The following is a 67,659-nucleotide window of genomic DNA, read 5'->3' on the forward strand; positions in this document are numbered from 1 at the left end:
GATTGGTTGGATGAGTTTAATCATGTAATGGTTTTCTAACTTTTATTTGCAATTAAATAAATGTTGAATACATTTTCTATGTATTATTATTTCTCAGCCCCCGTCAACTGTATTTTCTCTGATTCAGAAATACTGTATACAGTCGCCTTGCAAAGGACATGAACCAAATGTAAAAAATTCTGTCAACATATAAGCGAAACACAGACCTAGCTCATGACTGAGTAGAGGTGAGGTTTGGAAGCAAGTTTGTTTCAGTCAAAGTGTTTTGAAATATCAAACTCTATCAGTTTTTGTCTTGGTGCTGTATGGCAATAGCGCGTGTAGCCTATGCTAATTTGACCTTCATCATCATGACAACCACAACCAGGAAGTTAATCAAGATAACATAGTAACAATGAAAAATAACTTCACTGATATAAAATGATGATGGCCGTTATACTATTACAATCAGATATCCAAAAAGCCCTTACACTGCTCCTTTCAAAAACATTTATAGAAACACTTTTCAAAAACATGTAAAGAAACATTTGTTGAGAGCTAACCACATTGTAACCACAGTTCCAGGATCATTGCAGCTCATAGTACACTCGGATATGAAGACTAAAAATCTACAACTCAGAATCCCTGCGACACATTATTGTTAATATCAGAGTACATTTAATACAACACAATGAGAAAAACTTAAACTACCCTAACATTTACATATTGATTTACTATTGATCACTTCATTTCCATTCTGAATACCTCACAGTAGAATATATATTCTGTGTGGTCTCTCTCTCATCGGTTGTACCTCTCGTTCCAAAGAAATGCAGAGCTGCATTTAACATCTCTTCATATTCATCCTGTAAACGATCATATTTCATAAGTTATGGTAACATCAAAAGGTTGAATTCAATAGTTAACAGTCATACAAAAACCAGATACCCTTTAGGTGCATCCTGGTAAAGCCTACAGATTGTTACAATATTGAATTTTTAACTTAAGACCTGTATCATACACTACATACAGTTTATGTTTTAGTATTGCATCTGTACATTTATACAGCATGTAAACTCTATGTGTTGGTCTGGATATATTATTACCTGAACACTTGACTTTTCAGCAGTTTTCTTGTCCTGTCCGTGAGCGGCAGTTCTCTCTGTTTAATGACAATGTAACATTAATAAAAAATATTGTCTATAGGTTTTCATCTTCCATAAATCTCCAGATCAAATATACAACTTTTACCTTTACAATTCTCACACACTGTCTGTGTCTTTCTGGTACAGATGAGGATAATGATCAACACAACACACACAGCTAAAGACACCCCCAGGACGATAACTATGAGATCCACTGCTGGTTCTGGAGGGAACAACAGAAGAGGGAGGCAGCACTGATGGAGTCAAATGTAGAGTTACAACAAACATCCACCTAGACACATGTTCATTACATACCAACATCCAGTCTTGTTCCATTGCCAAAGAATATCTCTCCACATGTGGCCACTGCACAGTAGTAAGTCCCAGAATCAGAGGAGCTGAGGTTGTTCTTGGAGAGGCTGTAGACACAGCTCTGTGTAGGAGAGGGAGTCTCAGGTCTCTTGTCACACTCTTCACTCCTGTCTCCTTGGGTGTAAAGGAGTCCTGGATGGGATTCTCCTGCCCCGGCTCTGAACCAGAACACACTGTGTTGTCCTGTACAGGACTCAGAGAGGACTGAACACTGCAGAGTCACAGAGTTTCCTGGATGGACTGGCTCAGACTCTGGCTGCTGCAACAATGTCTGGTAATGTGATAAGCGTTGATTTGTACCTAAAGTGAACATTTAATCATCAATAACAAACTATTTTGAATTCTGTAATAGCATTTTTATGTTTCCTTTTTTTTTTATATTTACCTTCAATAATCAAAAGGGTCCCATTTTTTAAATGCATTTCGTAGCCTTCGATGACTGCACAATAATAAATAGCTTCATCAGTTTGGCGGGTTTCATTCAATAAAAGACGATAACTCGTATCTATTTCAGACTTCTCCACTTTGAGATGTTTGTTATTATATTTGTCGTAGTATTCAGGGACTTCTTGATATTTCAGCATCCTTGCAATTGCTTGAGGAGTTTCCCCTATTGTTTGCTTAAACCATAAAAAGAATCCTTGATAAAATTCCTGTTCAGACAGAACACAGTAGAGAGATGTAGGGTCACCTAGTTGAACCTTTGTCACTTGGGTTTGTCGTTGAGACTTGTTGCGTTGGATCACACCTAAAAAATATGACAGATTTAGTCAAATATTAAATATTACACAATTGTATATACGTAACAAAATTATATAAACTATAATACACACATTATGTTAAATACATCTTAAGTGTTTTTTCATACTAATTCAAGGTGAAATGTCATCATGACATAATGTAACATCATTGACATAATTGAACACATCAAGCGTGGAGTGTACTCACATATAATCATAAAAACATTTATTACAGTCATAATTCCAACCATCTCTCCGTTGATGTAGTTGTCTTCTTGTCTGTGATACTGTGAATTATGTCAAAATCTGATTAATTTATAGACACGTCTACAGTGAAAACCTGACCTGATTGGCTAGCTACGTTGGTTTAAATAGGACACTTCCTGTTACATTTCCAAAACAACAACGTAATTGGTTGCCTTTCCTCAAACACTGTCTCTTGTGGGTTTCTCTTGTCTGATGTGGAATAGTGATTGTAATTTTGCATACGTTACATATGGACGCGTACATCATCTACAAAAAGGTTGTTGGATACAATAGGCCATTAAGAACCCTGCTAAGCATTGGATTTTAAAATAAATGATTTGTTTAAGCTAGACAGGCATAAACCAACAGTTAAACTGAAGAGAACATCGCATATTTTCCCAGTATGGATCAACTTGATAACATGTCTTAAGTTAAACAATTGTACTCTTGTGCGGACTAAAGAACCATTTTACTGAAGCGTGGACTTCAGGTGCCAAGTAGAGATATGTAAGACTTGTGAGCCTTCAGTGTGACCTTACTGCAACAAACTGCTTACATTTACATTTAGTCATTTAGCAGACGCTCTTATCCAGAGCGACTTAGAGTAAGTACAGGGACATTTCCCCCGAGGCAAGTAGGGTGAAGTGCCTTGCCCAAGGACACAGTCATTTGGCACGGCGGGGAATCGATCCGGATTTTTAAAACCATTTCATTTACAATAGGACTAACTTACACATTGGAAAAAAGAAACTGCACACATACAAACATGTATTTGTCTTTTTTGTGACTTGGCAGTCAATTGTACTTCAAAGTGTAGAGACTGACTGTGAACAGACAGCTGGTTCCTATATGTGACTACATGCACATATATATGCATATTAAAATATATAAATAAATGCAAACACAAGTAAGACCATGCTAATGCAAGTAGATCAGTGCTTTCTTTATCTTATTGGTTGATATAAGTCAAAGGACCTCCCTTCCACCAATCAGGTTGGCTTTCAATCAAGTCAAAAACTAAAAATTTCTGCTCATAAGCTACAAGTCAGGCAAGACAAACTATCATTGCACCAAGATGATCTCATGCACACTTTTCTGGGTATTTCTTCATTCTCATCTGGGTAAGTGTGTGTTTTATCAGTTATCAGCAGCACGTTTTTGGATGGTTCCATGTAGATCCAACCGCAGCTCAGATGAATTTCCAAAACTGGTTTATTGACAGCTTAAGATTTGTAGAAAGTTAATTGTATATCTACAATGAGCAATATTCTTAATGGACTATCTAAACAAGTGATATGTGGTTATCTCATGTAATCATACTTCTTAATTATTGGAGTGATTTAAAGTTGATGTCCTTTAACAAATTATTCCCCATGTTCTAGATCTGATTCAAAGTGAGGATGTTCAACATATTCCTTTGACCACAGCTGAACATGGTGGAACTGTAACATTACAGTGTGTGATATCAGATGACTATCAAATGATGTACTGGTACAAGCAAACTATTGGACATCTGCCCCAACGTGTGGCGGTTCGAACAAAAAATCAAGAAACTTCTATTATTTTGGGAGAACGTATCTCTGCAAAAATGGTTGGTAGTAATTATGATCTAAACATCCAAAATATAACTAGTTCAGACGAGGGAATCTACTTCTGTACAACCGGAACACAGTATAGGATGGAATTCAGAAACGGCACCTTTGTCACTGTGAGGGGTATGTATACCATCATAGTCTAGAAACAATATTTTATCAGCAGGCTATGTTGTATTCATGATTTTTGGGGGGTAAATATTCAGGTAACCATCTTCAGAGATCTCACTACCAGACAGTGTTACAGCAGCCAGAGTCTGAGCCAGTCCATCCAGGAGACTCAGTGACTCTGCAGTGTTCAGTCCTCTCTGAGTCCTGTACAGGACAACACAGTGTGTTCTGGTTCAGAGCCGGGGCAGGAGAATCCCATCCAGGACTCCTTTACACCCAAGGAGACAGGAGTGAAGAGTGTGAGAAGAGACCTGAGACTCCCTCTCCTACACAGAGCTGTGTCTACAGCCTCTCCAAGAACAACCTCAGCCCTTCTGATTCTGGGACTTACTACTGTGCAGTGGCCACATGGGGAGAGATACTGTTTGGTAATGGAACAAGACTAGATGTCGAAACTGAGTGGAACTTGTCAAGTAGGTTAAGAGAGATTCAGTCTTTCTCCGTCTGAGATACAATATTTGACCAAAAAATATATACAAACATAATCTGAAGTATTTTCTCATCTGCTGTGAACTCTTATTTATGTTTTTTTAGAGACAACTCTGGTTGTGATCATCCTTGTCTTGACAGTGGTGCTAGTCTTGTGTGTGCTCTTCTTCATCTTTCTGGCTTGCACCATAACTAAACATCAAAGCTCAGGTAAGTGTAGAGGTGAGTCACATGAAAAGTATTATTATTATTTAGCTATATGGTCATCAACACCAACAGCTGAAATATCCTGTTTGATTTGTTGTCATAGTGACCCTCTCTGTGAAAGACGAACGCAGCACAAGGGATCAGTCCAATACTCAGGTATTGTTTAGTGTTTCTCTTATGTTTGCCTCCCTCCAGTCCATACAAATATTGTTTTTTAATCAATATTAATTACAACAGTTAGTTGAAGCACATTTTGCTCCATGGTACAGTATTCATACAAAAAGTACAAATGACACACAAACAATTCTCAAATATTGCTCAGATACATGGCTCAAAGAGACAGTGATCATCTCAAGTGTCCTGCTGTGGCCTACTGTGCAACAGGGACATGTCATACAGTATAAGACAACAGCTTTATTATGCTACAGTGACACAGGCTATGCTGTCATCCATAGGATAGAGATGCAGACATGTTGAATTATGCAGCCTTAAGTTTCTCTGAGCGGAAACCTAAAAGAAGAAATGAAAAGAGAGGAACGACACCTGCACAAGATGTGTACTCTGATGTGAAATATAACACAGTGCAATGAGATGTAGCTTAAGAAAGCCTGTTTCAGAACTTCGTAATTGGTGGTTATAAATTGGGATCCCTCAAACCTTGTCTTTCCAACATCACAGCATTCCTTGTAGGATGAGATTTTACTATATTTGTGAGACATTATTCATGTTGTTCATGTTGTTACTCATGTTGTTCATTAAAAGTTATGTTTTAATCCAACCATTTGCCAAATGAAAACTACATTTCTGCATGTACACTATCCCATTGTTCATCTGTACTTATTGAGTGGTCAAGTCAGATGTCATTGTGTGGCACAGAGGCAAAAGCAGACAAAGGTGGAATTAAGTCACAGAATGGTCTACCTTCCCTTAAGTCAAGACCTTAGACACATATAGCCTTGTCTGACAGGCTGGCTCAACACACTGTACTGATGATATGTGTTGGGTGTTGAAACCAGAGTTTCATAATCCATGGCTCTTTAAAGGTCAAAACGGTTTCACTTAGTTCAACTAGATACATCTCCACTCCAAACCACCAGATTCAGAAAATATTTTTATTTCATTAAGCACTACAAGGAGATCTGCTCTGACTACTACTGCTCATGGCATGGTACATTAGCAAGAAAGGTCTATGTCGGAAACAGAGAAAATGAATTCACATGACATGCCTTAGATTTCCCCAAAACGAAATTTCACCACGACACCCAGACACACGGCTGAGGCCTTGAGACCCGTCTCTGCACGCAGATCCAGACACAAGCACACTTCCGTGTCTGTGTACGCGTACCGCACCCAGACTAGACTCGGCTGTCCTGAGACCCTGCAGAGCTGCTCACCACTTCAAAGCAAAGGTTGTGAGCGTGAATGCAGGGTGAAAGCAGGCAGCGAGCGATGTGGAAAATGTTGTACGCGATGATCATAACCCAACCCTCCCCTCTACACACACACGCGCACACACACACACCTATCCACATTTACATCATAATCTGACCAAGTCCAGGTTTCCATTCGGAAGATGATTTTAACAAATGAAGACAGACTGTCACACTAGACAGCGTTGACCTTTATGACTTTAACAGTAAAGATCCACATAGGTGGGTAGGGTAGGTACTTTATTGAATATAGCTGTCCCTCATGCAATTATGGGAATTGCACCATCACAGTAAGCAAGATCAAATAGAAATGAATACAAAATAAGACAGGCTAAAATTGCACAAGGTTGAACACAGGGCTGGACACTGGGTAATACACAGGGAATGTACAAAACAGACACAACACTGTGTGTTTGTTTCTGCACTTGTGCGCATGTGGCACAGTGCTCATGCATGACCAATCGAACTCGCTTCCATAGCACATTGATTTGCATTCAAAACTTTAACCCTGAATCCTGTTTTCTTATTTTGTTTGCAGTTTGCAGCAGTTTGTTAGACATCATTTGCACGCCCACGCTTGGTGAGCTGAAGGCTAGTGAAGACCACTGGAGATGCATGCAGGGGCGTAGCTTGTGGTTAGAGGTCTCTGCACTTTGAACCAACCGCTGGTTTGATGACTTAGAACAGTCCTGGCTTTAGCGGCTGTTCTAGGTAACCATGGAGGCATTGAAAGCAACATTTAAAAACAGCAAAAGGATAGATTTTCTGTATAGATTGTGTTTACTTGTTTAGGCAACATCTTCATATTCTGATCCATATATACAGTATATATGTGTATTATTATAGCTGCTGACCAAATGCATGAATTGATTGTGTCTGGTCTGAATGAATAAAAGATTCAGGGAGGAGTTGATTGTGGGAACATGAGTCATGAAAAACACCTTTTAGTGGGTCTTTTTCACGCATCAGTTTCCCATGAGCAGTTAGCAACACGATGATGGTCCATCAACATGAACAAACTGGTCCACTTGTTGCTTGTGCTCACTGTGTTTCCTTATAGATCATATAAATGATGGGGAAGTGTGATTAAGAACATTAACTTATCTTCATAGCCTCATGCTAATAATGAATTCACTCAGCTGCAGCTCTCAATACATTTATGCAACTGTTGACTGTAAGAAATATCTCACTGTCATTGTTTGCCACCTTGTTAAGGTGTTTAAGTGCGCATACGGTGGTTTCCAGCCGTACTGTGCCGCGTGTGATATAGACTGTGACACTAATTATAGACCCTGAGAATTCACACCTCAACTGACGTACAAACCACACGAACACTGAAGTTTCCATGCGTTGTTGTCTGAGGTGTTCCTGTGTCTTTGACTATGTTACTGTGGAAGAACGTAATTATAGATATTGACACAAGCAGGTGTGTCTTTGTGTGTGTGTGTGCGTGCGTGGATAACAACAACCAAAAAAAGGGAAAACTTGAAGTTCTTTCATCTCTAACACACATTCCACACATACACGCATGCACACACACACATGCATGCACACACACTGGTCATCAACTGTCCTTGAATGAGCGTCTCTGAAATTCTTCAACAAATGATACAGGGGGTTTAGTACACAACTGTTATCTCATTTTAACATAATACTCTATGTAATATCTGTCACTGTTACTTCACCATCCTGATATAATAGCAATCCCCACATATAAATTATTACATTGAATAATATGTAATATTATGCACATCTATAATATAATAAAAAATAATATGAACATTGAGGAGTTGGTTCCCAATGTATCATAAATCAGACATTTGTACCAAAAATAGTGAAATTATGAAGGCCAGTGCAATCCTAGCTGTTGTATGACCAGTCAGTATTTCAACACTGTTGCCAACGTCCTCATTTTATAGTTATGATCGGGCGCCCGTAAGCCAATGAAAATGACCCGAGGAGGAAATGACATCAGAGACATGAAAGGTTTGCCATGGACAATATTTGGTCTGTAAATAATCAATAGCACCATCTGGTGTCTGATCTGGAGGGCCAGTTCCACATTCCTGACAGCCAAAGCCCAGGCCTCAAGGCCTTTAATAGGTCTGTGTGTCCTTATCACCATAGCGACTGTATACTGTATATCCCATCGCAGCAAAAACAATCATAGAGGAATCTCACCTCGTAGAACAAAAGGTAGCTAATACATTTGTTCTTTTTTTGCTAGGACTACAGGATTATGAAAACTACAAATCAGTTTTTCTTGAGTTTTTATTATAGAAACAAATACAAAAAAAAATACTGTTTGGATTACCCAAAAACTTGACAACACCTTGATGCAAAAGCTGTGCTATTTTCAAAGAAACTGAATGTTTATCATGGTTATCGAGAGTGGTGAAAATGAATTGGGGTCATGGAATTTTATCTACAAATAATTTAAAAGAGATTATGACTTTTGAAACCAACACAATTAGATTTACATTGACATTTAGCCTTTTAGCAGACGCTCTTATCCAGAGCGACTTACAGTAAGTACAGGGATATCCCCCCCGAGGCAAGTAGGGTGAAGTGCCTTGCCTAAAGGACACAACATCATTTGGCACGGCCAGGAATTGAACCAGCAACCTTCTGATTACCGGCCCAATTCCCTAACCGCTTAGCCACCTGACTCCCGAGATCCAACTAATCAATTTGAATCGTGCAACTTGATAGTCGATAGCACAAATGATTGTAATAGTGTTGGTGTAATACTGTTCCGATTTCAATAGAGCCATGACCCCTAAACACAGCCCATCCACCACTCACACAAATGTGCTATTCTATTTATCATACATCGTTTAGATATGACTGCCTTAGAGCCACACATACAGACCCTAACAAACAAGGGATGTGGCTACTTGACTCCACAGAAAGTGTGCTTCAACATTTACATACATTCTTTGTGTTGCCCGTAGTTACTGGTGTTTTTTGTATACCAGCAACCATAACAACCACATATCATCCTCATAGCTTTTGGGCCATTTCTTTCTTCTCCCTTGTTAAGTTTATCTTTCTAACCCCCCCCCCCCACACACACACACACTCTCTTCTTGTGGTTAAGCACACCTCTAACTGTTGTTGGGCTACTTTTGTTTTGATGCCTCAAAGTTTCACACCCTCTGACATCTCAAGGCATTTGTCTTCAGTGTTGCTCATCACTAACGTCATCCATCATCTCTCATCCCTCTGTCGGCATTCACACAGTTCTTACATGACATCGTTAACCTTCATTGATCCCAACGGCCATTTTATTCCCATGATCTCATTTAACAAAGCTCACTAGGTTCTTTGTTTTGTTGCTTTTAGTAAAAGTTGAAAAGTTTGAATACTGCAAAAGCATCATTACGAACATCCCATCTCAACTACACTTCCTGCCTTTGCTCAAACCCACCGCCCTGTGCACGCACACACACATACACACTTTAGCATTTCAAAACTTTACATTAATAAATACAAGTAAAATACAATTCAAATAAATAAATAAACATAATAAATAAAAGTCAAAGTATGTGCCTGCAGTTCAGGTTAAAAGCAAGAAACAATAATCTCAATTTCAGTTACTTTACTTACACAACATTCTGTGTGGAAAAATTTCATTGGTCCACATTTGATTTTAATTTTTGGGGTTTGTGTTAAACAACTGTAGCAAAATACAAGGTTACCAAAAGTTGATCCTTAGTTATCTGGAGATAAATGAGATGCATGCCAGTGAAAACGTTTTGGGAACAAAAACAACCACATCTATGGAGTGTCTGTGTTTGTGCCCATCGCAGTATAATCTCAGTTATAAAACAGTTGAGATGTTTATTGCTGGCTCTATTACCTTGAGAATAGAAAGATTCAATAAAATAATGAAGGGTCATTCCATGAAAAAACATTTTAGATTGTGAAAGTTTTTTTTTCTATCTTTCTTCAATATTTTAAACAAAGTATTAGACATTTAGGTATTGTGCCATCTCATGATGTCCATGTTGTGTAAAAGTGGTCTTAAAAACCTATAACTGGATCATAACCCTTGCGCTTTATTATAATAGAAACTCCATATTATCCTGCCCTAACCCTACATGTGAATTGAAAAAAGTTTCTCAAATCTGTTAAAAGGACACAAAGTTCCACTTTTCGTGAAATGACCCTGACATCAAATCCCCTTGAACCTGCCCCCCCAAAAAGTGTGCTTAAAAAACCCAACTCCACGAAACGCACATCCTCCACTGGTCTTGCTGTAGTAACTTGCTATCTCCACACGGGGGCCCCAGTCACCATAAAACACAAAGAGAACAGAACAATAAAAGAGAATGTTGGCCGTGAGCTGGAAGACCTAGCTTTGTTTTTGTTCCACTTGGATCCATTGCGTTCCCTCACGCGGGGGGGCTTGAGGGGGGGTGTGGGCATCCGTGGGGGCTTGCTGTAGGGCGGAGAGTAGGGCCCGTTGTCTGGCCAATCATCGCTGTACCTCTCGCCTTTGTCTCCTCCCCCAGATCCGCTGCCCTCCTCACCTGCAATGGGGGAAAACGACAAGGAGAGTGAATTAGCGAGCGAGTGAATTGGCGAGCGAGTGAATTGGCGAGCGAGTGAATTGGCGAGCGAGTGAATTAGCGAGTGAAAACGACGACTAGAGGATACACTCACTGTCCACGAAGTCTGTGTCCTGACCGGCCTGGGCGTGTCTCAGCTTGTTGGTGGCCACTCGCAGCTCCATGATCAGCTGTCTGGTCCTCACATCTGGCCTGGCGATGTCCACCTCCACCTCTGGGTTGTTGATCTGACTGACCAGACCGTCGCCCGTCACATCAGGGAGGTACCTGACCAAGACACACAAATATTACTCTACAAAAACAGAGTTATACCCATTACTTGATCCTCAAATGCACATACAGCAAGACATTCACTGGATTTAATCGTTTGAAGACACACTGTCAGCACACAGACAAGGGCAGTGCGTTTTCTTTCATATTCTAAAAGTGTATTGCACACACCTAGCACCAAAACTCCACGTCTCCAAAGCTACACATCCTTCTACAATTGTTTTCTCTTTGACCCCCTCTCTCTCTCCCTCTGTCACACACACACTCTCCCTCTCCCCCTGTCACCCACACACACACACACACACACACACACTCTCTCCCTCTGTCACACACCCACACACACCTTCCTCTGGTCTGTCCGTTCCAGCAGCGCTCCTCGTTGGTGACGTCGGTGGCGATGTTCTGGTCGTTGCAGATGGTGTGTGGGAGAGAGACCCAGAAGCCCCGCATGGGCCTGAGCCTCTCTCTCAGGTCGGAGACCTGTGCGTGGGAGGGGAGGAAGCAGACTGAGTCACACATCCATTTCTGTCCGCTGCTGCTGCTCAGCGTATGGACGCGAGGCAGACTACAAACAAACATTCGTCCGTCAACGTTCGCATGCGGCTTGAACGATGTTGTTTTTCGAATCAGAGCCCCAACAGCCCCCCTCCAGCTCCAGGCTTTTTAATACATTTTAATGAAGCAGATTTTCCCTCCTCCTCCTCCTTTTCCTCTCTTCCACCCGCCCTCTTACTTACTCCCCACACTCACCAGTCGGTCCAGATTGGTGCCTGCGGCAGTGGTGGGCTTCTCTTCTGGGGTGTAGGTACGGAAGGGTCTCCTGTTGGCCCCCGGCTCTTGGGGTGAGCGCTTGGACCGCCCCGGGGCGGGCCTGGGGTTACCACAGCCCTGGAACACCTGTGCACGGAAGGTCAAGCGTTCATCATCACTTTCCATCAAATCAAATCAAATCAAATTTATTTGTATAGCCCTTTTTACACGCAAGCATGTCACAGAGGGCCACATCCATCAGGTCACATCTGACATTCACCCATCCGACACAACCTGCATGCGGACCCTGTGCCCTACGCCCTTCGTCCTTGCCTTGGTGGAGGTGGTGATGCTGTTCTCCTGCATGTGCATGATGGCCTCGGAGACCTTGACAGAGATGGAGTCTGCTGCCAACTCCACGTTGAACGGCCCCTCGAGCTTCTCAGACACCTGGTACAGAGCGTCTGACAGGGGAGACACATAAGGGATGAGATGGGGAAGTACTCGAACGCGGAAAGCCGAGTGAGAAAAGCTCAGGGGTAGAACATTTGACTGTAGAGCAACAGATCCCGGGTTAAAATTCACCCCCCCATTTACGTCACTTTGAAAGCTAGTCTACCAGATGAATACTTTACTAAATCTACAGGCAAACCAGAAACCTACCCTGAACAGAGATAGAGATGGTGATCGGTAGAGAGAAATTCTATTGAAATTCTGGTTCTGATGGAGAAATAAAGAAAACCAACACCCTCTACATAACCCCACCTCCAAGAACACCATGCTCTTCCACTTACCAATGAAATTGTTCCATTCCGTGTCCAGGTCTGCCTGATTGGCCAGGCAGCCCTTCATCACGTTGAGGCAGAGGGAGTGGCAGGGCCTCAGGGAGGGGAAGCCCCGGCACAGCGGGCAGTACCACTGACGCATCAACGCTCGGGAGCACTCTGTGCTGGGACTCAGCTGGGCAGGAGAGAGGAGACGGATAAACCAAAGAAGAGATTTAAAAGGAGGAATAAATAGCCTGAATGCTGTTTTTTGAACATTTTGTCATTTGGCAGAAGCTCTTATCCAGAGTGACTAACAGTAAGTACAGGGACCTTCCCCCCGAGGCAAGTGCCCTTATCCAGAGCGACTTACAGTAAGTACAGGGACCTTCCCCCCAAGGCAAGTAGGCAACTGGCAACCTTCTGATTAATAGCCCGACTCCTAACCACCCCGAAGGGTTAGACTGAAGACTGGTATTGTGTACCATATACATTTTAACCAATCGTCACATGCAAACCACAGTTAACTTAACAAGTCATACCTTGGCTGCTTTGTTGACAATGTCACGCCCCGTAGCTAGCCCTTGTGCTAGGGCTCTAGCAGCTATGAATGCTCTGGACACCTGAAAGTAGAAGGGAAGACATACATTTTCAAACAAAACCAACAAACCCACCACCATGTTTATGTTCTGAGGTGATCCCAACATCCGGACTCACCTGAACCCGCAGTTTTCGAGGCACGTCCCCGAAGGGCTGCAGCTGCTCTGTGTGTTTGCTGACGCACTCCAGGTACTCCTCACTGAACTGGTACTGGGGGTTGACCAGGGAGAAAACACGCTCCACTAGTCTGGACCAGAAGTCTGTCAGTACCTCGGACAGGCTCACACTGCCCCCTGTGGACCACGGCGGGAAGTGTCACTGAAAACTGATTTTAGGTGAGACCTTGAATCTGTCTAAATCCTATTACTTATAATCTCACCACTGTTAGTCACAATGAGCACTGTTGTTAAATTTTAATCACAAATGTTAGCCTATTATTAAGAAATGTTTTTAATATACATGTATTTATCGAAATACCCTCTACTCCTTCAGAAAACACTTTAAAGCCCAGATTGAACGAACGGACAACCGACCAGAGTAGTATCTGCGCAGCTCCACAAACAGCTCCTGGAAGACTTGGGCGTTCTGGGTGAACAGTCGGCCATAAGTCTTGGTGAACATCTGATTCATGGATTTCTCTGACAAGTCAATGAGCTCCCGGAAAAACTCTGGGGTTATAAGAGAGGGGGAAGGTCAGGGCAGGAGGTTAAGAATGTACACACTCCGTTGACTTTAACAGGCTTGTTCAAGGCCTCCTCACCGTCAAACTTGCGGTGCCTCTGGGTAAAGGTGGTCAACAGGAACTGGCTGGTGTCCTCGATGGCGGACAGGAAGTCACTCTCGCTTTGGTGGGCCAGTGTTTCCTCCATCTGGCTTGAGCAGCAGGTGTAGTCCTGTGGGCACAGGCGGAGGTGCTCACCTGGACCAATAGAAAACCAGACCAGCTCAGACCACCAGCCAATTACAGATAGCGTACAGGTCGGGCATGTTTATAAATGTGAGCGGATTATGCATTGTGCATACCCTGAATATATAATGTGTGTACCCTTTTGCTTGGCAAGTAATATAATTAGATACAACTTTATCTAGGCAGAGGGGATTATATAATAATGAATAAACATTCATTCTTTATGTGCTTCCATTGCTAATAATTGCTTTCACTGTGAATAATCAGGTTCGTTTCAAATGTGCTATCGGCTCAACACAGCCCTCAACTCTCCCATTGAATCATTAGCTCACAGTGGATCTGCTCATTCAGATATGACTTACTCATATGTCCTACTAGACACAAAGATAAGGTAGTTATTCAAAATGTGTAATTTCAATAAAATGAATTATTAAGATGAAAATGTGTATGCTCTTTGTTACTGTTAATATCTAGGACAAGCCAATCACATCCACCATTCTAGTTTTTGTATCTATCTTTTGTTCCTGCCTTCTTCCCCTTACGAGCCCTTCATCCCTTCATTTCCATTTCTAAACTCCTTCTAATCATCCCTGGTTCCTTAGACCATCTGCTCCCCTGGCCCACGGGACAGGAAAGGCCAGGCTCAGACAGATAACCACACACGCTAAATCAATATTCCCCTTACGGACTGACTGCAACATGCACAAACACATAAACACACACAAATAAAATTGTAAAAGTGTAGAGACATTTTCCCTTAACAATAGAGAAGCAATGTAAATTCCACTTTAACAGCTCTGCCTGTCTGCACTGTACATAAGCCTGTCTGCCTTGTCTCTCTTTCATGCCCTCTCGTACAGTTTATAGTTTATGTAAAACGCATTTAGCCTACATTAGTTTTCAAGTGGGAGAATTTTAGCAAAATTGTGTTTTCAATCCGTATGGCAGGCTATCACGTTTTTTCACAAGCTACACTAATCACCTGATCATTCTACACTCACTAATTAGGGGCGAGGTTCTTTGTTACACCGGTGTTTGCAATTCCTACTCATCCCATTAGATTAAACCTTCTGCTCACTAAGAAGATAAATCGTCTGTTAAATCCTGTTGAGGATTGTTGAACACGTCTTTAAATTAAACAGGAATATAGAGTAGACTACATTTCAATAAAGTTCTTAGGAACTTTGTTGAAGACCAGGTAGTTGTATATTTTTTTCTTCGCCGCCTTACCAGAGATTTGAGTAAGCGGAGCGGTGATTGTGCTGTAGCCCTTTTCTGCGTACACCTGCCGTGTCTCGGTGCAACTCCTTCCCGCTGATACCGGGCCCCGAGTCCATGACAGGGCAGCTAACGTGAACATCACCAGCTGGTACCTTTGGCGTGGTAGTCTGAGAACCATCTTCGCCAGTACCAAAACTCTATTCAGTCTGATAATGGTTCGACAACAATGAATCACAAAATACTGAGTGGTGCCAAATCAACAGGATTGTGACTGAATGGTATTTTAGTCTCAAATGAATCACCAAAACGATAGTCTTTTTTTAGTTTATCATTTTCCGTTCGAGGCTGTTTACAGTCTCATCCGTTGTATTCCATTGACATTTGTCCGATGTTGTCCTTAAAAGGGAAACCGACGCACCGACTCTTAATTAATGTAGACTAGCGAGAACGGGGCGCTCCTGTCCCCCTGGTAGCATCCCTCGCTCTCTGTCTCGAACAATGAGCTGAGCAACACGAGGACCGATAGGCGTGGAGGTGCATGCTGTGGCTTGGTTTGGGGGTGGGAGGGTGGCAACGCGAAGCTGGCTGGTTCGGACACCGCAAGGTCCTAAATTCGCCTCCAGTAGCTTCTATTGATTTGTTTCTTTTTTTGTGTGCCTACTCACACAATGCAACAAATGATGATAATGGCGAGTAAAGAATAGCCTATACTTTATATGCACTCATTGACTTACTCCTTGGATGGGATATACATGTCCTCTGATTCATCAGCATGTAAAATAAAATATATAGGCCTATACAACATTTTCACCACAAAAAGCATGACTTTAGTTTCTGTTATTTTGAGATGATTCATTAAATTTGGTTGATTTTAGTCGAAATAGCCTAAACCAATGTGAATAGACAAATCTGCATAGTAGGCTACGGAATGAAATATGAGATACGACATAGGACTATTTAAGTCTTCTACAGCCATTCCAACCTTTTCCAAAGTAATTGCGCCTCAATTCACACGTTTACGGGAGCCAAACAGTTTGCATTCACGGCTAAATGTATTTGAGCAATCAAAGACAGTGTCCATGATCCAGCAGTATTAAAATAGGCTATTTTGATATTTATTCATTTGTAAAAAAAAAAAAATCATTGGCGGCCCACCGGTATTACCCAAGACCGCGGCCAACAGTTTGTGAATCGCTGGTCTAGTAGGCTATATCCGTCATACTCAGAATAGATCTGGCTTTGTCGACATAAACCTCGAATAAAGGGATTCATATTTTGCTACCGTGCGGAAGTCTAAGACCTGGCCAATCACATTTTTGTCTTCTATCCAATCCTCTTGCTGAAAGACTGTGGCGCGAAACTATCGCAAGACTATTCTTTCAAGTTCGTGTGGTTGAAGAAATTAAACGAATAAAAGAAGATAAAACAAGTCATTCATTCTTAGGTATGACATGTTTGTTAGAATTTTGCTAGCTTTGTTAAGAATACCACGGGACAAAATGTATTGTTAGAAAACATTAGGGTGAGAAATTTAGACTGGCTTATCATTAGCATCAACCAACATCCTTGAGGAATTGTAAAGTTGTCCCTCAAGTCAAGAATTACTTTTTCCAATTTACTTGACCAGTCTAGCAGAGCAAAAACTGCCTAAGACACCCCTCTTGAAAATGTGTCATTCATTATCTTGTTTCCTTGATTCTTCACAGCGAGACTAGTCAACAATTACGTTAGCACTAGCTAGCTAGCAATCCGATTGTTAACCCTGAGCGCCATCGCGTCATCATGGCTCAGTCGGATGAATTAAGTCAAGCCAGGTAAGGTCAACTAAGCTTCGAATGATCTGTTACATCTTATTGGTTGTGTGGATCTTTTTGTAAACGCTATAATGTCAATTCTAAGATAACGATTTTCTTGCATTTTTTTTGCAGTTCTGAGGAGACATTCGACATGTCCGATTCAGACAGTGATTTTGAGGTCGAATTCAGATCCACGAAGGAGAGAAAACGGAATGTCACCAACGCTCACGGACCTGTGGTCAGTACAGGGCTCACAATTAACTTTTTTTCCCCTCACTGTCAGAGTACTGTCCCGTGCAAAATGAGACGTCCCAAACTGAACTTGTCATTTTGACATGGGTCTAGGTTATTTGCAACACTATTTAAGTAATCCATACAGGCGTGGGGCTCAAATCAATGTCTGAATTTCAATGTGAACACATACACAATTTTTCTTGCCTGTTTCATGGTGTAGCTGTAGCCCAACCAAGCCATACCCTGCCACCGCCCATGTGCGTAGTAGCGTTAGCTCTATGTCATGCGCATCCTCATACTTGAAAGTGGTTGAACAGCCAAGCATGGGGACCACATGGCTAATGTAACTGCCAAAAAGAGGAGGAAGAAGAAACGCCTTGGGTGTGTAGCTGGATAGATCCCTGTCACACGCTGAATAATTCATTAAGTCTCAGCTGTGTATTGTATACATAAGTAATAATAACAACCAAGATTATTATTATTATTATTTATTTTTTTACCAGCAATAGCCTAACATAATCCTTTGAGTATTTGTCCCACCTAGATATTTCACCCCATCTGGCAGTACCGCAAGTCATCTAGACTATTTACATTTTGACAAGTTCAGTAGGCTGCAATAATTTACTGTGAATCCCTTCAATAAATTGTCATTGTATCTACTATTTCAACCCTCAGCCACCCAAGAGACCCAGGCGCAAAGCTGCGTCCCAGCCCAGCTCCAGATCTGGCACCAGCCTGAGCCCCACCCCTCCAGCCTCCTCCCCCCATCCCCAGACTCCCTCCCATGGGACCCCCAGGCCAGTCTCCCCCAAACCAGTCTCCCCTAGGCGAGAGAGGCGAGGCAACAAGGACAGACAGTTCATCAGTGCAGGGGACATGTATGAAGCCATACGCTCTGGAAAGACTGCCGTGGTGGTGAGTGGAAGGATGGGGGTGGAGGGGGGCTCGGGGCAGGGGGAGGGCCAGGGAGAGAGAGGGGTGGATGAGTAATGAGGGGGAAACAAGCCCTTTAAAGTCGACAATGGTAGCCATTATCATGCGCTGTCACCAACTGACTGATCTGACCCCACACAGGCCCTTTGATGCAGAGAGGATAGAAAGTTGCCATTGGGTCACGCGGTCAATGATTGACAGCACGCGTCCTCCCACCCATTGTGTGTTAGGTGGCCGTTTTTTTTGGTGTCAGAGTGCGCGTGTGTGTGTGAGAAGGGGGGGTGGTGAAGGAGGGAATGCGGTGCAATAAAAGATTAATGCCCTGAAAAAGTAACAGGCAGTAATAAAAAAAAAAAAGTGTTTCATTCAGTACAGTAGGCAGTGACATCACAATACAGAATGCATCTCTTGACCCCTCAGCCTATGAGTAGCTGTTGTCCAGGTTTGTGATGTTAACAGATAGAAACTGAATACTCTTAATCAGGTATTCTAATGAGTGGATGTGGACAACGACAACAATAGTTTTGGTGGACGATTGTTCGTATGAGATGACGATTACAGGACAAAGGTTTAGAAAGATGTAACTGATCCACATATCAATAACAGTGCCACGAATGCTGCTTCTTCATTGGTTGCCGTTCCCTGTCAATCATCAGACGGTGGTGGACGAGTGGCTGGACGGCTACAAGCACGACCGAGAGGCGGGACTCCTGGTGCTCATTAACTTTGTGGTTCAGTGCTGCGGATGCAAAGGTCAGAGGTCGAAAGGGTGTCTGGAATTGAGAGGGCTGGAGGGAGATTGGGTTCAAAGTTCAGAGGATTATCTCTTAACCAGATTCTAGAATGGGTATTGATCGGCACTCTTATATTGATCTTTTGGCATGCTAACCATGCAGGGCCTGGAGTCAGAACCTGCCTTTCTCAGCTCTGGTTCTCGGACTCGCAGCCCTGCTTGTTTGACATGTTTCCCTCTTCCAAGCACACTTGATTCAAATGAAGGGGTCTTTATTAAGGTTCTGCAGAGCTTGATGACAACCCAGTCACTTGAACCAGGTGTGTAGGAGCAGGGAAAACGAACAAGCAGGGCAGCTGGGCCTGAAGACCAGTGTTGAGAGACAGTGACAGTTTACATTTACATTTAGTCATTTAGCAGACGCTCTTATCCAGAGCGACTTACAGTAAGTACAGGGACATTCTCCCCCGAGGCAAGTAGGGTGAAGTGCCTTGCCCAAGGACACAATGTCATTTGTCATGGCCGGGAATCAAACTGGCAACCTTCAGATTACTAGCCCGATTCCCCTAACCGCTACCGGACTCTCCAGTTAAATTACTTCTGGGCTTTCTTCTTGGATTCACGAATGAACCGTTCTTCAATCCCAGGTGTGGTGAGCAGAGAGATGTTTGACAACATGCGGAACGCAGAGATCATCAGCACCCTGACTAAGGAGTTTAACGAGGTGAGGCAGCATCACACTCCTGAAACTGAAAGGTTGTTTAAAAGGGGGGAAAAAAAACAACTCTTCAGTGGCCTTAAATACGAGAAGCACCAAATACTACCGGTTGCTTCTATCAGGCAGATACAACGTGGCACACTCTTGTTTTTGATGTGTGTGTGTGTGTGTATATGTGTGTGTGTGTGTGTGTGTGTGTGTGTGTATATGTGTGAGTGTGTGTGTGAGTGTATATGTGTGTGTGTGTGTGTGTGTGTGTGTGTATATGTGTGAGTGTGCTTCCAATCATGAGAACGTCTGATCTAAGAAGCAACACACTCTAATTCCCTTCGTTTGGCTTCCCCAGCTCTGAACATGCAGTCAGCGCCGTGCGCTGGTGTCGAGAGAGAGAGAGAGATAGAGGCTCTTCAGCTTCTCAAGTTTATAATGAGCGAAGACACCAACTGACGTGTTAGGGAAATGCTTCTCCTTCATTAGACAGATCTTCCCCTTGCATTTACTCAGCCAAGCTAAATAACATGTTTGTCGTCAATTAGTCAGGCTGTTTCTAGCTGGCTTCTGGTTTTGTAGAGAAGGCATTTCAACATTTTCTACGTTTAGAATCATAAACATTTTTCTTTAAGTTACTATAATGCCCCTTCCCCCCAATAAGTACTCCTATCTGCTCACAGTATCAACTGACACTCCTAAACCAAATACTTGGTCCTTGTGTCCACCTCTATCAAATACCTATCAATTTCTCCGGTCTATCCACCATACAATCAAACCTGTCCAGGTATCTACTCCTTGACGTAAACACAGTTTGTGTGGACAGGTCCACCTGTGTCTATAGGGTACAGGTAACGCTCAGTGTGACTGCAGGTCAATAGGTTGCAGACTCAAACCTCTTCCCTTCCTCGAACCTTCACTTTAGATCAAGGCATGTGTTCATATAAACATGATCAATATTTCCACGTATGTGTCGTACAGGAGTCTGTGAACTACCCTCTGTGCACCCCTGGCCCCCAGTGGAAGGGCTTCAAGGCGGGGCTGTGTGAGTTCTTCAGGGTGCTGGTGCGCTCCTGCCAGAACAGCCTGCTCTACGACGACTACCTCCTCTCCTCCCTGCTGGCTCTGCTCACCGGCCTGTCCGACTCGCAGGTCCGAGCCTTCAGACACACCAGCACCCTGGTCGGTGAGTCACTCAGGTCCAGAGGGGAAAGATGGACGTGTGTGTGTGTGTGTGTGTGTGTGTGTGTGTGTGTGTGTGTGTGTGCGTGTGTGCGTGTGTGCGTGTGTGCGTGTGTGCGCGCGTGTGTGCGCGTGTGTGCGCGTGCGCGCGTAGGGTAGGTGAAGATAAACGGTTTGGGCAAAATTGTATGATTTTCTATGGTGGCGTATATGTATGTAAACATATGCATGCTACATGTGTACCGCGGTAGGATACTATCTGTTCAAGGCATTTTGACTGGAGCTTGTCATGCTAAAGCGTGTCTCCCGTCCTGGTCACAGCCATGAAGCTGATGACGGCGCTGGTGGAGGTGGCGGTGACGGTGTTTGCCCAGGTGAAGACCACGCAGAGACGCTACGACGTGGAGACGAGCAAGAGACCAGAGGACAGAGCCCTGGGGAGGCTGGAGGAGCTGCAGGCCAACATCAGCCAGGTCTGGTACACACACACACACACACTCACACTCACTCACACTCACTCACTCACTCACTCACGGTACGTTGATAAACCCACTCTCTGACAAACACGCACTCGCATGGATACATGCATTTACGCTTCCTGTGTGTGTGCACATGGCCACGTGATGTGTGTGCGTTTATGCGGTCTGTGTTTATGCGGTCTGTGTGTGCACATGCACGTGTGTGTGTTTATGCACGTGTGTGTGTTATGCGGTGTGTGTTTATGCGGTGTGTGTGTGTGCGCCCAGCTGCTTGAGCACCAGGAGGAGCTGTCCTCCATGATGAACGCAGTGTTCCGGGGGGTGTTTGTGCACCGCTACAGAGACCTGGTGCCCGAGGTGCGGGCTGCCTGCATCACAGAGATGGGGGAGTGGCTGAAGGAGAACCCCACTGTCTTCCTGAACGACGGATACCTCAAGTACATGGGCTGGACCCTGCACGACAAGGTGGACACACACACACACCGTACAGCGTACAGGCTCAGTCAGCATGGGGAAACACTGACTAAATGTCAACGACTTTCATATCTACATTTACATTTAGTCATTTAGCAGACTTACAGTAAGTACAGGGACATTCCCCCCCGAGGCAAGTAGGGTGAAGTGCCATGCCCAAGGACACAACGTCATTTGGCACTGACTCCTCTAAGACAAAGACAGAGCTGTCTATCTAGCAATGCTTCATGTTCTTTAACATCTTCGAGGGGCAATATTGTGTTGATCTGTAGTGTATGTGTGTGTGTGTGTGTGTGTTCCTGTGTGTGTGTGTGTGTGTCCCACAGCAAGGTCTGGTGCGTCTGCGGTGTGTGCGTGCCTTGAAGGGTCTGTACCAGGAGAAGGACTTCATTGGACGCCTGGAGCTGTTCACCAGCAGGTTCAAAGTAGGACTCCCATCTGAGGGGACCTCTCTCACCCTGCTCTCTCTCTCTCTCTCTTTGTGTCTGCTTCATTTGTCTCCAGGCTCGCTCTCTCCTCCTCTGAAGACAGCTCTGTCTTTGTCTGTCTGTCTAGAATCATTTCAGTCTCTGTCCTTGTGTCTGTCGTGGCTTCTGTCTCAGACAAGGTTGTTTGTGTGAGTTTAGCTCAGTCTGGTTGCATGTTTATCTAACTAGAAAGGGTGGCTAATAATCTCCTGTCAAACACATGAAAAACTGGCTTCACACAGAACTCTAAGCCTCTCATGTTGCATGAGATAAGTGTGTTTATGCTTTGGCTTAGCTTCCTCCCTTCTGTTTGTTTATTTGTGTGCGCGCGTGTGTGTGTGCGCAGGAGAGGATGCTGAGCATGGTTCTAGACAAGGAGCCAGACGTAGCAGTGGAAACCGTCCAGCTGCTGTTGCTCATCCAACAGTGAGTGTGTGTGTGTGTGTGTGTGTGTGTGTGCTCAGTTGTCTGCTTGTGTGAGGCTTGTCTCAAGGCTTTTGCAGACCAAGTCCAGATAATTTGTGCAAAGAATTTGGAGGTTGATGGATGAATCCAAAGCCTGCTGTGAATTCTTCCACACCAGGTCCCTCACTGAGGTACTGTGACGATGCCTGATAAAAAACAACCTTCTGAGCAGTTTAGATTTTCGCTAATTTTGAATACAATATTCAAATTGTTAGCTTTCAATGATTTAAGGGGTCATTAAAAGTCACAAAGTAGGCATAATTCGTTTATTCGTGTTGTTTCTGCAATGCCCTCCATAGTTTTTTTTTTGTCAACATGCTTGGACTACTCTGTGTGTGTGTGTGTGTGTGTGTGTGTGTGTGTGTGTGTGTGTGTGTGTGTGTGTGTGTGTGTGTGTGTGTGTGTGTGTGTGTGTGTGTGTGTGTGTGTGTGTGTGTGTGCAGGATGACAGAGGAGGGCCTCTCTGAGGAGGAGAGCAGCAGTGTGTATCCTCTGGTGTTTGCAGCACACAGAGGCCTGGCCTCAATGGCTGGAGCTTTCCTCTACCACAAGTACGTCCAACCCCCCTCCCTCCAACCCCCCTCCCTCCAACCCTCATCCCTCCTCCCTCCAACCCTCATCCCTCCAACCCTCCTCCCTCCAACCCTCTGTCTCCTCCAGCTCACGTTGGAAACCAGTTCCTTATTGTGTGTATGTGTGTGTGTGTGTGTGTGTGGTGTCAGGCTGTGCAGTGTGATGGCCAGGGATAATGAGGATCAGGATATGGGAGCTCGAAGGGCTGCGTTTCTCCACATCCTGGTGTGCTTCTACACCCAGAGTGAGGTAAACCCTCTCATACACTCTCTCTCTCGCTCTCTCTCGCTCTCTCTCGCTCTCTCTCTCATACACTCTCTCTCTCTCATACACACTCTCTCCCTCTCTCTCTCATACTCTCTCTCTCTCGCTCTCATACTCACTTTCTCACCCCGCCCTTCTCTCTGTCCCTCTCCCCCTTGTCTCTGTCAGTTCCATGAGCACGGGGCCTACCTGGTGGACAGCCTGTGGGCCGTGGCAGGTTCAGAGCTGAGAGACTGGGAGACCATGACATCACTGCTGCTGCAGGAGACAGAGCCTGGCCAGGGTAGAACCACACACACACACACACACATAGAGAGAGACACACACATAGAGAGAGACACACACGTAGAGAGAGACACACACGTAGAGAGAGACACACACGTAGAGAGAGACACACACGTAGAGAGAGACACACACATAGAGAAAGAGACACAGAGAGAGAGAGAGACACACACATAGAGAGAGAGAGACACACAGAGAGAGACACACACACAGAGAGAGAGACACACACATAGAGAGAGACACACATAGAGAGAGACACACACACACACAGATAGACACACACATAGAGAGAGACACACACACAGAGAGAGAGACACACATAGAGAGAGAGACACACATAGAGAGAGAGACACACATAGAGAGAGAGACACACAGAGAGAGAGACACACACACATAGAGAGAGACACACACATAGAGAGAGAGACACACCTCAGAGTTGTCATGTGTTCAATGCTCTTTCTGCTCCATAGCTTTCTTTTGCCTCATGTCTTCTACCCATCCTCTTTCCTGTAGCCCACCATTTCTTTTATTTCTCTCAATTTATACTGTGCTTCTCCGCCTCCCCTGTTCTCCTGTCCTCCTCCCCTCTTCTCCTGTCTTCTCTCCTGTCCTCCTCCTCGTCTCCCCAGGTCCGAGTGACGAGGAGGAGGGGGCGTTGATAGAGCTGATGATGTGTGCCATGAGGCAGGCTGCAGAGGTGTACCCCCCTGTGGGGAGAGCCCAGGGCAAGAAGGTGATCCAGCAGCCCACAGCATGCTCTCACTGCAGGGCAGGGATTACACATGAGACCTTCTACATGGCTGCACAGTCTCATCTGTGTGTGTGTCTGTTTCTGTGTGTGTGTCTCTAAGGTCCTCAGCATGAAGGATAAGAAGACCCAGGCTCAAGACAGGAGGCGCATCACGGCCCACTTCATCCCTCTGCTTCCCCAGCTCCTGGCTAAGGTGCTGAACCAGCCAGGGTGACCCAGCCAGGGTGACCCTCCCTGCTGCTGGCCCACAACCACACAGGCCATGGGGACACACACAGTAGTAGGTACCACTGAGGTAGTATGCAGGGTGGATGATACCAAGTGTCCTCCGCTCTCGTCCAGTTCTCTGCAGACGTGGAGAAGGTGACCAGCCTGCTGAAAGCACCGCTCTACTTTGACCTGGAGACCTACAGCAGCACCAGCAGACTGGAGAAGGTAGGGGAGGAGGGAGAAAGTAAGAGAGGAGGAGGAGGAGGGGGGGGGGGATTTACATTTAGTCATTTAGCAGACGTTTTTATCCAGAACGACTTACAGTAAGTACAGGGACATTCCCCCCGAGGCAAGTAGGATGAAGTGCCTTGCCCAAGGACACAACGTCATTTGGCACGGCGGGGAATCAATCCGGCAACCTTCTGATTTCTAGCCCGAGGGAGAGAGAGAGAGGGGGAGGAGGAAAGTGGACGATAGGGGGAGAGAATGGAGGATGAGGGTATAGGGAGGGATGAGAGGGATGTCTCTCACCCCCCTCCCCCTCTGTGTGTCAGTGTCTGGACGTGCTGCTGGTGCAGGTGTGGGCCGTGGTGGAGAAGCACACACATGGGGGTGTGCTGGAGGCGTGTGCCCGCGTGACCTGCGCCCTCTCCTCCCCCCGCTACACCTTCTCCTCCCGGGCGGACCTGGCTCTCAGCCAGCTGCTGGACGGACTCACGGACAGATTCAGCTCCCACCTCAACGACCTGCTGCAGGTGAACACATGCGCACACACACACAGACCTGGCCACACACTCATACCTAGACACACACACACAGACCTAGACAGACAGACACACACACCTACTTGCACTTACGTAGACACACATCCACACACCAAGACACCCAACCAGATGTGTTACCCTGGACCTGCATAATCCAGCAGACACATTGGTTGAACTCCTCTCCTGTGTGGTGTCAGGGGACTGCTGATGAAGATGATGTGTACAGTGCAGCCAACACCCTGAAGAGGATTGCAGCCTTCAGCTGGTACCGCGTGTGTGTGTGTGTGTGTCTGTCTAGGTGTGTGTGTGTGTGTGTGTGTGTGTGTGTGGCCGGTTCAGAGAGAGCCTGATACAACAGGGTGCGGATGTTTTCCAGTGCCAAGGACCTGACAGGCTGGAAGCTGTTTGAGCCCTGCTTCAAACTCCTGAAGAGCGGAACAGAGTCCAGAGATATGGACAAAGAGGTCCGAATCTCTTTGTTTCTCTCTGTTTCTCTCTGTTTCTCTCTGTTTCTCTCTGTTTCTCTCGCTCTCTCTCTCTCTCTCTCTCTCTCTCTCTCTCTCTCTCTCTCTCTAGTGTGATTCGAGACATTCCTGACTGAATTGTTTCCGTGTCGTTTCAGCTCATGGTACCTGCTCTGAAGTGTGCAGCCTTTCACCTGCTCTGGGAGAGACAGAAGGTGTCCTGCTCCACTCCCTCTGAGGTGATCTTCCTCTCTCTCCCTCTGTCTGTCAGTCTCTCGGTCTCTCTCGGTCTCTGTCTCTCTCACCTCTCTTTCTCACCATCTCTCCCTCCCTCTCTCTTTTACCATCCCTCCCTCTCAGCATCTCTCCGTCTCTGTCTCTCTCCGTCTCTCTCGGTCTCTGTCTCTCTCTCTCTCACCATCTCTCCCTCCCTCTCTCTTTCACCATCTCTCCCTCCCTCTCTCTCTCACCATCTCTCCCTCCCTCTCAGCATATCTCTCTCTCTCACACAGGAAGACACTGCCCCTCTGCCAAATACACACAGTTCATCCTGTCAGCGTGTCTCTGCCAGCCTACCTTATTTATACACCCAAGGTGCACCGTGTCCCAGCAGGGCTCTGGTCGATCTCCTCCCCACCACGGCACTGAGGCTGTCTCATTTACCCGCCCACCAGCTGTGTGGACAGCAGGCAATTAACACCGCAATCTGCTCAACTGATCCAGAGCCCACACGCGCGCACACGAAGAGTCAAAGCAAATTAGGAATACTCAAACATGGGGTGTGTGTGTGTTTACCCAAGCTAGATTCCCCTCTTACAAGACAACGAGCAGAAAGACCCTACCCAATCACATGATGCGATTCCGACGTCTTTCCCTGTCTCTTTAAATGTCATCCGGTCTCCATCTGCTGTTATTCCTCCTGTTTTTACTCTGTGTCACATTCACACACACTCACACATGCACACACGGTAATAACATATGCTAATAATCTGTCTCTCACACACTCTCTCACACACACACACACACACACACTCTCACACTCTTGCAGGTGGAGTTGAAGCAGCTGAGGAAGGAGTTTCGCTCGTTCTGTGTGGTGTGTCAGAGCTGTCTGTCTGTGGCCCATGCAGAGATCAGGGACCAGGTTAGAGAACACACATACCAGTCAAGTCTTACACTACTCATATGGCCTGGATGAGTTACCCAGCACATAGACGCTGAGTTTGTAGAGACAGGGACTGTCTGGTGTGCTCGATCCTGGATTGGAGAGCTGCTTTGGTACAACGGCAAGTTATAAACTCCTAACTCCAAGACCCCCCACTTCAATGTGAGGTTTTTAAACACTTCTGTCCTCGATCCGCCTAGCAGCCCAGATGTTGCTAGGTTAGACATAGGTGAGCCCGATGAAGAGGGTGATCAGAGCCCCACGAAAGCATGTTCATGAAGTGTGTGTGTGAGTCGTTTGAGCTGCTGTGTGTGTGTGTGTGTGTGTGTGTGTGTCCTAGTCGTTTGAGCTGCTGTGTGTGTGTGTGTGTGTCCTAGTCGTTTGAGCTGCTGTGTGTGTGTGTGTCCTAGTCGTTTGAGCTGCTGTGTGTGTGTGTGTGTGTGTGTGTGTGTGTGTGTGTGTGTGTGTGTGTGTGTGTCCTAGTCGTTTGAGCTGCTGTGTGTGTGTGTGTGTGTGTGTCCTAGTCGTTTGAGCTGCTGTGTGTGTGTGTGTGTGTGTCCTAGTCGTTTGAGCTGCTGTGTGTGTGTGTGTGTGTGTCCTAGTCGTTTGAGCTGCTGTGTGTGTGTCCTAGTCGTTTGAGCTGCTGTGTGTGTGTGTGTGTGTGTGTGTGTCCTAGTCGTTTGAGCTGCTGTGTGACCTGCTGCTGCTGTTCGGGCTGGGCTCTGTGAGGTCTCAGCCCGCCTTGCACTGCCTGGCTCTCCCTCCCTGTGACCCGCTCCGCTCTGAGATGGCTGCCTTCCTCCTGGACCACGTCTTCACTGAGCCCGACGACCATGAACTGGCAGGTAGGTCATCATAACAGGCCTACCATCATAACAGTCCTACCTCTATCAGGAAGGGGATCATAACAGTCCTACCTCTATCAGGAAGGTATCATAACAGTCCTACCATCATAACAGTCCTACCATCATAAAGGTCCTACCATCATAACGGTCCTACCATCATAACAGTCCTACCTCTATCAGGAAGGTGATCATAACAGTCCTACGTCTATCAGGAAGGTGATCATAACAGTATCCCTGTTATATTTATTATGTATCAGTGAGAAACGTCTGTCACAGATGACGGGTTGTTCTGCTCTTCGTCCGTCCTCAGGTGAGGAGGAGGCTGAGGTCAGGATATCCACGCTGCAGCGCAGGAGGAACCAGCTGGCGGGCTACTGTAAGCTGGTCATCTACGGAGTGCTGGACCTCAGTGCAGCCACTGACATCTTCAGACACTACAGCAAGGTAGGGGAGGGAGGGAGAGAGGATGAGTCAGATGCAGAGAGAGGGGGGGGGGGGGGGGGAGGACATCGAAGAGAAACGGGGGCGGAGGAGATGTGGACAGAGCCTGTGAAAAGGGACGGATGGAGGGAGTTTATAGAATCAGTCAGAGAGGAGAGAGTGGGTGTGGAGAGACCGCAGAGGAAGTTAGTGTTACTGTAGACAGATAGACAGGCACGTAGACAAACTAGGCTGTACTGTAGACAGGCACGTAGACAAACTAGGCTGTACTATAGACAGGCAGGCAGACAGGGCTGTACTGTAGACAGGCAGACAGACAGACAGGGCTGTACTGTAGACAGGCAGGCAGACAGACAGGACTGTACTGTAGACAGGCAGGCAGACAGGGCTGTACTGTAGACAGGCAGGCAGACAGGGCTGTACTGTAGACAGGCAGACAGACAGGGCTGTACTGCAGACAGGCAGGCAAGTAGACATACAGGGCTGTACTGTAGACAGGCAGGGCTGTACTACAGACAGACAGACAGACAGACAGACAGACAGACAGACAGACAGACAGACAGACAGACAGACAGACAGACAGACAGACAGACAGACAGACAGACAGACAGACAGACAGACAGAGCTGCAATGTAGGCAGGTAGGTAGACATACAGGGCTGTACTGTAGGCAGACAGACAGACAGACAGACAGGCAGGGCTGTACTGTAGACAGACACACAAGCAGGCAGGTAGGTAGGTAGACATACAGGGCTGTATTGCAGACAGACAGACAGGCAGGCAGGGCTGTACTGTAGACAGACAGACATACAGGAATGTACTATATGCAAAGATGAGGATGACTGTGTTTGTTTCTAGTTCTACAAAGACTATGGTGACATCATCAAGGAGACGCTGTGTAAGACCAGGATGATCAGTCCGGTACAGAGCGCCAGGACGCTGTGTCTGAGCCTGCAGCAGGTGTGTGGGAACCCAGCCCCCTCTGCTCCACTGTCTGATACACACCTGCCATTTATACGTGTGCTCAGGTTTGCCTGTTTAGAAACAGCAGACCTTATAGAAAGGAAATGGTAGAGATTGGGCTAATCTAGGGTTGAAAGATTGTACAGGTCTGTGTTTTGAAAGGTTTGACACCAGATTTTGACAGGCATTTGCTGGCAGCTAGGTTCTCTGAACCGTGTGTGTGTGTGTCTGCATGTGTGTGTATGTGTCTTCACGTGTGTGTGTGTGTGTGTACTCAGATGTTCACAGTGCAGGTGTCTGAGGAGCAGGGAGCTCGTGACCTGGGGGAGATCAGAGATCTGGCCCGGCGTCTGGCCATGAGCTTCGGCATAGACCTGCAGCGCGTACGCAGCCCCTTGCTGGCCCTGCACACGTACGCAGCCCCGCCTCTCCTCCTCCACCCTCCCCTTCACCATCCTGCTTGTTTGGTTTCACACCTGTCTTGAAATACCAGGTCTCTGGACGATAGGGTGGGCTTTCCTCCCCTGAAGGCATGCTGTGTTGTGTGGTTGTCTTAGCGACGGGATCCGGTTTGCGTTCCGGGAGGCGGAGAATGGGGACGCGCCCCCTAACCTGGCGTTCCTGGAGATCCTCAGCGAGTTCAGCTTCAAGCTCCTCCGTCAGGACCGCGTCCAGCTGTGAGACACCACCACCATCATCAGCATCGTCACACATTCCTAACTGCCGTCTCGTTCTGAATCTCGCCAACACTTTCTCGTTACATTTACATTTCAGTCAATTAGCAGACGCTTTAGCAGGTACCTTTTATCCAAAGCATGAATCCATTGTTCTCTCTGTCTCTCTCCCTTTCTCTCCCTCTGTCTGTCTCTCTCTGTCTGTCTCTCTCCCTCTCTCTCTGTCTGTCTCTCTCCCTCTGTCTGTCTCTATCTCTCTCTTTGTCTGCCTCTATCTCCCTCTCTGTCTCTCTCTCCCTCTCTCTCTGTCTCTATCTCTCTCAGGTTGGCGTTCCTGAAGGGTGAGTGTGGCTCTGCTGCCCCCTCCTGGCCGGCTGTGAAAATGTACCGTCGCTCCCTGCAGCCTGGCTCCTCCAGGAGCGCTGAGGGCCCGTCCCCCCACAGCACGCCTGTGGCCAAGCGCAGACGACCCTCCCCCCCTGGTGACCACACACACACACACACACTGAGGCCCTCACATCGCCTCACACACCTCTCACAGGGCGATGAAGGCCACATCTGGGGAGGGGGTAAACATTTACTTACATAGATCCAGATGGATAGAAAGATCGATCAATCGATCACACCCTAGTGCAGGTCGCAGGTTCTTGGGTGTTTTGGTGACAGCTGAGCTGACCTCTGACCCCTCTAGGCACGGTGTCCAGTGTGAGTGAGGGGGCGTGGCCGGAGAGCAGCGGTGTGAGGGGCAACCTGCCCGGCCCCACCCTCACCTCCACCCTGGAGAAGCAGCCCCCTGCCCACACCAGCTACGCGGCCAGTACCGTCTCCGAGCCAGAATCAGACGACTTCACTGAGGGGTAAAAAAGAATTGACTTTATTTGTATTCTGTATGTATGTTAAAAAAAATCAGTGGTTCAAACGATTTAGGAAACACACGGGTCAAAACACTAAGATATCACACTGTAGTTTCATTTGTAGATGAAGTATACAAATGCATAATGCAAAGTAAATTAAACATCACTACAAAACATAGTGTGCTGTGTTTCCAGGTCAGTGATGCGCAGGGTGGAACCTAACAGACGAGCCCAGCCCAGCCCCTCTGAGCTGGACTCCCATCTCACACTGTAAGACAAACACACACTCACTGCTGTTGAACAATGAGTTCATATGGAACATTCTCACACTGCCTGCAGTTGTCAACTAACGAGTTGATCAAATTGCAGTTGTAAAATAAGTAGCACTGTGTCCAAGCAACAGTTTATCTGCAAAGCAAAAGGTAGTTTATGTTAATGTTAATAGACACCTCAGGCCTAGATGTTTCCCGCGCCAATTTGAAAGTGTGCTTTGAGTTTGAGGAGGACAGTGCTGTGTGTCTCAGACTCACCCTGATCGAGGAAGATGAGCAGGAGGCTGATATAGACGAGTTTGAGAGCGATGATTCTGACAGCGAGACGGCTGTCACACTGGTATGTTACACTACCCACTCACAGTGTGCTCTGCCAGGAATGACTATGCCACATGAATACATAACACAGTATTCAATTCAATCTACTTTTTTGATTCATTATTGTGTTGAATTGCATTGTCCTGGGGCATGTTCCATAAAGTGAGTTTATCGAATACTTTCCCTGACATAAGCCTGTCTTATTTGGTAAACTTGCTTTATGGAAGAAGCCCCTGGGCTTGTTAATAACCTCCAGTCCATCTAACTTTAGTACATCTCCGTATTTACCTGTATTTATTATCAGTTGTTATTATCAGTGACCTATGCACTTTGTAAAGCTCTCTCTTAGAAGTTTCTTTGTATAAAAGCGTCTGCTAAATGAATAAATGTAATGTAAATGTATTTGTTCAGGGATAATTCCTTATTATATCATCAAAAAAATCTCATGCAGTGACATCATCCACCCAGGTTGGTGACACCCTGTTACTGTGGGACACGGGTGGGGGGAAAATGATTCACATTTGAATCGCGATTCAGTCAGCTAGCTATTCAGAACAATTCATCTTATTTTATGTATGTGTGTGTATATATATATATATATATATATATATATATATATATATATATATATATATATATATATATATATATATATATATATATATATATATATATATATATATATATATATATATATATATATATATAATTTTTATTTTTTTATCTCAGAATAATCGGTAATCGAATCGTGACCCTAAGAATCGATTTGAATCGTGACCCTAAGAATCGATTTGAATCGTGAGGTACCAAAAGGTTCCCACCCCTAGTCTCACCACTGTCCTCTGTCCCGTTTGTATTTCTCTTTTCTCCAGCCCTCGACTCGACGCTCCACGAGTTACCTAGAGGATCTGTTCTAGTGGGACGGTGCTGCAGGCTGGTGAGGAGGCTCTGGGGCCTGTACCATACAGCAAGCTCACCCGATACACCACGCTTATGTCAGGGAAAGTAACTGATATAAGCCTGGCTTATTCAGTAAACCTGCTGTATGGAAGAGGCCCCAGACTTGCCCTGTGCATGATGCATGGGTGGGTAGCTCCAACATGATGTACTTGGATTAACTTGGTTTGTGAGGAAAGGTTTGGTACACGGGCCTGAAGAGGCTGCAATGATCAAATACTCATGTTTTACAGTTTGTTTGTTTGTGTTTTGATAAATGTTTGGGGTATATATATGATCTAGTCTTAAGCTCGAACTGTTTATCGATTGTTTGATAATATAGGCTATGCAGGGTTTTTTTCTGTTATTGTGACTTTGTATGTCCACTAAAATAAAACACGCTTTATTCACAGCCGTTTTATCTCTTTTTTTTTTTTACTGTTTATGACTTCAAGAAGCAAAGTCCTTGATGGATTTGATATTAGGTTACAGAGTTCACTTCTGTCCTTGTCCTGCAGGGAAATTCGGTTTCCAGCAAAGCACAGATAAACAATGACAGAACACACAACAGCACAACAATAAAATCTATAAAAAGTATTATGTATAGAATTTGCTAACAAAGTTATAGGTGCTAACTGTGAGCAAAAGAAAAAAACTTTGCCTACGAGTTCCCTTTAACGTCACATTTGGGATTTAAGCGAAGAGCATAGAGCACCTTGTGGTGGCCAGCCTGTACTACAAAGCAAGTTCAACATGAGCCCGTGATTTATTTTCGTCAGCTGGCTTCAGTAAGCCTAACAACCGCAATTGCGCATAAGCAGGGTCATGACGGTGGTTGTTAACTTGTTAAATCATTCCCGGTTTTCTCAATGTAGCGACAAGCGCGGTAACATAAAATAGACGGTGTTAGCAACGTATGACCAGTCGAAAACATGGACAAGTCTAGAGCAGCCTACTTCACTGAAGAAGAGAAATCGATCATCTTAAACAAATATGAAGAGTTTAAACACATAATACAGGAAAAAAGCTACACAGCTGCTGCTGCCAGAAAAAGAAAGGACATCTGGCAAAAAATAACCGACTGCGTGAATGCGTAAGTTAAATAGGCTTCTCAATATCATTCAATGGGGGTGTTTCAGAAAGCGAGTTTAGTGAAAACTTAGGCTAGTTAACTCAGAGTTGATGGAAACTGGGTTTACGGTTTCAATGAACCAGTTCATCGTTTCTCTGAGTCTGTTACTAGGGCAACAGACTCCGTGAAGCTAACCTGCTCGCTAGCAGGTTTTATTAGACTAACCCCGAGTTTATCCTGCTCTTCAACTGAAACCTGAATGAGTCAGTCAGACATGGCGCGTCTTTTTCTCGAGCAGCTAGTTGATTTTGAAGCACAAATACTCCGCAGAAATCTCAGTCGGTAGAGGGTGATCAGACCTCGATTTGATGCTATAATTCCCTGATGAATATATTTATGAGCGATAGCTCTACCGTTTATTCTGCTCAATCATTTACCTGAACAATAGCCTATTCTTAGCCTTAATAGGCTATGACACAACATGCTCTCACACGAACATGGAACCTACAATATGCTAGCCTAATCCTTTTTTACCCATCACTTCTCAAAGGCAATGCCGTTGGCCATTTCTTCAGCCTGATGGCGGTGGTGGGGGACCTGTTCTCCCTGCCTAAACCTTTTCTCCAATAGTAGGCCCTATTGGCTAAAAAGGCCTACTGGCTGGAAAATTGTGATTGGCCCCTCTCAATACCAAATCTCACTCCAAGGTTTTTGGAAAAGTTGGCAGCCCTGAAATCACTTTCTTTTGCTGCTACTATGGTGGCCCATTGCTTAAGAATATATATATACATTATTAGCCTCAATATCGGTTCATATTTGGCAAAATCAGTCATTCTAAATCCACTGGGGAGAAATTGTCGGTTCGAGTCTTTTGTTCTCCTCTGGCCATGATAAATAGCCTAGTGTTATTTGTGTTACGTTGACCAGAGCTTTTTATATCCTCGTGCGCAAGCTTAACTCAGGGTTAATTAGACTCCAAGTTGACTGAACTCATTTTTCCCACTTGTTCTGCAACCGTCAACTAAGTTTGACAGGTCAAGTGCTCAACTCAGAGTACTTAAACCCTGCTTTTGAAATACAATATAGTTTTCCATCCTATTAATCAGATATATTCTTATCGCGTATGAGACCATTTTCCCCTTGTTGTTTCAGCTGCAACCATGGCAGTGTGAAAAGATCCTGGGAGCAAATAAAGCATAAACACAAAAACATAATTCAAACCGGTAAGTAGGCGTAAACTACTTTCAAATGTTATGGTCATGAAGTTACATGGCTACATGTACGCTACATGTAGGGATGGGAATCGAGAACCGGTTCTTGTTTAGAAACTGTTCCCGAAAACATTGATAAATGGCTGATGTGAACCGATTCATTGAAACGTCAGCCAAATTCTTTAACAATTCTGCAAACGGTTCTGTGTGCCGTTGCTCATGCGCAAACGCATTTTAAAGTTTATTCAGACTAATCAGCAGCTAACATGGCAACTAGGAAGAAGCGTTCTAAAGTTTGGTTGTATTTCACAAGACAAAATGATAATAACACCACTTGTAACGTGTGTAAGAAGGCTATTTCGTCGAAGGGAGGAAATACAACAAATATGAAGAAGCATTTGAACACACAGCATGGAAAGAAATTACTGGAATGTAATGTGTTCGATGCATGCAGCAGCGCGTCATCTCTAACTATACAAGGTAGAGCTAAACTCCTCAAAAGTGATCACAACCATTTGTCACTGTGTGAAGCAATTTGCCTTTATTGTGTGTATTCACATTAGGTTATCTTCTGTCCCGTCTTAAAGCATACATTTTAGCTCTGGTGTTACAAGCCAGCTGGTTTTCAAACCTACTGGTTTCCCAGCTGTGCGTTCATCTATTAGTCTGTCTCTTATCACCAGATTCGTCCCAAATTCACAAACTGGTGATTTTCCAGTCGGATCTCATTTTTGAAGCGGTAAAAAATAAAAGTATATGCTACGTGCGCACTACACTGCCATTCACAACAAAATAAATGGAGACAAAATAAAAATTTTGCAGACTCGCATGAAGTGGGATTGGATCGCACTCCAGCAAAAAACGTAATAAATCAAATGCCATTGCCTTACACTGCGAGCTATTCTAGCACATAGATTGTCTTCAAATCAGTTACGTACTTATTAATCACCTTGGCCTTCAGGTAACATCATGATTTGGCATCTTGATTTGGCTTTAATATGTTTGTGAATTTGTGACGAATCTGGTGATAGAGGCAGACTGATAGGTGAACGCACAGCTGGGAAACCAGTAGGTTTGAAAATTGGAATCATTAAAATCATATCAATTCTCATCCCTACATGGCTAGTGCTTTAATATGTCTTTGTTTTAGGAGGATATTTTATGCTAGAACAATTAAATGGGTTTTAAATTGCTTGCAGCAAACAGGAAAGAGGCAGGGAAGACTGCAGGGGCCCCTCGTCCACAGGACTTACCTCCTGCTGAGGAGCTGGGCCTCTCCAATATTCAGGGTGGCCCCTTAACGGAATGGGGCATATCCCCAGACACAAATGGCAGCTCCCCAACAGGAATATTTGTGAAAGGTACGTTTCAATAAGGCGTTGTTAACTGATACTGGGTTGCAAATTCAAAGTTACTGTATCGTTATTGTGAGAGTAGTCAAATGCATCTACTTTCTCTCCAGTTGAAGGAGAATCCTTGTTGTTGTTGTCACCACCCCCGCTGCTGCATACAAAGGTAACAGACTAGCCAGTCGTGTATACTCTGGCATGGAATATGTGGTTGCTGATTGTGGATGGATTAGACCACACATTATACATTACACTGCATTGTTTTCTCAGGTGGAGGTCCTACATGACAAGGAGGCGCTGTCGACATGCTCAGAGAGAACTTCGGGGGTGACTACACTTTCATGTTTTATCCCGTTTTAAACGGGCCCATCTTAAAACAGATAATGGGTGTGAACACTGTCTGGTCTGGAATTGTTTTCTTGCTATTGGTGGTTTGGTGGTATAGTATGTAATGGTGGTATAGTACTATGTAATGGTGGTATAGTATGCACATGAGACATGGCTTCCTCAAGTTTTCTCCATACAAAAATTAATTAAATGCGTCCATTGCTTTTACGTTAATTTTGCAGGAAGAGGGAAATCTTCCTCCCCCCGAGTTTATTGCCTCCACTTCTAGGCCAAGCGGATCACCTGGGGTAAACTATTAACCTTAAGTTAAACAGGTCAAAATAACATTTGCATCTTTCAAGTGAGCCTTGCAAAGGTACAATGCTTATATGTTAAAGAAACAGTGTAATTTGTTTCAGGTTGGAACAGACAGTGTGAGGACCCTGTACAAAAGATCCTTAGAGCTGGATATAGAGTACAAAAAACTCAAAATTAGAAAAATTCAGCTTGAGGTGGAGAAACTAGAGCATGAAAAGAAGGTATTCCAGTAACTGAATTGTATTCCTCACCCAAGGTAGGTAACAATTAAACTCAAATGTATTTCTTTTTGTTCCTAGGAAAGGGAGAAGAAAATGAAACCCCCAGAATGAAAAATAAAATGTAAAAAAAAACAAGTGGAGAAAAGTTGTGGTATTTGTGTTGTGTATGAGGGGAAAACATTGTGTGAGTCCTGCCAGTAGGGTGGTCCAGGGGTCCAAACAGGGATGGTCTCAGAACAGCCTCCCTAATGATCTGGGAGCAGGGACAGGTACTGGCTATTGGCATTCACTGCTTCAAGTCAGCCAGCTGCATCCGGCTGTCGGCTCCACTGGCGCTGCATGAAGTCGGACACACCTATTGTTGATAGCCCCAATAGCCAGAGGTGCCGTATAGGGGGGAAATGTTAGGACAATTCCAATGGCCCCTGACTGACAGGGGCCCCAACAAATTGAAAAACGAATAGAAATGATCAACTTTTTAATTTTATTGTGGGGCCCAGAATTCCTGCCAAAAGCCCCTTCAAATATCTGTGCATGTCCCTTTCTGGGAGTCATGGACTGCAGGCCACTTTGACCTCAATGCTGGTGACCATGTGTAACAGACGTGGTATTGCAAGTTCCGTCAGAGGTATACAGGCCACTGTCCGCTCCCACCGGGAGTTAAACTCACCACCTCTGACTTCCCAAGCGCCACCACTACCAACTACGCCAACGAAAAGCTGCCCTCGCTGACGCGGGTGGCCTTTTACATACTTGAGGAGTGAATTTCACCACACACCAGCTACACATGCACTGATGGTCACAAGTCATCTGCAGAAGCATGTGAGGATAGGGATATTTCCACAAGATAACAATAAAGTACATGTGTATTTTAAAGGACTCCATGGAGGACATCAATCCAACTATTCTGTGTGAATATATGTGCAAAAAAGGAAAGCCATTTATCAATGTCTATCCAGGCAATGTGCCAGTATGAAAGAAAATATGATTTATCCTTTACTTGAATGTTGATGCTGTGGAATAGTAGGCGGTGCTTTATAAATCTTGATATGTCATCTCAAACATTGCCTGCTCCGGAGCAGGTGGTGTTCGGCATAACAGATCAAGACGTAGAAAAGTATCGCCTACTGACCAAGTCTAGGTAAATGTAGGCGATTTTGTAATGATATCTGTCCCACACTACCTGAGATCTAATGCCCCACTTCCGCCAAATCTAACCTCTAGTTAATCTGCTCGAGGTGGTTCGAAACGGTCTGTGGAACACCAAACTAATTGTTAAAATCCAGTCACAACGTTTCGCGCCAGTGATGACGAGAGGTAAACTAGTTTGTTGAATCACGTGATTCTTCTTTCGCCGGAGTTTTCCCGCCACAGCACAACAACGTCTGTGGCATATGCAGCTCCTAATGTGATTGGACACTGAAGTCGGCAGACTCGCGCCAGTTTTACACCGTTTTCAGAGCACTTTGTGAAGAATCGTCTCCGGTGGCTGTGCCGAAACAAATAATAACACACTTTCTGATTGCAAATAGCTTTATAGTCAACATCTTTAAACATTGGCATTAGCAATAATGGCCCCCAAGGATTATTTGGCTGAGAAAGGTACGTTGAACCACGTTCACATGGTACATGGTCTTGTCGGCGTTACTTAACTAGCGAACTCGTTAGGCTTTAGTTCTGACTGCAGCAGGCCACAGGTGGTTGGGTTGTACAGTTATCTTAGCAAGAATGGCATTTGGAAAGCTATAGTAAGCCCTGCATTTTGTATTCTACTATAATTGATTGCAACTTTCTTTAGTTAAAACCGGACGCAGGCTCTTCGAAACACAAAAGTGGCTAGTATGTCTTGGGCACGCTCGCACTATTCGACTAACCCAAGTCAACTGCCAAGGGGCTTGTATTATTTGGAAAGGACGATTAAAGGCATATAATAACACAAATTTACCTATCGTGCATGGATGTATAACTTAAACGTATCACATCAAATTGGCTACCTAGCTAACAGTAGTTCAGAAAGTTTGGTGGTGGTTCTAGCATTGCATGCGTGCTCCTGACTAGAATGGGTTCAATAACCCGGATGGAACTCGTGAAACAAAGAAGTACGCGCGAGAAGGTTCTCACATGGCCGTTAAATGCACTATATCTAATCTCATGAAGAGATATGCGTAACTACTTTCGTAGTTAAAACATTTATCAAAACTGGAACTGGAGCCGTTGGGCACTAGAGGTTACTTTTAGCTAGCTGGAGTCTATATCTGCTTGGTACAGTAGAAGGTGGTGCTTAAGTAGCCAACTAGCTAGCCTAGTTTAGCTATCGACTGTAGACTTCAGCGAGGTAGCTAGCTCGCTCTACAGTCTTCCTGATTTGATTAGCTGTAGCTAGCTAGCTAAATGCTAACAAAGCGAGTGGGAAAGCCAGATTTAACGTTGCTTACAATTTAAGTAGCCACGGCTTCATTGCACACTAACACATTAATATCACACATATTTCGATTAAACTTCATGACGATGGACAAGTTGTGTTTAACCGAGTGCGCATTTTTTAGTTGCAGCACTATTTAACGTGCGTAGGAATAGCGGAAGATTGGTCTGAGTGACGAGGCACAAAAGCCATGTGCTGCTTTGTTTACCAAAACATACCCGAACGGAAATATAATTTGGTAGGGATGAAGATTTTTTTTGATCAAGTGGGGAAGAAAGTGTAGAAAACATACTTGAATTTCAAGTACTGATTTCGTTTTTAGCTATCATAATTAAAAAAAAATCTTTTTAGTTTCGGTTCGATAACTGATGGGTATTTTCAACAAAAAAAATGGACCCTGAATTGGCAGTTGTTCGCGTGAGTCTGTTGTTTATAATGCATAATATACAAACCCAGCTATAAACTATTGGTAACATCGTAGAAAAATACACGAACATTATCGAAACGATGATTGATGCATTTGCGTCTGTTTTTCTTCGCTGTACGGTAAGCAATAGTGACTCATCGAGATTAAAGGATGTTATCCAACAAAGGGGTCGTCGCAGGACAGCAAATTAGCTCCCTGTGTGTAGGCCCGTTTATCTCTTGTTTACATCTCAAAGTTTATTGTATATTTTGGATAAAGACTTGAAAGAAAAAAGAGTTGTACTAACGGTCAATATGATTGAGATTGGTTGGTTTTGTCACTTGGGTGCTACATTGGTCATTGTTGAGTATGGTATCTCCTTAAATGCAGACAATTGATTAATTTGTCTTATCATGCTTTATCCTTCAGAGAAATGCAAGCGTTTCCTGCAGGAGTTTTACAGTGAAGACGATTCTGGGAAGAAAGTGTTCAAATATGGAGCTCAGCTTGTGAGTAGGAGGCTGATAAGCACCCACTCATGTCGCACCATCACTCTCTTGAATGCTGTCTGGGTCTAATTCACACATTTATTATTCATTAATCCCTGATTTGAGTCAGTGTTACACCCCATATTACCTACAGACACTACAATTGTCACCCCAATTAATAAAATTGATTTCTGACCCGAATTTTAGTAGCCGCTCTTAACATACGGATTTAGTCATGGTCTGAGCAGTATGGTGTGGCACTTCCCTGAAGACAGTGTGTGCGTGTGCGTGTGTGTTTGTGTGCAGGTGTCCCTGGCTCACAGGGAGCAGGTGGCCCTCCAGGTGGACCTGGACGACCTGGCTGAGGAGGACCCAGAGCTGGTGGAGAGCGTCTGTGAAAACGCCAGGCGCTACACGGCCCTGTTCTCCGACGCCATCCAGGAGCTGCTGCCAGAGTACCGCGAGAGAGAGGTAGCTTCCCAACGTGTGTGTGTGTGTGTGTGTGTGATCAATTTAATCAATAGCTTTTTTTGTTGTTATACAAGTGGTGAGGAAATACAAAATGTCACAAGTTCTCTGAGCTGTACTTATCAACAGATGGGATGTCATTTGGTCTGGGCGTGTGGATCTTTCAGTGTGCCGCGACAGGAGTAACCTCCGACTGTCTCTTGAACAGGTGGTTGCCAAAGACTCCCTGGATGTCTACATCGAGCACAGGCTGATGATCGAGCAAAGGGGTCACGACCCCGCAGACAACAGGGATGCCCGCAACCAGTACCCAGCAGAGCTCATGAGGAGATTGTACGTCCTGCCCCCCCCCCCCCCCCCCCCCCTGCTCCTGAGCCTCTCTGCGGAGGTCTCTTCTTTACACTGGGCCTGCATTAGCCTGTACATTATGTAGATGCGGAACATGGCTTTGGAATGATGCGACACACTCTAGAACCCCGGAATCTGATAATGTGCCATGTCGTAGCTTACGGCTTCTCTCCCTTCCACAGTGAGCTGTACTTCAAACCTCCCACCACCAACAAACCCAAGGTGGTCCGTGATGTGCGGGCAGACAGTATCGGTCACTTGGTGACGGTGAGGGGCATCGTTACACGTGCCACTGAGGTCAAACCCATGATGGCGGTGGCCACTTACACGTGTGACCAGTGCGGTGCTGAAACCTATCAGCCGGTAAGTTGGTAATGATTATACAAACTAGGCTAAAGGTCATAATGGAAATGGTGAGGGGGAAAAGCAGACCTGCCTTTTGAATGTGTGACTGCAGTTTTAATTGTGTATGAAAGTGCAAATGCTTGTTTTGATTCTGTTTTTGTTTGTTCAGATCCAGTCCCCCACCTTCATGCCCCTCATCATGTGTCCCAGCCAAGAGTGCGTCACCAACAAGTCTGGAGGGAGGCTGTACCTGCAGACCAGAGGGTCAAAGTTCGTCAAGTTCCAGGAGCTGCGCATTCAGGAACACGTAAGAGTCAACAAGAGAATAATATTTTACTGTGATGAGTGGAAAAAACACATCAAATCCAATTTTATTTGTAGAGCCCCCCCCTTCCCCTCTTTCGCAATTTCTTTTCCATGGGTTTTACAGATTAAACCATTATTTTGAAGATTAAACCCAATTATGTTGTGGTACAAAATACCCTGCTTTATCACCCAAAAATACATAGTCGACCGCTCTCACCTGTTCCATGAGTGCATGCGTTGCTGCTGTGTGACCTCTGACCCCGCCACCCCACCCACCCCCCCCTCCCTGTTGTCTCCAGAGCGACCAGGTGCCGGTGGGCAACATCCCCCGGAGCATGAGCATCTACGCCCGCGGGGAGAACACGCGCGTGGCCCAGCCCGGGGACCACGTGGCCGTGGCCGGAGTCTTCCTCCCTCTGCTCCGCACCGGCTTCAGGCAGGCTGTGCAGGTGAGGCGTCCTCCCTTCTCTCCTGGGCGACCCTGCGTCGTGCGCACGTTACACTGTGACCGTGCACTCTGACCGTCTGTTGGGCTGACCTGGTGTGTGTGGCGTCGTCAGGGACTCTTGTCGGAGACGTACCTGGAGGCTCACAGCGTTACGCTGATGAACAAGACCGAGGACGACGAGCTGGGGAGCGGGGAGCTCACCGAGGATGAGCTCCAGCTAATCACAGGTGTGTGACATACAATAATGTTAGCAAACGCTTTTATCCAAACTGATGTACAGTTAGGTGGTGGGGAAGATTTGAACCTGCGACATCTTGATTTGTGTTCAGATGCTCTTGGACCGCTGAGCAATAGACTTGTAGGATGATATAACCGTGCTCTAACTCTTCTTTCTGCTGCAGAGGAAGACTTTTACGAGAAGCTGGCAGGCTCCATCGCCCCGGAGATATATGGCCACGAGGACGTGAAGAAGGCTCTCCTGCTGCTCCTGGTGGGTGGCGTGCAGCAGGCTCCTAAAGGAATGAAGATCAGAGGTGAGTCGAGGCGCGTTCTGGCCTGTCCCCAGGGCTGCGTTCTGGTCTGGGGATAGGCCACAATCCAACACTTGATGGATCGTGTTGCCTGGATGATTGAATTCATAATCATGTCTGCTTTTCTCTCACGCAAGGCACCATCAACATCTGCCTGATGGGAGACCCAGGAGTTGCCAAGTCTCAGCTGCTGTCCTACATCGACCGCCTGGCCCCTCGCAGTGAGTCTCATCACCTCCACACCTCCTCCTAGATCTCCTCCCCTCCCCTAGGTCTCCTCCTCTCCTCCCCTAGGTCTCCTCCTCTCCTCCCCTAGGTCTCCTCCTCTCCTCCCCTAGGTCTCCTCCCCTAGGTCTCCTCCTCTCCTCCCCTAGGTCTCCTCCCCTAGGTCTCCTCCTCCCCTCCCCTAGGTCTCCTCCTCTCCTCCCCTAGGTCTCCTCCTCCCCTCCCCTAGGTCTCCTCCTCCCCTCCCCTAGGTCTCCTCCTCCCCTCCCCTAGGTCTCCTCCTCCCCTCCCTTAGGTCTCCTCCTCCCCTCCCCTAGGTCTCCTCCTCCCCTCCCCTAGGTCTCCTCCTCCCCTCCCCTAGGTCTCCTCCTCCCCTCCCCTAGGTCTCCTCACCATCTCTGCAGAAGGTCAAGGATCAGAAGTGTGTAGTTGTGTCAGTATTTCCGTGGTCGGAGCCATGTAACGATCATCTCGGCATAGGAAACTCGTAATGACCATGTCAGCCCAATACTCGACAACCAGACTGAAGGGGCCTCCCCTCTTCTCTTCCTCCCCACTCCCCCCCTCCCACCCCCAGGCCAGTACACGACAGGACGGGGGTCCTCTGGCGTGGGTCTGACGGCAGCCGTGATGCGTGACCACCTGACTGGGGAGATGACCCTGGAGGGCGGGGCCCTGGTGCTGGCCGACCAGGGGGTGTGCTGCATCGACGAGTTTGACAAGATGGCCGACGCCGACCGCACGGCCATCCACGAGGTGATGGAGCAGCAGACCATCTCCATCGCCAAGGTGAGAGCGGCTCCCGGTGATGGTTCATCGTGGGTTCATTAAGCAGGAACTTGCATCTAAAGCTACTTGTTGTCAAGTGCTCTAGTACTGAGCTGTACCCATCCCCCCCAGTTCAGTCTTCTCAACACCTGATTCAAATGAATGGTTTATCAGGCTTTTAACTCTGTGGTTGTGTCTCTCTCCCTCCCTCCCTCCCTCCCTCTCTCTCTGTGTGTCTCTCTGCCAGGCGGGCATCATGACCTCCCTCAACGCCCGCTGTTCCATCCTGGCGGCCGCCAACCCGGCCTACGGCCGCTACAACGCCCGCAAGACCATCGAGCAGAACATCCAGCTGCCCGCCGCGCTGCTCTCCCGCTTCGACCTGCTCTGGCTGATCCAGGACAAGCCGGACGCAGACTCGGACCTGCGGCTGGCCCAGCACATCACCTACGTCCACCAGCACTCGCGCCAGCCGCCCACCCACTTCACCCCCATCGACATGAAGCTCATGAGGTCAGCGGGGGAGGTCACGCCGCCGGAGGGAAACGGGAACTCGTTTTATATTTTGAACCGACAAGTGTCTATTTAATATCGACGAGCTGGCTTGCAGATGTGATTCCCTTGATTTGATGGTGTTTTTAAGTACAATCTGGGTCGACTCTACAGAGGTTGTCATGTATGATGTTCCGGTAATGACAAGTGTTGTATAAGTAGTTGACCATTGTAAAATTTGGTTGTTGGTTATGCACATAGCACTTGAGTCCATCATGTAACTGTGGCAGATTTAGCCAGACAAGCTCATTGTCCTGTTGCCAGTCTGACGGGTGGTGTTTCCTCCGCCAGGCGCTACATCTCTCAGTGTAAGAAGCGTCAGCCGGTGGTGCCCGAGGCTCTGGCCGACTACATCACAGCCGCCTACGTGGAGATGAGGAAGGAGGCGCGCGTCAGCAAGGACACCACCTTCACCTCCGCCCGCACCCTGCTCTCCATCCTGCGCCTCTCCACCGCCCTGGTGAGGCTCCTCCCTTACCCCTCTCACCCCCCTACAGGAGCAGGCCCTGGACGCTTGCCCCGTGTGTGGTGGTGTCGTCCACCTCAGGCCCCAGTGCGTGCTAAAGTGCTTACAGTGCAGGTAGTTGTGTTGTTCGTCCTACCGCAATGTAAGCACTTCTTTCACACGCCGGGGAAACCAGGCTGTGCTGTGTGACGTCAGGCGGTACGAGGTCCCTGTCTGTGACCATGTGGACGTGGAGGAGTCTGCTCTGCTGAAGCCCTTGGATGTCAAAAGTGCTGTTTGTGCAGGTAGCTGAGTCACCCGCCCTACTGCATGGTCAGCACTTCCTGATACCCCTGCTGGCCCTGCCCTTCTGACGGATGTCCACTAGGTGGCGCAACAGCAGCAACAACCCAGCAGCAGTACAGGCGTCTGTTTCTCTCCACTTCAGTAGCTGGTGTGCAAAGGGGGTTGGTTTCAGTGTGCATGGGTTAGGACCTCCAGGAGGTCCAGGATGTGGGGCCCCCAGGAGGTGGGGCCCCCAGGAGGTGGGGCCCCCAGGAGGTGGGGCCCCCAGGAGGTGGGGCCCCCAGGAGGTGGGGCCCCCAGGAGGTGGGGCTCCTGGTGCTGGCAGTGTTGTCCGGTCCTGGTCAGCTTTGCAGGGTGGGCAGTCAGCCTGTGTGCGTAGGAGCAGCTGTGCAAACCCATGCAAAACTGACTGTGACTGGAACTAGACTTCTCATGTAACCTATGATGTCCACCCGATGTGATGTCACCAGGCAACCAGTTACGGTTCTGTGTTCTCCTTTTCTTCCTGTTTCCTGTCTCGTCTCCCCCCACCCCCCTCATGGAGAGATTAGCCGGTGTTGATAGGCGGAGACTTGGGCAGTTGCCAGCCATGACAGAGGGCATTGCACTTGTCTCGGTCTGACAGTGCCTGCATAGCGCAGCCTTCCACGGTCCCCAGTACACCCCAGTCCATCATGCAATACAAAACGTTCCAAAAACTCTGCGATTAAATTCTGTGTACATTTGGAAGACGGGGGGGCCCCTTTTTGTCCAGGTCAGTGATCTGTCTTTAAGCCGTGTCCTCTGCTGGCTCCTGTCAGGCCCGGCTGCGCCTGGTGGACCAGGTGGAGAAGGAGGACGTGAACGAGGCCATGAGACTCATGGAGATGTCCAAGGACTCTCTGCAGGCCGACAAGTCCAGCACCACCAGGTCAGTAGCACCACCCTGACTGTCAGCACTTCCTGCTGGTGCCCACCTACACCACCAGGACCCAGACAGCTCCATCATGTGTGACGTCTGCAGCACCTCCTGCTGGTGCCCACCTACACCACCAGGACCCAGACAGCTCCATCATGTGTGACGTCTGACGTGACTGCCCTACCCAGCCGGATGATGAAAGGGCTTGTGCCACCTCGCGGGATGGGGTCTAACCTTGGGGGGGGGGGGGGGGTTTACGAGTCGCTCAGGTAGCTGTAATAAAAGAGGCTGCTCACCCTGGAGGGGAAGTGGTAAAATTCCTGGGTTTTTACGGCGGTATCTGTTGACACGACAGCGTGTTAATGGAAAAGGAGTTTACACGTCTCTGGGCTCGTTTTGACTCTGTTCTCATGTACAAGGGGTGGAGTTTAAGTACATCCCTCTAGGCATGGAGACAAAAGGAAACCCTTTTGGAAAATAATAATATATTTGTTTTTTTTAAGTATCTTCTAAATGAATGAAACTGTGTGCCAAACAGAATCTCCTTGATGATGCTGTTTCCTTGATTCCATCCTGTCTGACCGTCTCTTCCTCTCGTCTGCTCCAGAGCCCAGCGGCCAGCGGACGTGATCTTCTCCCTGCTGCGTGAGCTCGCCACGGAGGGCGTGGCGGGGCGCGGCGGCGCCGGGGGTGTGGTCCGCATGGCGGAGGCGGAGCAGCGCTGCGTGTCGCGGGGCTTCACCCCCGCCCAGTTCCAGGAGGCGCTGGAGGAGTACGAGGAGCTAAACGTGTGGCAGGTGAACCAGGGCCGTACACGAGTCACCTTCGTCTGAACGCGACAGGCGTAATCCCGCCAGACTTCAAACGGCTCTTCTTGATGACGAGGTCTCCAGCGTAATCCCGCGAGACTTAGAGCGGCCCTTCTGATGAGCAGCTTATGTAGACTTGTACTGGACCATATTTTTGAATCTGCCTTCATGCCCATCATGGTTTCACTGCTAGCTGTCGTGGCGGCTCTGCAGTCATATAGCTCATGGGATGATGGAAGGGTTTGTTTCTTGACTGTGTTTTTTTTTATGTTGTGTGTTCCCAAATAAAGAATATTGTAAATATATTTCTATTTTAGATGTATACTTTTTAATCATTTTTTATGCAAACATGTAGCGTCTGTTTGCATTGGTCAAAGATACTAATTGATATCTTCAGTTAAACCCACTGGGCATTTTATACGGATGTAATTGTTATCATTTGTGTAAAAAGAAACAACAACAAAAACTATGGCAATGGAAATGTGTACTTCTCTTATGCCAAATGAACACATGTTTGATAGATTTTAGATAGTGATTTCAATAGTTCCTAAGATGTCTGTACATGCTGAAAATACCGGTGGAAGACTTAAATCTTTCTCAAACACCTGGTTTGTTATCGGAGCACGTTTGCAGTGTAGACAATAATTGCTGCTTTTAGTAGCACCTGTAGACATGTCTTACCTATAAACTCTTAAGGGGAATGACTGTATTTACAGATCTATGGAAAATGTCTCAATGTAGGAAAATAAATTCCTGGGGGATTGTGCTCTGTTACAATGAGTGCGGACAATGTTTAAAACACGCTGTTATAGATTGAGACAGATGTTGTCTGTAGTTTAATTCACCGTTCACGTTGATACTTATTATTATTTATTTGTTTTACTTCTGTGCAACGGTAATACCATATTATTTGAGGGAAAAAAGCCTTTAAAAAAGACTAAAAATGATTGTCAAACTGGATGATTTCCCCACTAGACTGCATCTCTTCAAAATTAAGAAGAAGGCTTATGTCTCAGAAAGCCGTTTTTAATGCAAACATGCCGACCGAGTAGGCCTATGTCTCTCGGCTGGCCTGGGAACGCCTCGGGGTCCCCCAGGAAGAGCTGGTGGAAGTGGCCGGGGAGAGGGGAGTCTGGGCCTCCCTGCTGAGGTCGCTGCCCCCGCGACCCGACCCCCGGATAAGCGGCAGATGACGACATAGACATGCCGACCGAATAGCAGGTGTGCGTGGGGTATTTGCTTCTGTTCCACTGAAAATGACCGTACTTTTCCAATCATATCATTTAATTGCATCAGTAGTACATCACAAAGGCACCGAAATAACCATATAGGCTAGATTACATGGAAAATTTAGTTTTACTAATATACTATACCAATATAGACCTGAATAAACGTTTTTCTTTTTTTCTGTACTCTGCTCCTGGTCTTGGATTGTATACAGGCTACAGCCTACTGCATTTCTATTCGCAGCAGGTGATCCTTTCCTCCCAGAATTAACGGTCAGTTTCCATTTGAAGTCAAGACTTTATATGGCTTTGCTTCTCGAATCCAGGGTTATTTTACATAATTGGCGCCAGAAGCTCAGTATTAAAGGCAGATTTTAAAAGGAGGACGGACCGCTTGTATTTTTGCATGGGTTGTTCTATTGGCCAAACCAGAACGCGTCAGAGTAGTTGACACAATCACATATATTTAACGCACTTGATCAGTGCGGTTCAGTGAAGACATCATGCAGGTGAGTGTGTCTTCTCCAACTACAACCTTTCAGAAGATTAGATTATTAAAGGTGGTGTATGGAGATAAAATTAAACATACTGAATAGTGTAGGCAATTTAGTCTTTCATTTCATTCTTTTGCATTTTTGGCATTACAAAGATTACTATTGTTGTTTTAAATAGTTTCTTATACATTTTTAGGTTAGATTATAGATCGATAATAATATATAGTTTGGACATTTTTATCACTTACACCTTGAAGCCCGTTGAAAATGATTCAACATGAACAGAATTAAAACCTGATGACTGGATTGCAGGTGATCAACATGTTTTCTCCTCCCTGGTTGGTTGGGGTATTATACTGTCTGATGTTGATCCCAGGTCAGTTTCTGTTTGTTATTTATTTGTTTGATAATAACAAGTATAAGAGTAAAGAATTTGATATTTGAGGCATTTTTCAAATCTCAATTTAGGTCTGCTGGAGGCAATGTCTTTGTTTGACATCATCAAACAAGAGGGTAACGGCACTCACATTTTCTGCAATATTGCTTTTCTCAGATTCAAAACATAAGTTGTTTTGTTCCTGTCAAAGAAGTGAATTGTATGTTCTTGATAGTTGTCTCCTCATTGTCTCTCCTTGGCTGTGGCACACAACAGAGTTGGCACCTGCCAACGTATTGAGTATCGATTCAGATAAGGCCAACCATTTCTTGAGTCACTCGAGATCAAAACGCAACGTGGACCCAAGGTGGTACAGAGGAAACCCAGACTTCCAGGCGTACTACCGCTACTACACCAGCATCGGTCACACCGAGGGGGTGAGGGCAGACGCCAGGGTGATATGGCTGAGGGAAAGGGCAACCTGATTCATTCATCTCTCTCTCTTTCTCTCACTAATCCCTGCTCATTTTCCTACTCTGTGTTCTGCCTCCAAGCTGTATGAGATTGACAGGATCAGGATGCTGTACCAGCAGATGAGGCACCTGGAGCAGGCATACGGACCAGATGCCGCCGTCCTCCAGAACCAGCTGGGAGTGCCTACCGTCAAGAAATGTGATCCCGCAACCGACAAGAATTGCAAGGCCCTACCCCTTCCCCCTCCCGCAGCAGTAAAAGGCATACCCCTGCCCCAACTGCCTCCCCCCCCTCCCCCTCCAGCCCTATCCCAGGCAGATGTCCTCTACCTGTGCAACGCCAAGGATCCCCTCTGCAAGCCACACATCGTCTACCTCCCCACGGGAGCTGTTCCTGTGCTCTGTGACCCGCGCTACCATCCCCACTGCAAGCCCCAGAAGTACGAGATCCCAGCCCCTGTAGCTCAGCCTCCTCCCCCACCTCCACCCAAGAAGTCTACCCCGCCACCTCTACCACCCAAGAAATCTGCTCCTCCTCCAGCTCCCATCCGCGCATACAAGGGCATGGAGTATGACTGCGACCCATACTGGGATCCTGACTGCCTCATCGACCACCCCCCCAGGGCTATTAAAGGCAAGTCGGCCCCTCTCCCTCCTGCGCTCCCCATTGAGGAGGTAGAGGAAGAGCCGGTGGTGGAACCAGCACCCCCTGCAACCATCGCCAAAAAACTGCCCTTACCCTACCCTTACCCGTACTACTATCCCTACCCGTATAACTACCGGGATGATCTGTACGATCCAGCTCGCTTCCAGTACCCAGACCCTGCTGATGCAGCCTCTAACAGTGAGTAGTCTGGTAGTCTGCCCTGGTTCCCCCTGGGCAGTATGGAAGTCGTGGAAGATGGAGGGGGAAGCTGTTTCTTGCCTTAAGGTTTAAGTCAACAACGTGAATAAACTTTATTTTTAAATATCAAATACACTTTTCCTCAGAGAAACAATGAGAATGTCAGAGCTGTACTGCTGGGGGCTGGTGTTTTTTTAACAATTCAAATGCACAAAAATGACCTATGCTTAGGCTATGGTGTCACTGATGTCACAATATGTTGCTTTACCTATGGTAAAGTTATTACAAAGATGTGATCCTACTAGTTACCATTCATATTTTGTGTATAATTATGATACAGTAACAGTGTTGTGCATGGTCAGATATCAGCATTATCATAATGATGATTAATAAACTTTCAAAATATGTTTTTTGTAAATTGTTATTTTTTTTATCACAAAAGCAATGTTCCTCAGTAGGTTTTTATGGTGGAAAAACAGCAAAAATGAAGACGTGGCTAGAGGAAATGTGCAAGACTGGAAGGAACTGTTGCCCCCCCATTGGCACCACATGGCTAGTGAAAGCCAACTAGTAAAGCAACGCGGAGAAACTAGAGTGGCGGTCATTAGGTTGCCTTCCGTTGTGTTTTAACAGCAATATAAACGCTGACTACTGTAAGGTCTTTAACTCAAACCGTATCACTTTTTATATAGCGGTACCCCCTTCCTGCTAACCTGCACCCCACACCATCTCCAGAGGCTATGCACAGCAAGAACAAGGCACATCAAAAGGCCTGCTAACGAGAAACACATTGAACTCCAGACTATAAACCTGCAGCCATGCTGACTCTACTAAGTTTGCTTAATATGCTTATTTGAAGATGCTGGTCTTTTGTCACACCGTAAGATGTGTTACTGAACACGACAGAGAACGCTCCCTCAAAAACACCAAGTAAGGAAAAGAGGAAATGGATCACGATGCTGTGATTTGGCAAACAGAAGAATCAAAGTCCCACGAAAAAAAACAGCAGATCATTTATTACTTACAGAAAAAGTAGAACAAAACATAGCATGAGGGGAAAATGTAATTTCTGTTCATGTACATGGATCCATTGATGTGCATACTCAACATACATACACAATGAGTGCTTCGTGAGTAATTTTGTACATGTTTTTTCTTCTTCCAGTACACTTACGTGGTACAAACAAGTGCTCTTTGAGACACTTAAAGCGTGGGCTACCTTAGAAAACAGTAAACCAGTTTGATAAGAAGCTAATCTTCACTTGAGTGTGTGTCAGTGTGTTTACAAAAAACGCAGACAAGCAAATGAAACTTTGCAGTGCTTGTGACCACTCCATCTTTCTTCCAAGTCATCCGTTCTTTACACATTCTCTCCATTCCTCAAAAGAACAGTCCTCTCATCCTTCGACCGATGCCCTGTCTGTCATACAGGACGTTAAACTTGTTGATGAACTGGTTCATGCTGTTGCAGGTCTTCGTTATGGTGCCTAGGTAGGCCATGAGGCCTACATCGTTGCATTGCTACAGGAGACAAAATGGCAACTTATCCAAAAGCAATAACTCATCAGAAATTATGTGACAAGGTCATATTTAGGTCAGGATTTTATATTAATTTCTTCTTTCTCTGACCGTTGGCAAGGAAATGTAAACAGGTATAAGGGACACTTGGCACTTACGTCATAGAAGTCAGTCTTGAATTTGATAGTGCTGAGAACAGGCAGTCTATGGCAAAGAGCATTGGCTTCTCTAAGGATCTCATGGTTGAACGGTACCTCTCCTTACATATGCAGAGTCACAGAAGAGGGGAACAACAATGGAGAAAAAAAAAAAAACAAAAAAAAAACATTCACACTACGAAGTGATTCAGTTATCAGGTTACATTACGCAACTGAAAAAAGGCGAGATACAAGATCACCGTTTTGGCACGGGTGGGGATCTGGATGTGAACACAGGCTGTCATCAACAACCCCTTCACAGATTTCTATTCACACACACACACACACACACACACACACACACACACACACACACACACACACACACACACACACACACACACACACACACACACACACACCATGTCATGACTCACCCGCTTCCACAGCTTTCACATACTCCAGGATGACCTTCACTCTGCTGTGTAGCATCTTGATAGCACTGTGCTGGGCTATGAGGTGCTCTGCCACTTGAAAACACAGGCACCCACAAACACACACACGTCAAGCAGAGGTCATGGCACACGGGATGTCCAAGGCAAAAGTTAGAACCGAGAACACGTCTGCGGTCGTTGCAATGGTTACCCGTGGAGTTCTCCCCGGTGCCTGTGGCGGTCATGCGCGCCACATGGTCAACACCGATTCTCTCTGCCTCTTCTGTGGCCAGCGTGTAGGTTAGCTCGGCAAACAGCATGGTCGCCTAGGAAACAGACGCATGGACATTCCAAACTTAAAATCAACCCTTCATCAACCACGTGCTCTTCCGGTTCTACCCATTGGCTCTTATTTGCTTTTCACAATGTATGCTTCATGTTTTGGCTACCCACATTGTTTTGGGGGCTATATCGTTGTTTATGATCATTGACCTATGCACCTTTTGCTCTTTCTTGTATGCCGCTTTCGATAAAAGCGTCTGATAAATGTAACCATGAGTACATTAGCATTTAGCAGACACTTATCCCGAGCGACTTACAGTAAGTACAGGGACATTCCCCCCGAGGCAAGTAAGGTGAAGTGCCTTGACCAAGGCCTTACAGTAGAACTGTCACTGTCACTGTACACACTGTCACTGTACACAACGTCATTTGCATGGCTGGGAATCGAACCGGCAACCTTCTGATTAATAGCCCGATTCCCTAACCGCTCAGCCACCTGACTCCCCCTGAGTCATGAGTAACCTGTACGGAGTGGACTGTGTTTGTTGAGGGAGCGTTGAATACCTCTCCGTTGATGATGTCTATGACAGACTCGTAGACGCTGACTGGTAACTGCAGGGTGACACAACGCATCTTAGCGTTCCAGCACATTTCACAATATATAGCCATTAACAATACACCACACACACACACCATTCAACTACTAAGAAACTGAAAATTGTTATTCCACTAAAACAAATTAGAAACTTACGTCTGTATGTTTGGTCATCGGGTTCAACTTGAGAAACAGGGGGCTCTCAATAATTTCACACACCTAAAATGAAAAATTAGCATATATGTTACATAATTCCTTGCTCCTTTTTCATGTCTATTTTACTTATGTGTACAACTAATCCCCCTTTGCAATGCCCTACCTGCTTGTGGATATGAATATCTGATTGGTCAGGAGGGCCTCCTGTGGTATACCAGCCCAGGAATTCCATGTCCTTGAAGACCTGTTTGACTGAGAAACAAAGAAATTCAGGGACAACTGTCACTCACTGGGCTTTTGTTTACGTACAACCCATAAAAAAGTTAGCCTTAGATACTATGGTACAAAATATTCTTATCAGCTCTAGAAATAATCACGTGGTCTTTTGACCTGCAGAAATCAGTTTAACACCAAGACACAGTCCTGACAGACAGACAGACAGACAGACAGACAGACAATAAAACTCACACTGCTCCTCTTTGGTGTAGTAGTACTCCTTGTCAATATGCGCCCTGTCATCTACAGTGTGGGACAACAGCTCAAAGGAGTTCATCACCTCGATGTTCCTGCCCTCCTGCTTCCCAATCAACGCTCCAATCACTGGAAAGACGTTAACAGTTGTAGGGAGCAGTAACAGCAAGACGGGAAGTGCAAAACAGCTTATTTGTCACGTGTTTAATTCTAGAACTCCAGTTCTATTTCCAGTTCGACTCACTCTGCAGCGTCAGGCTTCTCAAAAACTTCCAGGCAGGCTAGCCTCCACTGTTACATACCTTGCATCGGCCGCCCCTCCTGGGAACGGATCCGTATCCAGTGGTCTGAGATGTTGAGGATCACTAGAGGGTGCAAGGCCACCGATACACTCCCAGTCACCCCTGAGGCCATAACACTGGGGCTAGCTAGAAGACGAACAATAGGGAGGGAAGGGGGATTATGAACACAGCTATATGGTGGCTGATTTAGGTATTATCGTGACCATCCTTGACTAACATTACCCCAGTACATTAGAACAGCTGTTGAGTTATTATGTTAGCTTGACAGGCTAGCTACTACAACAAGCTTTAGCTATCTAGCTAGCTGCAAATACAACACGTCTTTTTTTCGCTGTAGAATGTTTTGACAAACAGTTTAGGACCTTACGCAGTATTTTGCTAGCCTAGTTCATTTAAACATATAACAATACTAAAGTTGGTTAAAGTTAGCCTGCTAAAGTTACTGGCCTTCAACAGTCAGGTCCCTAACGTCAGTGGTCGGCTAACGTGCTGTACTAATAGTAGGCTAGCTAGCCGCTAGCTACATAATCAGCATGAGAGTTGGTATGACAATACACCAAATGGATGAAAACATTACTAGCTATAAAACATTGCACGTTTTATCAGTAGCAAACCAGGTAATACGAATAAGGGGTATTACTAATGTTTTAGAATAACAACTCTAACCTGCCCCATCCACCTCCATTCCTCCACCATTGATCGTTGCCATCTTGTCCGACCGATTGACAGGTACGCAGGCGCATTCAGTAGGACGGCACTACTGAAGTTTACCAAAACGATGCAGGAACCATCTCTGCCACTAAGGTCGCCAAATCGTTCGTCTTCTTGCTGTTGATGTTTCATGGCAGTTGGCCTTCACGAATTTGCATTACTACCAGTTGCCAAATTGCACAAATAGTGCCTATAGGATATGGGACCTAACATGTTGAGATATAGTAATCAATATGTTGTTTGTGTATGATTCTGGCTTTAACAAATATTAAAGGTACGTATACGTACGCTACGCATTGAGTGCATCGGATTGAAACAGATGAATTAACCCAGAGATTGCATTCTCGCCACTAGATGTCGCAATCTCAAAGAAAACGTGTGGACAGCTCTTTAGTAATTTAAGGAGTGTTCATCAATTAACAAATGTGTCAATTTCTTCTGCGAAAAAAAAACGACTTTATATAGCTAGCCTATATATCTTCTAGGACATTTGACTATAAAGCCCGTGAACCGCCATCAGTCGTAGTTCCGGCATCACTGCGGCTAGGTACGGAAGTCGCTTTAGCAACCGGTTCTTCAGGGTTATTGACCTGAATGCAATTCTGGTACGTCGGCATATTTCGTCCGTGTAACGTTACTTTGTTTACAAAATGGAAGACTTAAAAACTTGCACCCTCGACTACTTCCCCGAGAATATTTTAATTGATATTTTATCTTACTTAAGTGTACGAGAGCTTGTCCGAAGTGGAAGGTAACTGCAAGTAATATTATTATGATGACTTTAGTGAAGGGAAATGTGTACTGTAATGTTCGCCAGGCTACGTCCTACCTTCCTTGCCGTGCATGGCCACGGAAAGACGATTCCTTTTCGTCATATAATTCTAATGCATTTTCAGAGTTTGTAAGAGATGGAAACGGCTGGTGAAAGACCAAAGACTGTGGCGAGCTGTTGATCTTACGGCCTGGAAAGGGGTAAGAATGTTTCTTTTGAAATTTCGTAAGCAAGTTGGATACTATTTCGTTTACATTTGCTTCTTAAAATACGTATGTGTTGGTGTAATCTCTTCATCCGTGCTTCAGTTAATAAATATATTATTTAACATGATATGAACTCAAACACATTTGTCCTTTTGTGTCGTGTTTGTTCCATTCTCCTTCTGTGTTCCCTGTCCTCGGTGGCCATTATGGGTCAGGTGACATCTCGCATGCTATGGGTCCTCCTGCGCCAGTACCTGGGCTGTGGGTTGAGATGCCTGCGCCTGCGTGGTTTGCTGCTGTCGGCCAGAGGTGGGGCCTTTCTGTCAGAGTCCTGGCTCAAAGCCTTGTCGGCCAGGTGCCCCCGCCTGCGCAGACTCTCCCTGTTGCATGCTGACCTGAGAGGCTTGCGCAGTTGCCAGCTCCTACCTCCAACCCTTCAAATCCTTGAGTTGCGAGGCTGTGAGCTACCGCAAGGGTTTTTCACACAGATTCCCCCCTGTGAACTAGACGGTTCTGAAAAGGCATCTACTGCCCATGCTCAGCAAAGGGGTCGGGCTGAGACTAGGAAAGGGTCTGCTTCCACGTCTGGGATTGCCATAGAGACGATAGTCCTTGACAACGTACCCTCATTCACAGACCAGCATCTGCAGAGTCTGGCTTCATGGGAGAAGCTTTCTCGCCTGGAGCTCCGGGACGTCTTGCGTGTCACCGCTGCAGGCCTTAGAGGCAGCGCTGCCAGGGAGACTGGCTCCACAGTGGAGGGCCTTTCCAGGCTCAAGTACCTGGAGATAGGCAACTCTGGGCGGCCAGGCTCTCAGATGCAGATGGCCTCCCTGGGGCTGGGGGCAGGCTGGCGGGGCCTAGAGGAACTCAGCCTAGGAGGAAGGGAAGTGGGTCCGGGGCTCCTGTGTGCCAGCCGCCTCAAGGACCTGCAGAGGCTACGCCTGAGAGGCTGCAGACTGAGTGAAAAGCAGGTGCTGCGTAGCTGCAGGACACTGAAGGAGCTGCGAAGACTTGAGTTCTGTGAGGTGTTTTTTCAGGCCCGGCAGAGGACAGAGGAGGGGGAGGGGGAGAGGGAGGAAGGGGGAGAAGAAGGTGGCGAGGGTGCTGGTGTTGATAGGGGTGGTGAAAACCCTGACAAACTGGATGAGAATGACCCTGTACCTAGCCTACGTCGCTCACTTGTACCCCTTCTTCCACGGTGCGCACTTGTGTTCACCAATTGCACTGTAACAATAAATTCTGACTAGTTATGTATCTATGAGGAAAAGTACCCTTCTATTACTTTATTTTTTGAATTAGAATACAAATACTCTTATTCGAGTTAAGATCTAATCTCCACGCTGTAATGCTTGACAATTTGTCATATAGTGTTAATTGTTTTAGTTGATCCACTTGAAATCATAACCAAGTATTTTAGTGTGGAGGCTGTGCTTAAATCTATCATGTATACATGTGTTTTTTTTTTTTACACATTGGTCATTCCTCAAATATGTTTTTATTAGGGGACTGAGCAACGAGCTGTCTCAAGAAGAGATGTAAAAAAGGAGAATTAATTTCATTCATAGACTGAAGTCCTCAATGCTTTATTCTGCTACTTTCAGTAGAATAGATCTGTGGTAGAACCTTTTTCTATTGCAAATTTGATTAAACCATTATCAATAAAGCATTGCTGAAACAATAACGTCTCTTAATTTTTGCATTTCCCTCCTACAGCTAATACACAGATGACGGTCTAAAGCAGGAGAGGGCACTTGGGGTCCTCGAGGGCCGCATGCCCGCATGTTTTAGATGTTTCCCTGCTCCAGCACACCTGTTTCAAATGATTGAAAGTTTTCAAGCTTTGTGGAAGCCGGGTAATGACTATTCATTTGAATCAGGTTGTGTTGGAGCAGGGAAATATCTCAAACACACCCCTGGTCTAAAGCTATAATTGAACACATCTGAGAGTTAACCATAATTCTAAGAAGTTTTGAAGAATGACCAGATTGACCCTGTAGTTATGCGTTGCCTAAATGTATTATTTGCCTTAGGTGAAAGATAAGTGAGCACAATACTGTGATCATAATGCTGTTTATCTGATGTTGTGCCTATGTTTTGTAGGCTCTGTCACAAGTGAGAAAGTACACTGCAGTTATCATGCATAAGTAGCTACCTACATTTTTTTGGTACATTAAGGATACAATTTTTACAATATTTTAGAAAGATCTTGATGAGAAAGTTTACCTGTGCTTTAACGAAGTGTAAACATCTCTACCCTTCAATTTCTTTACAGAAATTAATGCATTTGTAATTCCGGACTAAATCTAAGAAACTCATTATAACACTCAACATCAATATTATCTGTGCATTACTTTATAAGTGAGTTCAAGATATTGTCAGAAGGAGTTAAAAAACAGTCAGAGATGGAATATCTTTCAAGATCAATACAACTTGATGGTTTATTTAGCAGTTCATACAGGAAGACATAAAAAGCTAGCCTGGTCCTAACCAGACTCTCGTACAGCCGAAGAACGAAGGAGGGCAGAGCCAGGCTAATAAAACACATGATTTGTCACAGAGGTGGCACCACACATACATACACACACACACACACACACACACACACTTGAGTAACTTAGTAGACACTAACACACAAGGCATGTAAACATTATAGAACAGTACATGATTGTACAGTAGGCTACATGCCAAATTTATTTGATTTTTTTTCTCTTTTGGTCATGCATCATCGTTTTTGGTCATCATTTAATATATATTCTGTGGCAAACAAATGTCATCAGTGAGCTTAAAATTATAGGCCTACCACCTTGCTAGCACGCTAGCTAATAATGTAATGTAAGCTAGCTTTTTAGTTAACAGTAGCTAAAAATGGATACTACTCTGCATGATCATTTTATTGTGATAGGGACACGTTGAGGAAGTTTGACATAGCTACCTTGTTTCTTTACAATACAATTGACCTTATTGGTAACCATCGGATGCAGCCTGCTTTGACTGGGGGGGCAGTGAACATTTCTGGGGGGGCATCATGATTACGGAAGGGTGTCGTATAATTGTTTATATAACCATTATGTTATCATTTTTAGGTCTGCTTAACCATGTTAATCAGGCACGGAGGCAGACGTTATACACATTCGTGGCCTAACCCAAACCTATGACATATCCTGGGTTTGATATGCAGGAAAGGATCCTTCACAGTGCAAGCGCGCGCATTTTTGGGCTTTCATTTGAGCGCAAAATAGCTCTAGGCTATGTAAAATAAACTGACGCCGTTTTCCAATTGGTATAAACCTTGTCTATGAAGGCGATGTCTTTATCATTTCTGGCTCCAAATTGTCGACAGGGAAGCAGAAACATGCATGTAGCTTGGCTAAGTACTCTAAACAAGTTTGAGAGCGATGCCTAGGACCTTGTCTGAAAATGCGCGTTGGTTACGTTTGCAGAACAGGCTGCATTGGATTGCCATCATTCACACCATGCTCGCCTTCCCCCACAGCAGCGGTAACGTTAGTACCGAGAGCTGTGCTTCCTAGGACCAGGACGCTCTGCCTGTTCTGGAGTATGAGTCGCAGGGGCAGTAGTAGATGGTTTGGGGATCAGAAATCTACAATGTTGTGCCTGAACGCGTTCATTGAACGAAAGTTCATGAACTCATTCATAATTTTGGTGAACGTGAACTGAACGTAGGGGAGACCGGGGTTGGTTGGCACACTTTTCACTGTCAGCCATATTTCTCTGCGATCATTTATGATAGAATATTCTAACCAGCAGCAAATGAAACGTTATGGTCTAAGCTATAATTAAATATGTTTACAAGTACACAAATATTTTCTAAAATGTCGTGATTTGAGATTAAAGTCATGTTGTGCATTTGTGCCAACCAGCCCCATCACGGAGTTGGTTGGCACACAATATGGGGTTGGTTGGCACAATGTTAAAATGTTATAGTTACACAAAATGAAGCAAGCAATAGAAAAAAATTGAACATTGAAAAATAGTTTAACCAATTAATCATTCTATGACATATTTTATGCAATTTATTAGAAGGAATGTATATATTAACCTTAAACCTATGCCTAATCCTCAGGATTGGGCAAAAAGACTGAAGAACGGAATGTTGACAACAGTGTTCTTATTAGACAACATTTAAAAGGGACAATAACCCCAACAGTAGCCTAACAGTAGCCCTCCTAGTAGCCCCTCTCCCCCATCACACCTATAATACATGTCTTACCACTTTTTGATTAAATTCCTATATCTTCAAAATCACAACCAAACCCGCTCAAATTTAACCCAATTTTGTGATTAAATTATGTTGGCTAGCTAGCATCTCTCATCACAAACTTTCACATTTTAAATGTAGCTGATTCCCATGTCTATTAACTACATGTATTTATTTATATAGGCTATATCTTTAGCTGACAGTTTTATAATAAATTTAGTCCACAGACCACTTTTTTACTTTTGATACTATAAAAGTGAAATGTTACCCTCACCAAAACAGTTCGTGATTTTCACGTTTTAAAATAGAAGATGAGTGCAGGTCGAGAAAGCAAACATTTAGATGTTACAATTTTGTTTCTGTGACCTTCAAAACTACCAAAAAAATGCTGTGTGCCAACCAACCCCTGTAGCCAACCAACCGCGGTCTCCCCTACTGTATTACTGCCTGATTAGTATTTCTGTTAATCTATTCTTTGTTTCATCTTTTATTCACTGAGTTGTTTTTCAAAATGATATAGAAATGGAGGTGGTCAACTTCCCAAACAGCCCTGAAGAAGCCAAAGAAGCCTCGATCCAACAACTTATTAGAATGATGAGATAAAGACCCTACTTAACACACACCTGACCAAGCTATTCCTAATAGCCTTGTTGGGGTTCCAAATATTCTAGGTTCTATTAAGATCTTTTTGAACTACGTACAAGACCACAGTGACAAAACACATCAATACAACACAGGTATAAGCATTATACATTGTAATTGACTTTTTCCAGTCTAAATGAATAGACAGCACACTCCTCGCCTGGTATAATGTGTCATTACAGTAGCCTATACTACTATGACTATTCTGACAGGAGCAACAGTAATTGTGAAACAAGCTTAGCTAGTGAGTACTGTTGAAGCTCCCCGTCTCACGATTGCAACTTCTACAGTATGAACTGGTGAGGTGAGCAGGCCTCGCTTTAGGCTTTAGGTCCATATCATCTGTGCTTCTCTCTGAGTGTCTGCTAGCATCCAGGGCTTGTCTACCAGAGGGCGCTCTAAAGGGCACAAAGACACGACATGACAGTTAAGGTTTCCTGAGGTAATAAAAAAAAAAAAAATTGTCTAATAGGGTAGTTTCGATAATTATTGTAAAGGAATACTTTTGCGTTAAATAAAATACGATCAGTTTGACGTAATTCAATACATAACAATACATTTATATTGGTTTCACTCAAAGAGACGCGTCATGACAGTCAATTTTCCTGCGGTGATTCTAGCATGAAACCATCGCGTAATCAAGACTGTAACAAGTCATTTTAAAACAACAAATTGTATGAAATGATACGTCAAAACATACTTTAATATGTTTTTGTTTAATTTAAACATTTGTTAGTTGATAAAACAAGGCTTAGAGAGCAATTTCCCTTGCGGAGATATGGCTCCGCCTAGCTAATTGCTATGCAAATTCCTCTCCCGGAACCATTTTTATTCAACGGTAGGGGGAGCTTCGCTACTTACTGTGCTCTTGTTGCCAGCAGAAGTCCAACTGATGTCAATTTGACTTTGCTGGAAGCGGTAGAAAATTAGCTTTGTAACAGTATCGATTACACATTATGCCAGGGAGTATTTTTTATTGGCTGGGTTGTTTTAGGTGACGTGTACGGAACACCTTGAGTAAAAGTTGTGCACGGAACACCGTGAGTCTACAGTAGCCTAAGTTTCCCATGAACACTGTGCCGTAATCCTACGTTATTGTAATATGGAATATATGTTTAGTAGGCCTACTATTATTACACATCTTTATGATTGAGGTGGTAATTGATGAAGCAACATTTAACAAATACAAGTATAGATATTGATTTCAGATTAAAAGAGTAGGCTAGTGTTGTTTGTATCAACGTTAAAAAATGAATTATTTCAGAGCCGGCTCTTGTTGCCGTGGAAACAAAAACACGAGCCAGCTGTTGCTGCTGCAAATGACCAACGGAAAAAATGTGATACTCTATAATGACCACTAGATGACGCTAAACTGCCAAACCTATTTTCTATGCTTGCCAGGGGCAGAACAGTGATCATGTTCGTAATGTTAGCAATACGTAACGCTAGCCGCAATGCTAATTTCCGCTATGTTAAACACTATTGTCTTATGCTAAAACCGAAGTTCAATGTAAGTTAGCCTATTACTATAAATAGCCTACAGTATCCTCCGACCAGCAGTGGCGCTAATACCTCGGATACACATGAAAAAAGGGGCCTGAGGAGAGAGTTCCGGCTTCAGGGGCCTGAGGAGAGAGTTCCGGTTTAGAGGGGCCTGAAGAGGGAGCACTGCATTTGGACCCTTCTCAGAGAATGTCTAATATGGGCTCTAATGTCTAAACAGGCTCTGACCTAGCCTGGCTGCCAGCCCAACTTCTCCCGTCCACAAAAAAAAATTTGGTCGGGAAGTTGGGTCTGGAGGGTCTCGTATTGGGGAACAACTACAGAAAACCAGAATCTGGGCGTACCATTGAAATTGCCAGGGTGGGCTTTATACGATGATGGACAGATGATCAACAGTAACGTAATCACCCACGTCACAAAAGAGCGCTTAAATTGAATTCGTTTTGAACAAACAACATATTACGTTGCTCTGATTGGTTGTAGGTCTATCCAATTGAGCGAAGAGGCATTTGTTTTCCAGGCTCGTTTGAAACACGCCCCGTAGTCAAAGTCCAACGGAGAGTTCTCAGACTCATTCTGACTAGAATTATGAGTATGACAACGTCAGGCTAGCTCTGACCAGGCTCTGCACGAACTCTCTTCATTCGAGAACGTCATTTCCTGATTTTTTATCCGGTGGTGTCCCAAGAACCGTCTCGTCATCTAGGCTACAGCTTATCCCGGGGTCGGGTCGCGGGGGCAGCAACCTAAGCAGGGAGGCCCAGACTTACCTCTCCCCGGCCACTTCCACCAGCTCTTCCTAGGGGACCCAGAGGCGTTCCCAGGCCAGCCGAGAGACATACCCACTTCCAGCTTGTACTTGGTCTTCCCCGGGGCCTCTTCCCAAGAACCGGTGTTACGTTCCAACTGGTTCCCAATTTAACTGGTTCCCCAGCTGTGCGTGCACCTATCAGTCTGCCTCTATCACCAGATTCGTCACAAATTCACAAACATATTACTGGCTATTTTCAAGTCGGATCTCACATTTGCTGCGGCAAATATGAAAGTAGGCCTATGGGCTACGTGCGCACTAGGATACATTAGACTACCATTCGCGTCAAAATAAATGGAGAAAAAAATAAACATTTGCAGGCTCGAATGAAGTGGGATTCGATCGCAATAGAGCAAAAACACAGTTCATGAAAGACCGTTATTTACACCGCAAGCTAAGCCAGCTTTGGAATATTTGATAACTGATTACGTATTTGTTGGCCTTCAGGTAACATTTTGAATTGGCTTCTTCTGAATCAACTGGTTGCCATAGACACTACCCGAATGTAGGATACTAATCACGTATTTGGGGTTGTTTGGAGGCTAGCCGTATTTACCACGACATCAGAGCTCCTTCTGACACCATGTAAAAAATTCATACTAAGAACGTCGCTGCTAACCCAGACAATACGATCAAAATATGCGTAACACAACATGGAAACATTCGTTTCCTATGCGATTTGTGTAACCTATAGCTGAGTGTTTCTTCGCTATATCTTTTGAAATCAGTTCATTTCATAATTGTTTATTCTGTGAGCACTACATTACAGCCATTCACGCTATAATAAATGGAAGCTAAGAAAATAAAAGATTCGAGTTGGATTCGATCCCACGACCAAAAACAGATAGGTTGCTGATAAGCTATCCGTTGCATAACACCATGAGGTACTGAGGCACATACAGGCACTGGTCACTAATTTAATAGGCCTACGTTGGCCTTCAGGCAACATGTTGTTTTGGTTCTTCTGAATCAACTAGTTACCGTAGACACTACTCAAATGTAGGCTACTCTTCACGTATTTGGAGTTGTCTCTAGGCAATAGCCATATTAACCACGATATCACAGACTCTTATGACACCACATATTGCGAAGTAATAGCCTACTTAGATCGTCACTGCATGATATAGAAACGTGGGCACAGACATGATCCTACTTCTGATAATCATGGCAAGGTAACACTAACAGGTAACCAGCTGTTTTGGATGAACCAAAACCAAACCAATAACGCCAAAAGATATGTGGTGTAATTAAGAGTCTGTGATAAGCGGCAACACTTCAAAAGTAGCCCAATTCCACGGGAAAACCACGGACCTGGCAACACATCTTTTTTAAATTTTTCAACTGCAGGTACACAAAGTGATTTTGGTCTTAAGTTTCATTAATTGTTTCTAACATTTTTCATAAAATTCTTCAAATAAATGACATTGTGGTTGTTACAATCCTCAGTCCAGGTGGATAGGTGTTTCGTGTTTGTGTTCTGTGTGCGTTTTCTGTGTGTGTGTGTATAGGCGCGTGTGTGTGTGTGTTTGTTGCTGTGCTGTCTGACAGATCCCCACAGGTGGCGTGAATCATCTCTTCATGGCCCAATCTCCTTGTCCCTACTTGATATTTTAATTACAAATACAAACCCTAAATACCATCTGTGTCTGTCTGGGCTTGCACTTATTAAGCCATGCACCTTTCGCAAGGCGTTTGAGAGTCCCTGAGCGGTGGGTGGGGTCAGGTTCCCTCCGTTATAGGCATAGACATATAAAAGTGGCAGTGTTGGGAAAGTTCAAATTCTACATGAACTAGTTCAGTTCACAGTTCACATATTTTTAAATGAACAAGTTCAGTTCATAATTCAAAATGTTGAACTAAATTCACAGCTCCAAAAAATGAACTAGTTCTGTTATTTTTTCGATACGTTATGAACTATAATTTTTCGGAATTGTTTCCACAGCCCATATAGAACCACAGACAGTAATTGTTTTATTAGTTTAACGCTGAAACTGTGTCATATTTCATCTTCATATCCAATTTTTTATCCTTATCCAACCAGGATTCGCATTGAAGGGACAGCCTTCCCATTTGTTCTGCAATACCGCTCTCGGCCTCTACGCAACTTCAGCGATCTCACACTTGCTGGGCATAGACCGTAGAAGAAGGCACGCGCAGCGATTGACTGGTTGGGGTTGGGAAACCCTGGATACAGGACTGTTAACGGTGTGTTTTTCGCCTGGAAGTTTCTAGAAATCCGGCACCTTACTGAACGAAATCTAAAACAGTTCACAGACACCAGAATGAACGCGTTCACAGTATCGTGCATCAGGCAGTATTACAGTAGGCAGTTCACGTTCACCAAAATAATGAACGAGTTTATGAACTTTCGTTCAATGAACGAGTTCAGGCACAACAGTGAACAGTGGCCACTGTCCTGTTTATGGACTGTGATACAAAAGTAGCCTAGCCTACAATGAGACGGATCAAGACGCACTTGTTCCGGCAGTACAACGGTACTTAAGAATCATTTGCTGGACCTGATGTTATATTAGTTTCCTCCAGGAACAATGACTCTTATTGAGGGACTTGTGCTCTTGTTTGTTAGTTGTAGGCCCTAACTGATTTAAACTGAATCAACTTCCCACCTCCAGAGACACAGACTGTCTCTCCACCTTCAAGAGAAGGCTCAAGACGCACTTGTTCCGGGAGTACAACGGTACTTAGGAATGGTTTGCTAAACCCAATGCGTTTCCTCAAGGATCACAATGACTCTTGCTTAGACTGTTGCTCTTGTTGGTTAGTGGTAGCTGATATAAACTGTTGTATTCTATTTTAGTTAATCCTATTTTTATTGCTTTCCTACAGGTACACTTGCACTTAGAGATTCATGTTGTTTAATTGTAACTTGCTTAACTACATGCTCATATGGTGTCTTCCCTTTAGCACTTATTTTTTGGTTGTTCACAATGCGTACTTACATTTAGTCACTTAGCAGACGCTCTTATCCAGAGCGACTTACAGTAAGTACACAACGTAATTTTCCATGGCGGGGAATCGAGCCGGCAACCTTCTGATTACTAGCCCGACTCCCTCACCGCTCAGCCATCTGACTCCCCAGGCGCCCCTACTTCTTGTTTTTGTCTATGATTTGAGGCTATCTTGTTGTTATTATCAGTGACCTATGCACTTTGTAAAGCTCTCTCTTGGAAGTCGCTTTGGATAAAAGCGTCTGCTAAATGAATACATGTAAATGTAATGTAATGTTTAACTGTTTCCCTTCTCCAACTCACCGGATTCAAATGACGTCATCAAATTCATTCGTTATGAAGCTCAACAGAAGCCTGATATTAATTTTAATAAGGGTTGTTGGAGCAGGGAAACGTGTACTGTTGGAAATAGTCATGCATTTAAAAGATGATTGCTTTTAATTGCAAATTGAAAGATATATAAATGTATTAAAAGTATATTGGATGTTCTTATTTTCTTGTATGACTGTATTCCCCTGTTGAAAATTCAATAAAAAATGGTTCCCGTCGTAACCCGGAGGCCTATTCATATGATATATTTTTTTTTTTTAATGCACAGACGCAGATCGCTCGAGTTTTAAACACTATCGCTGGGGCCAAAAGGAGATCGTGAGCTGTGGTTATATAGGGTTAAAGTTACTAAGGTGGTTACCCAAGTCGAGCAGGTCTGACGACACGTCCTCCTGTAACGCCCTGTGAGCGATTTCACAAATTATGTCTGGGGCTTTAGCAGACAGTAGCTTAAACAAAGTTTCCTCAACAGGATGTCGGATACAAAACCCTTGCAGATGGAACAAGAGGGGCCTTCCTACTGGAGCCTTCAACAAATACTTTTTTCCGGTGCGAACTTTTATGTGCGGCTCTGTGGATTTTAAAGGATTGTGAAGCAAGAATCGAACTTGTGAGTTGCTACCTTGTTACATATTGTAGACATTTTGTCCAACAAGACCATAATACATCCACAGTAGTATACTCAGTCGGTTAATTTATGTTTTGTTTAATAAAAAAATAAAAAAATTATAGGCTACGGTAAATTCCGCTATATTGGGACAGTTTTTTAGAATTTGATCTGTTGATTGCGTATCATCAATTACAAAAAAATAAACATGATGCATTTCTGATAATTATTTAAGCCCTACTTTATGTCATGAATTACGCACCCTTTATTGTAGTTGACATAATACTATTGATGTTTGGTAATTTGGAATGGCATGTTTGCGGATAAACTTCGTTTCGGTATTGATCAGTTTACCTGAAACACGTCTTAAAATGTATAATTTTGGGCTCATCAATTTTGGGCTCATCAATAGGCCTATAGTTTTCCTTTATCTCGGGGCTAAGCTACTTAGGGTACTCATCTCTGTGGTTCTGTGTTGACATAGGAGGTAGCCTTCGTCTTTTATCAGATTATATGAATGTGCTACACCCAGGTCTGGACTGGGATTGAAAAACGGACCGGACTTTGAAACGCAGACCGGCACAAGACTTGTTTATTATTATTACCCCTATATAGGCAGGGCCACGTTTGGAGATGAGTATGGGTGCAGCCTCCCGTCTCATGCCCTCCTGTCTCGTG

The 67,659-nt window shown here is 45.1% G+C and overlaps 9 protein-coding genes across 13 annotated transcripts in view; 7 read left to right on the forward strand and 2 right to left on the reverse strand.

Moving 5' to 3' along the window:
* Nucleotides 1-1,763: 1,763 nt before the first annotated feature.
* Nucleotides 1,764-4,693, forward strand: LOC146302068 (signal-regulatory protein beta-2-like). Its single transcript, XM_084697845.1, has 3 exons — nt 1,764-1,770; nt 3,865-4,201; nt 4,297-4,693. The coding sequence occupies exons 1-3, from the start codon at nt 1,764-1,766 to the stop codon at nt 4,691-4,693; spliced, it is 741 nt and encodes a 246-aa protein (XP_084553971.1).
* A 4,714-nt stretch (nt 4,694-9,407) lies between these two features.
* On the reverse strand, nt 9,408-15,756 carry gpc2 (glypican 2). Its single transcript, XM_084698961.1, has 11 exons — nt 15,407-15,756; nt 14,030-14,188; nt 13,803-13,937; nt 13,387-13,562; nt 13,212-13,292; nt 12,700-12,865; nt 12,239-12,369; nt 11,906-12,052; nt 11,499-11,635; nt 10,980-11,152; nt 9,408-10,846 (listed from the first exon to the last, which is right to left on the reverse strand). Exons 1-11 carry the CDS (start codon nt 15,573-15,575, stop codon nt 10,584-10,586), a joined length of 1,737 nt encoding a protein of 578 aa, XP_084555087.1. The 5' UTR covers nt 15,576-15,756; the 3' UTR covers nt 9,408-10,583.
* A 924-nt stretch (nt 15,757-16,680) lies between these two features.
* Nucleotides 16,681-33,066, forward strand: stag3 (STAG3 cohesin complex component). 2 transcript variants are annotated; one of them, XM_084700948.1, is made up of 32 exons: nt 16,681-16,841; nt 17,104-17,211; nt 17,326-17,431; nt 18,103-18,342; nt 19,017-19,113; nt 19,741-19,817; nt 20,781-20,985; nt 21,303-21,454; nt 21,728-21,925; nt 22,261-22,359; nt 22,748-22,827; nt 23,310-23,417; nt 23,589-23,688; nt 23,872-23,986; nt 24,615-24,718; nt 24,837-24,929; nt 25,079-25,171; nt 25,501-25,701; nt 25,908-25,975; nt 26,087-26,174; nt 26,333-26,413; nt 27,223-27,315; nt 28,013-28,181; nt 28,492-28,625; nt 29,480-29,581; nt 29,863-29,996; nt 30,142-30,261; nt 30,583-30,740; nt 30,950-31,115; nt 31,308-31,382; nt 31,622-31,724; nt 32,575-33,066. In XM_084700948.1, the coding sequence occupies exons 2-32, from the start codon at nt 17,180-17,182 to the stop codon at nt 32,617-32,619; spliced, it is 3,636 nt and encodes a 1,211-aa protein (XP_084557074.1). In that variant the 5' UTR covers nt 16,681-16,841; nt 17,104-17,179; the 3' UTR covers nt 32,620-33,066. The 2 variants fall into 2 exon arrangements, with proteins under 2 accessions (XP_084557074.1, XP_084557075.1); XM_084700949.1 differs by having other exon boundaries at nt 31,637-31,724.
* Nucleotides 33,067-33,310: 244 nt separating this feature from the next.
* On the forward strand, nt 33,311-37,277 carry LOC146302071 (uncharacterized). Of its 3 annotated transcripts, XM_084698964.1 has the most exons (9): nt 33,701-33,731; nt 34,863-34,933; nt 35,275-35,401; nt 36,121-36,282; nt 36,384-36,436; nt 36,541-36,597; nt 36,840-36,905; nt 37,017-37,136; nt 37,215-37,277. In XM_084698964.1, the coding sequence occupies exons 3-9, from the start codon at nt 35,308-35,310 to the stop codon at nt 37,245-37,247; spliced, it is 585 nt and encodes a 194-aa protein (XP_084555090.1). In that variant the 5' UTR covers nt 33,701-33,731; nt 34,863-34,933; nt 35,275-35,307; the 3' UTR covers nt 37,248-37,277. The 3 variants fall into 3 exon arrangements, with proteins under 3 accessions (XP_084555088.1, XP_084555090.1, XP_084555089.1); XM_084698962.1 differs by lacking the exon at nt 35,275-35,401 and having other exon boundaries at nt 33,311-33,731; XM_084698963.1 differs by lacking the exons at nt 33,701-33,731; nt 34,863-34,933 and having other exon boundaries at nt 34,958-35,401.
* A 1,255-nt stretch (nt 37,278-38,532) lies between these two features.
* Nucleotides 38,533-47,205, forward strand: mcm7 (minichromosome maintenance complex component 7). Its single transcript, XM_084700950.1, has 15 exons — nt 38,533-38,738; nt 40,394-40,473; nt 40,759-40,923; nt 41,129-41,253; nt 41,451-41,631; nt 41,783-41,920; nt 42,219-42,368; nt 42,480-42,594; nt 42,769-42,900; nt 43,035-43,118; nt 43,700-43,911; nt 44,138-44,403; nt 44,734-44,902; nt 45,994-46,103; nt 46,699-47,205. Exons 1-15 carry the CDS (start codon nt 38,708-38,710, stop codon nt 46,922-46,924), a joined length of 2,184 nt encoding a protein of 727 aa, XP_084557076.1. The 5' UTR covers nt 38,533-38,707; the 3' UTR covers nt 46,925-47,205.
* A 1,727-nt stretch (nt 47,206-48,932) lies between these two features.
* and4 (actinodin4) lies at nt 48,933-50,720 on the forward strand. The gene is made up of 4 exons (XM_084698965.1): nt 48,933-48,996; nt 49,089-49,133; nt 49,273-49,433; nt 49,551-50,720. Exons 1-4 carry the CDS (start codon nt 48,942-48,944, stop codon nt 50,319-50,321), a joined length of 1,032 nt encoding a protein of 343 aa, XP_084555091.1. The 5' UTR covers nt 48,933-48,941; the 3' UTR covers nt 50,322-50,720.
* Nucleotides 50,721-51,314: 594 nt separating this feature from the next.
* Nucleotides 51,315-55,022, reverse strand: cops6 (COP9 signalosome subunit 6). The gene is made up of 10 exons (XM_084700983.1): nt 54,875-55,022; nt 54,209-54,334; nt 53,904-54,035; nt 53,599-53,687; nt 53,436-53,498; nt 53,249-53,296; nt 52,614-52,728; nt 52,406-52,498; nt 51,990-52,090; nt 51,315-51,834 (listed from the first exon to the last, which is right to left on the reverse strand). Exons 1-10 carry the CDS (start codon nt 54,915-54,917, stop codon nt 51,694-51,696), a joined length of 951 nt encoding a protein of 316 aa, XP_084557109.1. The 5' UTR covers nt 54,918-55,022; the 3' UTR covers nt 51,315-51,693.
* A 304-nt stretch (nt 55,023-55,326) lies between these two features.
* Nucleotides 55,327-57,581, forward strand: LOC146302075 (F-box/LRR-repeat protein 12). 2 transcript variants are annotated; one of them, XM_084700952.1, is made up of 3 exons: nt 55,327-55,524; nt 55,816-55,891; nt 56,113-57,581. In XM_084700952.1, exon 3 carries the CDS (start codon nt 56,125-56,127, stop codon nt 57,145-57,147), a length of 1,023 nt encoding a protein of 340 aa, XP_084557078.1. In that variant the 5' UTR covers nt 55,327-55,524; nt 55,816-55,891; nt 56,113-56,124; the 3' UTR covers nt 57,148-57,581. The 2 variants fall into 2 exon arrangements, with proteins under 2 accessions (XP_084557078.1, XP_084557077.1); XM_084700951.1 differs by lacking the exon at nt 55,327-55,524 and adding an exon at nt 55,535-55,670.
* A 9,128-nt stretch (nt 57,582-66,709) lies between these two features.
* LOC146302076 (NXPE family member 3-like) overlaps nt 66,710-67,659 on the forward strand; it is a 3,963-nt gene continuing 3,013 nt past the window's right edge. The window contains exon 1 of the mRNA XM_084701478.1: nt 66,710-66,984. The gene's annotated coding sequence lies outside the window, so the exon portion shown is untranslated. The remainder of the gene's footprint in view (nt 66,985-67,659) is intronic.

Source organism: Hypomesus nipponensis, chromosome 1, assembly GCF_054491055.1.
Source record: "Hypomesus nipponensis isolate SF chromosome 1, ASM5449105v1, whole genome shotgun sequence".
Lineage (NCBI taxonomy): Eukaryota > Metazoa > Chordata > Actinopteri > Osmeriformes > Osmeridae > Hypomesus > Hypomesus nipponensis.

What these genes read in the sequence shown, in the direction of transcription:
- LOC146302068 (XM_084697845.1), top strand. An exon ending in TTTGTCACTGTGAGGGGTAT is followed by an intron (nt 4,202 to 4,296) that starts GTATACCATCAT and finishes CCATCTTCAGAG; the next exon opens with ATCTCACTACCAGACAGTGT.
- gpc2 (XM_084698961.1), bottom strand. Translation starts at nt 15,575, where the DNA reads ATGGTTCTCAGACTACCACGCCAAAGGTACCAGCTGGTGATGTTCACG. An exon ending in CTCGAAAACTGCGGGTTCAG is followed by an intron (nt 13,293 to 13,386) that starts GTGAGTCCGGAT and finishes TTCTACTTTCAG; the next exon opens with GTGTCCAGAGCATTCATAGC. An exon ending in GCACCAATCTGGACCGACTG is followed by an intron (nt 11,636 to 11,905) that starts GTGAGTGTGGGG and finishes TCCCACGCACAG; the next exon opens with GTCTCCGACCTGAGAGAGAG.
- stag3 (XM_084700948.1), top strand. Translation starts at nt 17,180, where the DNA reads ATGGCTCAGTCGGATGAATTAAGTCAAGCCAG. An exon ending in CCAACGCTCACGGACCTGTG is followed by an intron (nt 17,432 to 18,102) that starts GTCAGTACAGGG and finishes TTCAACCCTCAG; the next exon opens with CCACCCAAGAGACCCAGGCG. An exon ending in TGTTCACCAGCAGGTTCAAA is followed by an intron (nt 22,360 to 22,747) that starts GTAGGACTCCCA and finishes GTGTGTGCGCAG; the next exon opens with GAGAGGATGCTGAGCATGGT.
- LOC146302071 (XM_084698962.1), top strand. Translation starts at nt 33,571, where the DNA reads ATGGACAAGTCTAGAGCAGCCTACTTCACTGAAGAAGAGAAATCGATC. An exon ending in CCCCGCTGCTGCATACAAAG is followed by an intron (nt 36,437 to 36,540) that starts GTAACAGACTAG and finishes TTGTTTTCTCAG; the next exon opens with GTGGAGGTCCTACATGACAA. An exon ending in AACTAGAGCATGAAAAGAAG is followed by an intron (nt 37,137 to 37,214) that starts GTATTCCAGTAA and finishes TTTTGTTCCTAG; the next exon opens with GAAAGGGAGAAGAAAATGAA.
- mcm7 (XM_084700950.1), top strand. Translation starts at nt 38,708, where the DNA reads ATGGCCCCCAAGGATTATTTGGCTGAGAAAG. An exon ending in GTGCTGAAACCTATCAGCCG is followed by an intron (nt 41,632 to 41,782) that starts GTAAGTTGGTAA and finishes TTGTTTGTTCAG; the next exon opens with ATCCAGTCCCCCACCTTCAT. An exon ending in TAAAGGAATGAAGATCAGAG is followed by an intron (nt 42,901 to 43,034) that starts GTGAGTCGAGGC and finishes CTCTCACGCAAG; the next exon opens with GCACCATCAACATCTGCCTG.
- and4 (XM_084698965.1), top strand. Translation starts at nt 48,942, where the DNA reads ATGTTTTCTCCTCCCTGGTTGGTTGGGGTATTATACTGTCTGATGTTG. An exon ending in CTGTCTGATGTTGATCCCAG is followed by an intron (nt 48,997 to 49,088) that starts GTCAGTTTCTGT and finishes ATCTCAATTTAG; the next exon opens with GTCTGCTGGAGGCAATGTCT. An exon ending in GCATCGGTCACACCGAGGGG is followed by an intron (nt 49,434 to 49,550) that starts GTGAGGGCAGAC and finishes TCTGCCTCCAAG; the next exon opens with CTGTATGAGATTGACAGGAT.
- cops6 (XM_084700983.1), bottom strand. Translation starts at nt 54,917, where the DNA reads ATGGCAACGATCAATGGTGGAGGAATGGAGGTGGATGGGGCAG. An exon ending in CTACACCAAAGAGGAGCAGT is followed by an intron (nt 53,688 to 53,903) that starts GTGAGTTTTATT and finishes TTTGTTTCTCAG; the next exon opens with TCAAACAGGTCTTCAAGGAC. An exon ending in TGTGAAAGCTGTGGAAGCGG is followed by an intron (nt 52,091 to 52,405) that starts GTGAGTCATGAC and finishes TGCATATGTAAG; the next exon opens with GAGAGGTACCGTTCAACCAT.
- LOC146302075 (XM_084700951.1), top strand. Translation starts at nt 55,570, where the DNA reads ATGGAAGACTTAAAAACTTGCACCCTCGACTACTTCCCCGAGAATATT. An exon ending in GAGCTTGTCCGAAGTGGAAG is followed by an intron (nt 55,671 to 55,815) that starts GTAACTGCAAGT and finishes ATGCATTTTCAG; the next exon opens with AGTTTGTAAGAGATGGAAAC. An exon ending in ATCTTACGGCCTGGAAAGGG is followed by an intron (nt 55,892 to 56,112) that starts GTAAGAATGTTT and finishes ATTATGGGTCAG; the next exon opens with GTGACATCTCGCATGCTATG.